We start from the raw sequence: 72,089 nt of genomic DNA, 5'->3' as shown, positions 1-72,089 counted from the left end.
GACATCTTACTAAGGCATGTCAAAAGGACTTGGGGCTGACCTAAGAGGCTCTCCCTAGCTAAAGATTGAGCAATTTTAACATTATTAAGGACAATAATTGCAATGGATCGAAACACATAAAATATGTTGAAATCCACAAGTTCATAATTGTACAAAAAAACAAACCAAAAAAATCAACTCAGGTGCTTGCTTCGGCAGCACATATACTAAAATTGGAACGATACAGAGAAGATTAGCATGGCCCCTGCGCAAGGATGACACGCAAATTCGTGAAGCGTTCCATATTTAACAACAACAAAAAAATCAACTCAGATTAATTACCAATTGGTCCCCTTTGGAGAATGCTGGTGAACCAACACATTAATTTGAAGCCAATAAACAAAGGGAAATAATCAGGATTTATCCTGATGTTCTTATCTAAACTGTACTGGATAACTAAACAGTAGATGAGGGAAAGTTTCTCTTTATAGAATTATTCCAGCTAATAAATAAATAAGGATCAACAGAATATTATCATTTTCATCCCTTAATGAATTAATGGATCTATGTATTAATCATCAGTGCCTGCCAACATCACAGAAAGAGAAAAAATTAAATATTATTTTCATTCACATGGAAGATCACACCACCCTTATAAAGCAGTCTTAAAAAAATTCGTCCTGAATCTTGTCAAGCCTATAGATCCAACTAGCCATTTACAGGAAATCACAAAAGAGAGAGGAACATTTTAAAATACCATGAAGATAAAACAAGCAAATCCAAACAGGGAAACCCTATAGGATAAATCGTCTGGCTTTCCCCACAATGACAATAACAAACAACAACAACAAATTCAAGGAAATAAAATAATGAATGTGGACCCAATAGATTATAAGAGACTTAAATGACATAGAATTAACTGCCGTTGATGGCCCTTTTTTGGACCTTGACTCAAATAAATTATTTGTAAAAATAAAAATGCACACATTTATGAAACAATTGGAAATGTGAATATTGGGTACTAGATAGTTGATGGTATTGAGGAATTACTGGTAATTTATCGGGATGGGATCATTATGGTTATTTCTGAAAACTCCTTATCTTTTGGAGATACATGCAAAACATTTTATGGATGGAATTTTAAAAATAAAGAAATCACCCCAGAAATAATAGAGAACTCACCACAGATGTGAAAGAAATAGAATTAGTTTCAGGAAAGTTTCATTCCCTCCTCACCACACCCCTGAGAAGCCAGAGTTTACTCTATTGATTCATGGATGAACAAGCAGAGCCTCCTTGGGAGGTGGATCTTCAGCTACAGACAGAGAGGAAGGCGGATGAAGAAATGGTTCCATGTTGTCTTAATCTTGGCTCTGACACTATGCCCCCTGTATCAGTCAGCTCAGGTTGCCATAACAAAATACCATAGCCTGATGGCTTAAACAACAAAAATTAATTTTGTCACAGTTCCATAGGCTGGGAAGTCTAAGATCAAGGTGCTGGCTGGTTCAACTTGTGGACAGCCACCTTCTTGATGTGTCCTCATGTGGTACAGGAGGTGGGGAGAGAAATGGAGAGAGAGAGAGAAATACAGAGAGAGGAGAGAGGTCTCTTCCTCTTCCTACAAGGCCTCAGGTCTACTGTATTAAGGCCCAACCCTTATGAACGCATTTAACATTCATTACTTCCTAAAAGCCCCATCTCAAAATACCCTCACATTTAGGGGTTAGGGCTTCAACATATGAATTTTGGGAGACACAATTCAGCCCACACCACCCCCATGCAGGACTCTTCTGCTCAGTGCTGGGTTCAAGCCAGGTCTCTGCGTCGGCAGCCAAGTACCTGGAAGGATCCAGCTACATGAATATTTGCTGGGCTTCATCACAGTCCATATGGCTTTGCACTGTCTGCCAGGGCTGAATGAATTAGATCAAATCAAAGAAGAGAGCCCAACAGGATACTGCTTTTTGCTAGTTCTTTCCCTCATATGAACAAATACTAAATATAATTAATCATGTGACAGAAATGGGGAAGGTTGGTTCTTTGTTTTGTTTTGTGTTCATTTAGTTTCATTTTGTGAGGGATTTCTGCAAGGACCATGCCCAAACATTTAACTCACCTGCTTTTTAACCTAAGGATAATGAACATGAAACAAATCTAAGGGAACAACAGATTCTACTGGGAAGACTTCAATATTAAGAGCAGTTGAAAGGCATGGAGGAGCAAGAAAGACAAAAGAAATAAAGAGAAAAAGAACAATAATGAAAGAGAAGCCCCCCCCCCCGCAAAAAAAAGAGAGAAGGCCCACGGCAAGTCTGGAAGGAGAGGGAAGAAGCTCAAGGAGAAGCAGGGGAGAAGGGGAAGGAGGGGGGAGGAAGGGGAGGGGGAGGAGAGCTCCCTGGAGAAAGGGCAGACACCAGCCGTATTCCAGAGGACAACCAACAATTCAGAAAGAGAGGGAATGGCTCAGGAGCCCCTGAGGTTGGTATTTCTTTTTTTTTTTTTTTTAACATATTTATTGGAGTATAATTGCTTTACAATGGTGTGTTAGTTTCTGCTGTATAAAAAGTGAATCAGCTATACGTAAACATATATCCCCATATCTCCTCCCTCTTGCATCTCCCTCCCACCCTCCCTATCCCACCCTTCTAGGTGGTCACAAAGCCCCGAACTGATCTCCCTGTGCTATGTGGCTGCTTCCCACTAGCTATCTATTTTACATTTGGTCGTGTATATTGTCAATGACACTCTCTCACTTCATCTCAGCTTACCCTTCCCCCTCCCCGTGTCCTCAAGTCTATTCTCTACATCTGCGTCTTTATTCCTGTCCTGCCCCTAGGTTCTTCAGAACCATTTTTTTTTTTTTTGGTTCCATATATATGTCTTAGCATATGGTATTTGTTTTTTTCTTTCTGACTTACTTCACTCTGTATGACAGTCTCTAGGTCCATCCACCTCACTACAAATAACTCAATTTCATTTATTTTTATGGCTGAGTAATATTCCATTGTATATATGTGCCACATATTCTTTATCCATTCATCTGTCATTGGACACTTAGATTGCTTCCATGTCCTGGCTATTGTAAATAGAGCTGCAATGAACATTGTGGTACATGACTCTTTTTGAATTATGGTTTTCTCAGGGTATATGCCCAGTAGTGGGATTGCTGGGTCGTATGGTAGTTCTATTTTTAGTTTTTTAAGAAACCTCCATACTGTTCTCCATGGTATTTCTTAAAATAAGTAGCTCTCATTTCTTCCTGAGGTTGATTTGGGCTGAAAGCATAAAAGATTAAATCATAATCTTTTCTAACTGTAAGGTTAGTTAAATATTGTTCATGCACAGTTCTTTAGCCTTAAGTCATGGGATAGTCTGTTCTAAAATCTCAAAGCCCCAAGTGAATGGAATTTGTTTTGGCATTTCAGAATGATGTCAACACGACTGTAGAAAGGAATCAAACCGAGGACCAAAACGTCTTTATCCCTCAATGTGCGCTTTTTAATTAGTAGGGGAGACATCATTGGTGGCCTCCCCAATAGCCATTCTCCATTCTTCGTTGCTAACGGAAGAGTGATTTTGTTTGAGTGGCAATATCCCCTACCCCATGGAACAATCCCATGTGCCCTTGGTAGTGGCAGGACTAGGGGTGAGCAGAGAGGGATAAGGGAATATCCGCTTGTGGGTTTATGGGGAAGATTTTCTACCTAATAAAGGAGAGAGTTCCTTCCTGCTCTGGGTGCTAGCGTGTGAAAATGAGCTGCTGCAGCCAGATTGTGACCAGGTGTAGCAGGCCACGAGCTGCTGCCCTAAAATCCTGGTGTTCTTGAACCACCGAGCAAACTCTGAAGCTCCCTCCCTCAAGGCTTCTTGTAACGGGGGACAATTTAGTGTCTTCTTGCTCAAAGTCTAGCTATTTTGTCACTTGCAACTAAGCACCCTTAACTGAGAACATTAAGTACAAATAAAGCTAAAGGATGTGAGTAGGATTTGGCTCAGTTATGAGGTACAAACCCCCAAATAGCAGTGGTTCAAAGGAGATAGAAATGTATTTCTCTTTCATATAAGAATCTGGAAGCCATCTGTCCATGATGCTGTATAGTGCCCTACAGCCTCGGGAACTCAGGGTCCTTCCAGCTTAATGATCAGCAATCCATGACCTCATTTTCCAAGGTCACCTTCTGGTCTATGTTGGCTGTTCCAGTTCAGCCACCAAGTGCATTTTTCAACCAACGGAAAGGAGTAAAGGGGGTAAAAGGGGCACAGACATATAGCTTATGTACAAGTCCTCAAGAAATAAAGGTATAATAATAACCCCAAATAACCATCCATGTAACGGCCTCTGCTTAATGCCTGGGAGGAGAGTCTCCCTTTCAGAAGCAGCCAGGGAGCGGGGCTTTGGAGGGTGTTGACCAGAGGACACGCCTGGCTGGTGGGGCTGGTAGTACAATCCCCTCACTTCTCACTCCACCTGGATGGAGGTTCCAGGTGGGAGAGCAGAGCAGGAGGCCCTGGGGAGGAGGGGACTGCAGAGCCAGAGAAATATTTTGCATTATTGTCAGCAGGCCTCGTTTTCCCTCTGCATCACTGTGAACTGGGAAACGTAGGCTCCACAACCGCGCATGCGAGTTACGCACCGGAGAGGCCAAGCCGGGCCGGCAGGGCCGTGGGTAGATGATGTGGGAGACGTCAGCCAACTCCCCAGTCCCCAGAGCTCACCCCACTTCCAAAATTAACCCCTACCCTTAGGTGGGCATGAGTGCAGCTGAGGTGACTTGCCCAGCTGATAGGAGACAGCTAAGGGAGGAGAAGCCTGGGGCCAAGCTCTCGGGAAAGCTACAGTTCAACTCCCAGGAGAACAAATGAGGCAGAGCAGATAAAGACAGATCTGGGTTTGAAGCTGGCTGTTTGACTTCCCAGTTCTTGTTCAAGATACCACCTGAGTTCTGAACCAAGAGAATCCCAGGGGTGAACATGTCTTCTTCTTTAAAAGAGAAGTGTTTCTAATTCTTAAATATTCATTCCCCCCAAATAGTAAATTCTACCAATTAAAGATTTGTAAGAATCCTCTCTAAAAATGGAAATGTTTTGAGCAAATGATGGCATTTTCTATTCTGATGAGAACTGATTCAACCAAATAGATTTTCTTTGAATCTTTAACTGACATGAGCCACATTTCAGAAGCGGGGGCTTTTCTCCAAAGAAGACATACAGGCACATGAAAAGATGCTCAACGTCGCTAATTATTAATGAAATGCAAATCAAAATTACAATGAGGTATCACCTCAAACCAGTCAGGATGGCCATCCTCAAAAAGTCTGTAATAATAAATGCTGGAGAGGGTGTGGAGAAAAGGGAACCCTTCTACACTGTTGGTGGGAATGTAAATTGGTGCAGCCACTATGGAGAACAGTATGGAGGTTCCTTAAAAAACTAAAAATAGAGTTACCATATGTTCCAGGAATCCCACTCCTGGGTACATATCCAGAAAAGATGAAAACTCTAATTCAAAAAGATACATGCACCCCAATGTTCACAGCAGCACTATTTACAATAGCCAAGACATGGAAGCAACCTAAGTGTCCATCCACAGATGCATGGAAAAAGAAGATGTGGTATATATACACAGTGGAATACTACTCAGCTATAAAAAAGAATGAAATAATGCTATTTGCAGCAACATGGATGGACCTAGAGATTAAGTCAGACAAAGACAAATATCAAAGGATATTGCTTCTATGTGGAATCTAAAAAAAATGATACAAATGAACTGATTTACAAAACAGAAACAGACTCACAGACATAGAAAACAAATTTATGTTTACCAAAGGGGGAAGGGGAGTGGGTAGGGATAAATTAGGAGTTTGGGATTAACAGATACATGAGAAAAAAAAGACGTGGGGCCTTTGATAGGGGGATGGGAAAGTGGAAGGTAGAGACGAGACGTAGTAGGGGGTGGGAAGATGGTGTGTAGAAGGGAGGTCTGTGTGGCATGGGGAGGGATGCCAAAGGGCTTTGAGACTGTATGCGTGTCCTGTGGCTGCTGTGACAAAATACCACAAATTTGGTGTCTTAAAACAATAGACATTTATTCTTTGACAGCTCTGGAGGCTAGAAGTCCAAAATCAAGGTATCAGCAGGGCCATGCTCCCTCTGAAGGCCCTAGGCAAGACTCCTTCCTTACCTCTCTCTGGTTTCTGATAGCTCTTAGCATTCCTTGGCTTGTGGCAGCATCACTTAATCTCTGCCTCTCTGCCTGCCTCTTTACACAGCCTCTTCTCTATCTGTATCTCTCTGTGTCCTCTCTTCTTCTAAGGACAGCAGTGATTGGATTTAGGGCCCACCCTAAATCCTGGATTATTTCATCTCAAGCTTTTCAACTAATTACATCTGCAAAGATCCTATTTCCAAATGAGGTCACATTCTGAGGTTCTGGCTGGACGTGAATTTGGGGTGGGACACTCTTCCACCACTATATAGGCATTGCAAGAGTGGGAGAGAGGGGAGGGGGCCTCATAGGTGGTGCTGGGTAGGACATGTACAAGCTGCAAATTTAAATATGTACTCTAGAACTGGTCCTTTTTCCTCTTCTCTTTCCCAGGTGAGACGTGGCTTCTCCTTTTGGAAAATCAGGCCCAAGGGAGGAGATGGTACCTGCAGATGCCCACCTAGAGGGTCGAGCTCTCTTCCATTCCTTAGACCTGCTGTGTATCTGGAGAACCTTCTCTCCTGCCTTTCTCCTCTGCCTGCATACTCCTCCCTACAGAGGACCTGATTCTAAGGCACCAGGGAAGGCTTCACAGGGATAGGGTTATAGTGTTCCGAACATGATAGGCTGGTGTTTGAGGTTTCTGCCCAGGAAAGAAATGACTAGTGGCATTCACTCATATAAATGGCATTCTCCAATTGCCTAAGTGTAATTGTTAATTATTGACAAGTCTTGAATGTGATTGGATCCCCTCAACCTCTCTATAGAGCACCATTTTGAAAATTTCATCTCTACATTCAAAGGCTTGTGTTTCACGGATTCCTCAGCTCAGCTTCTTTTGGGACAGAGCACAAGCCCGGGGTGGAGTGTTGGATTCCTATTAGCATTTTCCACCAGCCAGGCTGTGTGCTCTTATGCAGATGTGCTGAATGCTTTCCTTTTATGTAAATGTCTGATCCACAACAGGACTACCCTGTGCCTGCTCTCATCCTGCTCAGCTCTTACAGAGTCCTTTTAAGGTAGGGACCATTTGGCAACTCCAGCAAAGAAGTTGGCTTCCTTATTATATCAAGAAGTTAAAATTCTGACATAGTCCTGAAATTTCTTGAGACAAATAGTTCATATAGTTTCAGTTTGATGGCATGTTAGTCATGAGTTGTTGTTGTTTTCTTTGAATGTGATAAAAGATCAACTCAAAGGAGCTTATGTAGAAAGAGAGATTTGATAGGATATGGGAGTTTCTTATATCATCAAAGGAAACTGATACCCAAAGAGCAAGAGGGGCGAGGATGAGGATGCAGCCCCGCTTGAGAAACTATGATGAGAGACCGAAATATCACAAGGATCTGCGCTTTGTCTATGCTTTTCTCTCCCTGTCGACTTCATTATCACTACACACTGGTCCACATTTTACATCTTGCTACTCCCACAACTAGAACAGGACCAACCCACTTTCTCCTTGGTCCCAAGGTTAAATAAAATGCCAGGGAAGGGCAGTGATTGGTTCAACTTGGGCAAGCACGTCACTCCTGGATGCAAGAGCCCTCAGATATCTGGAAAAGTTGTTTCCTTTGGATAGTTTATCAAATTATATGGAGTGCTTGAGCCTAAATCACCTCTTTTGTGTAATGCAAATCTTGATGATTTTGCTGTGTATATGTCACTTTTTGAAAAATGGATGCTTTGAATATGGTGTTCGTTTCCTTCAACAGAACCTTTCTGGAATGAGTGGAAACATCGATCCATCTCAACAAAAAAGTCTGCCATTTATTAAAATGGGTCGGACATTCTGTTTAAAATCCTGTATTAAATGCTATTGTGTAAAAAATATTTAGTGTTGTGAATAATCTCTATAGATTTAATAAGCACTATAGCATTGTTTCCAGCGAGAAAAAACTGTTTTAAATATACTTTTCATTTGTTGAGGAATGAAAGCTGAGGTTTTGGGGGAAAAGTTGATAAAAGCAGCTCTGGGCTGTGTGCCCATATTTTAAAATAGGAATGAGCACTGGTAGTATGTGTCACCATCCTTTAAAAAGCCAAGTATCGATTGCAGCAGAAAAGCAGCCCGGGTTCCACCATTAGGTTCAGCCTTGTTGCATTCAATCATCACTTCACAGAGCAGAATTCTTCCTTTATCCCGCCTACACCCCATTCCCGGTTCCTAGGGGTAGCTAGTACTTCACTGGGGATATTTGTTTATCCCCTTTGAAGGATGTGGACAAAGTCTGGAAGACCAAGCAGAAAACCTTGCTCTCACAAAGGGTGAGACTTGGAGGCAGACCGGCCCAGATTCAGGTTGAGACCTGGCCACGTCCTGTGTGGCACTGACTAGCATACTCAACATTTTAAAGTTTTTATGTTCTCAGTTGTAAAACTGGGATGATATTGGGTTGTCCAAAAAGCGCCCTCGGTTTTTAAGACACATTTTTCATTTTCACCAAGAACTTTATTGAACAACGTATTCACCCTTTTGTTCCACTACCTTCTGCCATTTTTCAGGCAACTTCATAATTCCATCTTCCCAAAACTTTTTATCTTTTTGAGCAAAGAACTGTTCCAGGTGCCTTCTACAGTCTTCCAGGAAATTGAAATTTTTTCCATTAAGAGAATTTTGTAAAGACCGAAATAAATGGAAATCTGAAGGAGCAATGTCTGGTGAATACGATGCATGAATCAGAACTTCCCAGCCAAGCTGCAACAGTTTTTGCCTGGTCATCAAAGTAACATGCGGTCTTGCATTATCCTGATGGAAGATTATGCATTTTCTGTTGACTAATTCTCGACGCTTTTCTTCGAGTGCTGCTTTCAGTTGGTCTAATTGGGAGCAGTACTTATTGGAATTAATCGTTTGGTTTTCCAGAAGGAGCTCATAATAGAGGACTCCCTTCCAATCCCACCATATACACAACATCACCTTCTTTGGATGAAGACTGGCCTTTGGTGTAGTTGGCGGTGGTTCATTTTGCTTGCCCCATGATCTCTTCTGTTCCACCTTGTTGTACAGTATCCACTTTTCATCTCCAGGCACAATTTGTTTTAAAAAATGGAACGTTTTCATTAAGTAGAGAATTGCATGAGGAAATATGGTCAAGAGGGTTTTTTTCGCTTAACTTATGTGGAACCCAAACATCAAAGCGATTAACATAACCAAGCTGGTGCAAATGATTTTCAATGCTTGATTTGGATATTTTGAGTATGTCGGCTATCTCCCGCGTGGTATAACGTTGATTGTTCTCAATTAATGTCTCGATTTGATCGCTATCAACTTCATCTGGTCTACCCGACCATGGAGCATCGTCCACTGAGAAATCTCCAGCATGAAACTTCACAAACCACTTTTGACACGTTCAATCAGTCACAGCACCTTCTCCATACACTTCTCCAAAAAGAGAGCACAAATCTCTTTTTGCGCTTTGGTTGAGTTTTTACCTTTCTTGAAATAATAAAGCATAATATGCTGAAAATGTTGCTTTTTTCTTCCATCTTCAATATTAAAATGGCTACACAAAAATTCACCAATTTTGATGTCTTTTTTTAAATGCACGCTGATATGACAGCCGTCACATACAATCTAACAAAATTGTTTTGAATGAAGTTAAAGACAACTAAGAACTACTAGAGCCATCTTATGGAAAAAAAACAAATGCAACTTTTGTCCAACACAATACTATCACCCAGGGTTGTTTGGGGTATTAAAAGATGTAAAGTGCTTGGCACATGATGACTTGGTGAGAGTTGTATTTGGTCCCAACTATACTCTGACCTCCTTCCCTTTGCTGGGTCATCCGAGTCTCTCTCGTTCCCCTCCGCTCCCCCCAGCATACGGGGGGATGTTGAGGATGAGCCTGACCATACCCACGTTAGCCTGACTTCCAGTGGCACCGCTTAACCCACACTGTCCCTTCCCTCTCTGTTGTTTTCACATGAACTGCAGGTCATGGCTGGTTGGCTGGCCTCACATAGGACAAGCACCCATTTGACGTGGACGGTCTGCCTGTCCTGTGTGTCCAGCTCCCCACTGAGGTGAGAAGTCGGCCTTGAGCAGAAGATTGCTCTTTTAAAAGCTATGACTTAGGTGTTCCAGTCCTGCATCCTCTCACCTTCCATGTTTACTTTTGTGTTCATTCCAAGTACCCCATGTTCTTGGAGAACATTTCTTAGAAGGAGGAAGCAGCGTTCGTGTAAAAGCACCAGCACAGATGGTGGGGCTCTGCTTTGTGGTGTGAGAGGCTGGCTAACCCTATCCACAGCTGACTTGGGCCCTGGGAATGACGGGAAAGAGAATAAACTAGCAATCAGAAAGAGCACCATGTAAACACTCAGGCACCAATATCCTCATCCAAGAAGCTGCTACGAATGTCAAGTGCATCATATTTGCTGAGGCAGGCTCAGAGACCAGCCAAACTCTAGGCCATGCCAGTGAAAGGATGAAATACTACTGTCGCTTTCCCTGCTGTTAATATCCAGTTTTCAGAGGTTTCCTCACACTGAGGAAACCTAGTGCGAGAAGGAAGCAAACATGTCTTTGTCCTTCTCTGGCTCTTGATATCAAGCTTAGTTTTATGAAGAAGAACCCAGGCTCATTCCAATGGTCTATCCATATCAACAAAAATGGCAGAAAGAATCTATGGGACAGGACCTGCACTTAGATGTGGATGAACGCAGGATACACTGTGGCATTTGGGCTTCCTGGACGGTCAAGAATCCTACCCTTTCCAGAGTCGCTGAAGGAATGGCAGTGACCAGCTGCCTTTGGAAATTCTGGTCGAGCTTCCCGAGAATTTGCACAAGCACCATGAGCGGCCACTCCACCCTGACCTGCCTTCTGCTGAATACTGTATATTAGTCCAGCCAAGGGCTCAAACACCCAGGCCCAGGGCCAAGGACAGTCCTATTTCTGTTGAGAAGAGTCAGGAATGCTTTTCTTTTAATCCTGTCTCAAATAACATTCAGATGCTTTAACACATAAAAATAAATTCAATTCTCTGAGGTCTAATGTGTGTTTGGATCTTTATATATAGATGATGGGGGCTGTATTTCATTATTGGCTTTCATAGAAAAAGAAGGGACTGAGTGTCTGTAAGATGAAGCCTGTGAAGCCATTTTAAAGCCTATAATTATCTTGATAATTGGGTGGAGATGCAGTAGAATTCAATAACATAATAAGGTAGATTTTAAAAATTCTAAAGACAATATTTGGATTGATCGTTATAAATACTGTTCAAGCAGGCCTAACTTCATTTCTCAATTAGAAAAAGGTAAGAAAACCATTTCTGATTGCTGTAGATCCAGACCATGAATGAATAGCCATTTCTGCCACAGAAAGATTGAATTTCTCTAACGGGACCCCAACTGTGGCAAAGGCAACAGCTTATGAATTTGTCCAGAGTACCACCTAGTGGAGAGAAGTATTGCTGCAGAAACCTCAGGGGGCAATAGTGTAATAAGTTTAAATTTCTTGTTAAGAGAAATAACGTGAAAACTCTCTTTAATCTCTAGTTTGTAAATGATTTTTCTAATATGTACATATATATTTTTTACCTCAGTAAATGTAGCATAGTGAACGTAACCAACCATTTCTTAGGCAAGTCGGAATCTGATCGTGCTTTAAGGTCAGCCTTTTGAAATGATGCCACTGGTTGATCAAATTATAGGTTATAGTTAATTAAGTGCCACACATGGGTATACATACGTGTGTGTGCGCAAATACATGTATACACGTGTGTGTGTGTATATATACATACATATACATATATATAAAATCACTCCCTTATGAAAACATTCAGAATGTGCTTTGCCCCCCAAACCGCCCAGCTGTGAGCTCCCTGAGAGCCGGGGTCACTGCATATGGGCCTTTGCAGCCTGAGTGCCTGGTGTAGTGCTCCTGTGGCTGCAGATTTTAAACAGTGGTTCTCAACCTCGGCTGTACTTTGGAATCCTCAGGGGAGCTTTCCCAAAACAGTGATGCCAGGTCCCAGCCCCAGAGACTCTGATTTAATTGGTGTGTAGAATGTGCTGAGAGCTGGGAATTTTAAATGCTCCCCAGATGATTCTAATGTGCCGTCAATGTTGGCAACCAGTGCTTTCAGGAATAAATTCTCCCAAGCTCAGAAATGGCATTCTCACTCCTCTGAGGGAGCAGAGGGCAGCAAGAAGGAAGAGGGTAACGCAGAGGCGGCTGGGGATTTGCCTGGAACCGCATGGCAATTAATTGGTTACCTAGTGTTACCCACCGAGTTACCTAGTGTGAAAATAGAGCATTATGGGCATTTTTCTGGCCTGCCAGTCACATGTAGCTGAAATGAGTGAAAGAAAGAGCTTGAGGACATTAGAAAGTTCCAGAAATAAACCTGCCATTGGTTTACAAACTATCACAAAAACAATTCACAAAAGGGAAATAAATTAATAAAGAATATATGGAAAGTGTTTAATTTCAGTAGTAATTATATGGGTGCAAATGGACATTTCTTCCCCCTTAATTACAATGAAAATTATTTTAATGATATTCAGTGTTAACAGGGAGAGAGTGAAACTAATCTTCAATTGACTAAATCCATTTTGGAAAACAACTGAGCAGCATGGATCAAGGCTGATAAAAATGTTTACCACTTGACCACATAATTCCCCTGAGAATCTAAGGAAACAGTTCATAATATGGGAAAATCTAGATGGACAAAAATGTTCATCATGGTTATCCCTAACAGTGCAATATCAGAAATATCCAAAGTATTAAACAACAAAAGAAAGTTTAAAAAAAGATAAATTTTATACCCACAGGGAGGAATATTATGCAGCCATTATAAACACTGATAGAAATAAAAATGTTTCACATCAAAATCTTTATGCTCTACTGCTAAGTAAATCACGATATAATGCTGTTTGTAAACTATGATTTCAATTGGGTTTTTTTTAAAAAGTCACCTGGGACATCTTTAATTCCAAAAAATTCTTCTCCAGGAAGGACTGCTATTCTGACACACCAGACATTTGCTGTCTCTACTGATTGGCCTATGATGGCACAATTTTGGCTTCAGGTCTTTGATCTAAACTGTCTATCATTTGAAATAGCTGTTGGTTCTTTTCATCAGAGCTTACTATGGGTACAGACTCTTTTAAAACTATCTCTTGCACCTTCTTAGATGAGCCAGAGATCAATAAAAGGGGAGCCAATCAAATCCCATGGAAATGTTCTTTTTGTACTGGAGAGAGGAGGAACAAGAAGGTCGTTCCGTTCATCTTTTAGATGAACTATTCCTGGGGCCCCTCCCCTTCAGATTGAGATTTCTGGGTGTTCTTAAAGGGACTTGCCAACCACCTTGAAAAGCAGTTTAGGGGCACGGCGCGTTACCAGCAGACCAGGCTCTCCAACTTGGGCGGTGACAAAAATAACCAAGTAGGAAAGAGGATGAACAAGAAGGGGAACCGCTACAAAATGAATGAGAATCATCTCGCAAATCCATGTGAGGTTTTCAGAACTTATGTGGATTTTGGCGCTTTGGAGCAGAATCAGTTATGTACCAGAAAGCAAAGCAGTTGCTTGACACATAGGCCACAGCTCATTTTTTCTGCTAATGAAACCAGTCAGCACTTTTAGATTGTACAGCAAAATGTGCCACAGCCGATCCACACCAATTAGTGAACACACTGAGCTAAATGCAGATTCAGTTGTGGTAGAGTACATGTACTCTATTATTAACCTATTATTTAAGAAAGGATTTACGACATTGTGGTCTGAAGGATAAAATAAAAGTCAGGCTGGATCCTATAGATGCCTTTTTCTCTGTTTTTTTAAAAAATTTTTATTGGAATATAGTTGATTTACAGTGCTGTGTTAGTTTCATCTTTTTTTTTTCTTGAAGGAAAAGAAAAAGGAGTTTGATTGTCTCTCCTAACTGAAAATGCCAAAGGGTTACTGTTTCAGGTATTACATGACCCAGGGGCTCAAATGATGTCACTAAATCTCAGTCTTTGTTCATCTTTTGACTTTTATCTCCTCTTTGTTAAATCAGGATTCCTTTCCAGCAGAGAGGATGGAAATCCTTCTAACCAGATAAGCAGCAACCCTACGAGTGAGGTGATAAATGGGGGTTATTTGGACCTTAAGACTCTATCTATCTATCTACCTACCTACCTACCTACCTACATACCTATCATTGTGGTAAAAGAAACATAAACTTTGCCATCATAATTATTTTTAAGTGTACAGCAGTGTTAAGTATATTCCCATTGTTGTGATCTCTAGAATTTTATCTTCTTGCAAAACTGAAATTCTATACCCATTGAATAAGCACTCTTCATTTCCCCTCCCCTCAGCCCTTGGCAATCACCATTCTCCTTTCCTATTCTATGAGTTTGACTACTTTGGACACCTCATCTAAGTGGAATCATACAGTATTTGTCTTTTTGTGGCTGCCTTATTTCATTTAGATAAAATGTCCTCAAGGTAAATACATCCATGTTTCATCGTGTGTCAGAATTTCCTTCTTTTTTAAGACTGATAGGCCTCTATTTTTTTATTGTTTCCTTTAACCTACAAATATGCTCAGTGATTCCATCTAAAAATAAACATACAAAAATAATCATAATTCCCTCTCTTTTCTCAGATAAACCCTCAAACTTCTGCTTTTCTTTTTCCTCATTACCATAATAAAGGTCTACCTACCCTGTACTCAGTCCTTTACTCTTTGGTATCCCATTTCTACCTCACCACTTTTCTAAAACCATTTCCTTGAAGAGTATTAGACTCTTCTTCAATTAAAAAAAAAAAAAGTATTTTAAAAATAAAGTCTTCTTTAGCACGATGTACTCATGGGAAATCTACTTCTACTTCTTGGTTTATGTTTTCTTCCAGACTGGGTTCTTTGCCCATTTTTTGCATGCTCTTTTTTTCACTTTTAATTTTCTTTTACCTTAGTTTTGTTTTCAGCCACAGAACACCTGTAGAGCAGACAGAAGTTATTCATGCTTTAAATAGCTCTGCTCAGTTGTCTAACTGCTCTCATTTGGTGGACTGGATTCTACCTGATGTGTTCCCCACCTTATTTTGAGGCCAGGTTACTGTGCCTTTCCAGTTTGAAGGAAAGGTGTTGCTCTTAGATCACTCTTCTGTAGCCTGCTGGTAGGAAGACTGTGGAGGTGGAGCCAGGCTGGGGCTGAAGTCTGAGCCTAGGAGACATGAGCTCTGAAAGTGCTTGGAGATTCTGTCAAGTGTAAAAGAGCTCAGTCAACCCAGCAAGGGATACACCCAACTCCTGTGGGGTTTGGCGCATCACCCCAACTCAACCCAATGTCTTGGAGGATGGGAAGACCTTGTAGTCTTTCCAGCATCTTTCAAGGGCCCCAAGGGAGAAAAGGACTTCTAATCTTGAAGACTTTTCTACAGTTTCTCCCCGGGATGCCAATCCATACCCTTGGTCCTCTTCTCTGCAAATAGGAAGGTGTTAGTGAGAAGATTCAAGATTTTGTTGGCTTGATATAGTGCTTCTGGGGAGGAAAAAGTAGAAGCCACAACAGACTGTACCACTCCAGGATCATTTGGTTCTTCTGTTGATGCCTCTTTTTCAAAGTGTATGACATGAACTTTTGCCTTTTTTCTTATTTAATTGAGGCTGGTAAGTTTTTATTGTTTTATTGTTTCCTTGGCTTTTGTGTGTTTTCAATATTTTTTTGTTGCTTTAACTCTTGGGGAGAGACCCCATGAGTTGGCTTTGTTCTGCCATCTGTGTCTGGAAGTCCAACAGTATCATCCTCATTACTAATCATAACGATCTTTTTTGGTACTCAACCTCCTGCACCTTTTAAGCATTTTAATACAGTTGACTATACCTTATCTGACCCAGGTTACATGGTCTGCTCCTCCTTGACCCTAGGATCTTTTTTTTCCTCTTTTTCCTAAAATGAAGCTGTTGGACTACATTATAGTTCTTATTGCTGGTTGCACATTAGAATCACCTAGGGAGCATTTTAGAAATACATCACTCCCAGGAATTCTAATTTATTTAGCTGGAAATTGAGCCTGAGCACCAGCATCTTAAAATAAATTGTCCAGGGGATTTCATGAGTGGCAGGAATTGAGATTCCCGGGTCTCTGCGTGGTGACAGCGCCTCCCAGCTCTGATGCTGTAAGGCCATCTTCCTCCCTAAAGAAAGCAGGTGGTACTTACAGAAACTCCCCCAAAGTGCAAGTAGGTGAACAACTTTAGCAAGAAGGAAGAGTCCATGAACAAACACCACAAAATGCAAAGAAGACACAGGAGCAGCAGAAGAGGATCCCCAAATAGGATGCCAATTCTGTTTTATGAGTCAAGAGTGGGACCCAGGACTTCTCTGGTGGCTCAGTGGTTAAGAATCTGCCTGTCAGTGCAGGTGACACGGGTTTGATCCCTGGGCCGGGAAGATCCCCCATGCCGCAGAGCAGCTAAGCCAGTGAGCCACAATTACTAAGCCTGCATTCTAGAGCCCGTGCATCACAACTACTGAGCCCACATGCCGCAACTACTGAGCTCGTGTGCTGCAACTACTGAAGCCCACGTGCCTAGAGCCCATGCTCCGCCACAAGAGAAGCCACCGCAATGAGAAGCCCGCACATCGCAACAAAGAGTAGGCCTCTCTCACCACAACTAGAGAAAGCCCACGCGCAGCAATGAAGACCCAACACAGCCAAAAATAATAAAATTTTAAAAGTAAAATTTAAAAAAAGATAAGAGTGGGACCCAGAAGGTATAATTTTTAAAAGCCACCCAGAAAATGTTGGTGAGATTTGACAACTGGTGCTCCAGATATCCTTTGCTTATCTCCTGCCAAGTGTAAGGTTTCAGACAGTTCTCTCTAATGCATCCTGTCCTGCCCACACTCATGCCTCTGGCTTTTTTTTCAGGGCTGAGCTATGTGGAACAGCCTATCGAGCTGCAATCTGTATTTACCCCACTGCATCTTCCCTGTTGTTCCCGGAACAGTGGTTCTTAAACTTAAGTGTGCATTGGAATCAGCTGGGCACCTTGATACAACACAGATTCCCAAGCCCCATGACCAGAATTTCTGATTCTGAAGTCTGGGATTGGAGCTGAGAATGTGGATTTCCATCAAGTTCCCAGGGGAGGCCACTGCTGCTGGTCCAGGGCCAAACTTCGAGGAGCGCTGTACTGGAACGAGCGTCCTAAAACAGACTGATGGGTTTGTCCTTTGCCTAAAAGCCTTGCATGTTTACAGCAGAAAGCCCAACCACTGAGCAGGGTCCACAGACACTTCAGCTTTCCCAGGGACCTCTCTCTCCTGTCCACATCTCTGGCTCAGGTACACCAAACACTTCCCTGTGCTACCACCATGCCGTGTTCCTTCACACTTGCAGTCTTTGCAGATACAAGTCTCTCCCTGGAGAGATTCTGCTCTTTCTATATTGGGTCAACTCCCACTCATCAGTCAAGATTCTGCTTAAATGTCACTTTCTCCATGAAACTATCACAGGATCCTTCAGACATATCATTCCTCTCTCTGTTCCTCTGTGCTCTGATGTGGAATACAGTGCCTTGCATTATGATTCTCTGTTTGAATATCTCGATTATCTGTTTGCATATCTTACTAATGCTTCATGAGCCTCTTAAATAAAGCTAAATTTTATTCTCTTTATTGCTTATTCTCTATATCCCTAAGACCCAGCACAAAAGACATGCTAGATTAACACTTGTTGCACGAAAGACTGGACAGTCAAGGGCACTATAGGCAGAGTTGGTCGACTTTTTCCTTAAAGCATAAAAGTACTTAAAGTAAAAAAACAGAATCACTGTTTAGATGGGGGTTAAGCTATCAGTTAGCTAGATCTGGAAACTGTTTAATGCTGGACAGTGTGGAAAATATACAGATTTCATAAAGAACGTCCTTAGAACACTATACTTTCTAAACAGGAATTAATGCTACATTCTCCATTCCTTACCCTACCCTCCCAAAAAGGTCTTAGCATTTAAAATTTGGTACAAAAGAGTTTGGGTGTGGTCTCTCTCTTCTGAGCAAATAAACTGCAAATAAAATTACTTCACCTGACAAAAAAAAGAAATGGTTTAATAACACCCATCACATTTGAGATATAGGACACGTAATTTGGAGGATAGAGACCCAAAGTCCTTCCTTTTTATTCAGATTAATGCAAGTATCTTAGGGCTTAAAGACACTTAAGTGGCTACAGGAGAAACTTATCATGGTTCACAAAAATAAACTACAGACATCCATTCTCAGGGTTCTAAAATATTGGCTAGGCTGACAAAATCCTAAATTTATAGATGATTCTAAGGGTGAGGATGTTTTTCTCTCACTGGCTGGTATTTTATAACACACGTCATTGTGTTCAGCCTTGTAGAATTTATGCCATTAGGAGTCATACATTCAGATAAAAGCTGGATCAAGGAAAGAGGATTGTTGGCAGAGTATTTGTCAGTAAATGATTTACAAAAGCATGTGAGTTCCTTTGTTCTGAGTTTCAATCTTCCTTTTCAATAAAACCTTGACCAAGGGCTTGGAGATCTGCCCATGCTTGTACTTCGGAAGGGCAAAGTACTCTATGTCATGAGGGCTAGGTGACATTGGTGTGCTGAGAAATATTGGGATTCAACCACTAATTCAATGTAGAGTAATCATTTATTTATTCACTCATTCAACAAGTTTTTATTGCGGGCCAATCATGTGCCAGGCACCCTTGTTGGCCCTGAAGATACAGCAGCAACAAAACAGATACAAGTCTCTTCCCGCATGGATCCTACACTCTAGCTGGGGAGAGATGGGTTAAAAAAAAAAAACCAAATGTGTGCGTGCGCATGTGCGTGTGTGGGCATGCCTGTGCGTGCGTGCGCGTGTGTGCACGTGTGAGAACCACCCCAGAAGAATAAAGCTGGGAGCAAGCTAGAGAATTATGGGAGTGGTAGGACTGGTTTTCATCCAGGGAAGAGCTCATTGGCTGTCCCACCTGGAGAGGTGGAAGAGTGACCAATCAGCTGTCTGGGGGAGGAACCTTCCAGGCAGAGGGAACCAGAGGCACAAAGGCTCTGGGTGGTGTCACGCCTGACACGCCTGAGGAACATGGAGGGACTAGTGTGATTGCAGCAGAGTGAGTGAGGGAGAGTGTTAGAAGATGAGATCCAAGAGAACAGGATGGCGGGAGTTGGGGGGTGGGGTCTGGTCTTACATGGCTTTGTAGACCACTATTATTTTGGCTTTTACTTGGTGTGAGGTCAGAAGTCTTTGTATCGTTGAGTAGAAAAGCGAGAGGATCTCTCCTATGTTTTAACAGAGTCAATCTGGCTGCCGTCTCTGGAACTGACTGAAGGGAGACAGGGCAGAAGCAGGGAGATGAATCAGAGGGCTACGACAACAATCTAGCTGAGCGATGGCTGTGGCTTAGGCAAGGATTTAGTGCATAGGTGGTGAGAAGTGGCTCTGGATATATTTTTAGAGAAGAGCTGACAGGATCTGCTGAAGGACTAGACAGAAAACATGAGAGAAAGAGAGAAGTAAAAAATGATGTCAGGGTTTGTTTGGGGGGTAGAGATGGGAAAGGCTCTGAGAGAAGCAGGGAGCTCTATTTGGAACATGTTGAGATGCTGATGAGACATCCAAGTGGAGCCTGGACTTAAGGAAGATGTCCATGTTGAAGATATAAATTTGGCGGTCATGTGCATGTAGACGGTATTTAAAGCCATTAGACAGGATGAGATCACGAAAGATGAGTATTGTAAAAATAATTAATAAACAGAAATTGCAATTAGAGGTGGGAAACCAGAAGGGGGAGCTCTCACACCCTTAGCCATGCTTAACGCAGCAGGAAGAAGAAAGACTCCTTTCCTGGCAAGGACTCAACCAGTGAAAAGCTATGGACTCGTTGTTTACTACAGCTCTCCCAACTTTCTTTTCCTTTTATAAAAGTGTTCTTCCCTTCCGCTGCAGGGACTTGCATGTGGCTCACCATGGTTGCAGACCCCGAATTTCAATTCTCTGCTGATCCCAAATGAACCCATCCTTGCTGGAGAAATATGTCAGTCTGTTTGTTTCAGGTCAACAGTATGTATATAGATAGAAAAGAGAAAAAGTCCAAAGCAAAATGTTCTGAGCTCTCCAATGGGAAGAGATCAGGGATATAAGAAAGTCAAGGAGCTGAACCAAGAAGTGAAGGATGTGGGAAGGATCTTCCACGAGGATACTGAAATCACGAAGAATTAAGACAAGAGGAGTGTTGGAGAGTGTAACAGTGACCCAGGAGCTAAAATATTCCAGGGATAGGCCATCCAAAGTTTTGATTATTATGCAGTCAAGTAGAAGGACTCAAAATGCTGTATACTCCAACAGATTTTTAATCTACGGTGGACATGCATATTTTCTATTAACTATCCTTTAGTGCCACCTGCTGGACATAGATCAAAGCAAATATCAATAACTACAGAAGGATGAACGCTTTAAGGAAAGTCCTTGTGATTAAGAGAGTTTCACAGCAGGTGAAAAAAAAAGTTCTTAGTGTACTGTGATTAATTAGATAATCACTTTGCAATTTCACCAGAGGTAATCAATTTCACAAAGCTTGGGTTCTGAACTATCTAGGGAAAAAAATAGAGAACAAAGGAGGATGTATAAAGAGGGAAGTAGAATTTGGAGAAAAAAATAGGCACACAAAGGGATTAAAAAGAAGTGGAAATGAGACAGAAGAATTGTCTAATTATTCTACGATTTGTCTTTTGGGAAATATACTATCCATTTTTGAAGTTTTCTCATGTGTACATGTGCTATCCCCTCCCCCATAGGTTAAAGTTTTCTGTAATCAGGTCTCCCGTCTTACACATTACCAGTGACATGCCTATCCTACCACTGTATCTACGACAGAACCAGGCAGAGTAGATGCTTACTATTCACCAAGGACTGGAGTAAGAGGAAAGAGTCAAGAGTAAAGATAGTTTAAACAGACTCACAGACATAGAGAACAGATTCTTGGTTACCAGTGGGGAGAGGGAATGGGGCAGGGGCAAAATAGGGGTCTGGGATTAAGAGATACAAACTACTATGTATAAAATAGATAAACAACAAGCATATCTATTTTACATATGTGTGTGTACAGCACAGGAAATACAGCCATTATTTTGTAATAACTTTAAATGGAGCAGAATCTATAAAAATACTGAATCACTGTGTTGTACACCTGAAACTAATATAGTATTGTAAATCAACTATACTTTAGTTAAGAAAAGAGTAAAGTTACTTGTACAATATGAATATACTTATTACCAAACTGTACACTTAAAAATGTTAAGATGGTTCATGTTATGTGGTTTTTAAACCCACAATTTAAAAAATTTAAAATAATTTTAAAAGGGCACCATGAAGGGTCCTTGTGGTGATGGAAATATCCCAGATCTTGATTGAGTCGATGTTAATACCCTAGTTATGATATTGTACTACAGTTTTGCAAGATGTTACCCCTAGGTAAAGGGCACATGGATCTCTCTATGTTACTTCTTACAACTGAAAAATAAAAGTTTAATTAAGAAAAAGAATATCTAATAAAATGATTTGGTATTGAAAATAAACAGCTCAAAGACCAGAGCATGAATAAATTAGATATTGGTGAATTGAAAGGATGGTCTAAAGCTCACCAATGTAGCTTTCTCAAATTCAGCCAAGATGAAAGCAAAGTATTCAAATCCCTTAGTGATAAATAGTTGGCAGGAGCAATAGGAGGAGACAATCAGATAGCAGCTTGGGAGGAAGATGCGCTGCATAATTTTAGGTTTTTGGTAGAAAATCTTAAAATAGCTTTCTTATGTGAAATAACCATAATGAAGAAAACCACACAACAGTATGAAAAATTCAACATATGATATTAGCAAAATGAGTCCAGCATCATATTAAAATAATAACACCTCACAACTGTGGTTTACATTGTACAGCACCCATTTGCCCTCCTCTTTTCTGAATGGAACCCAATTTTATTCAGGTATCCACCCCTTTCCAACTTGCTTCCAAGAAAACAATTCTGTCCCCAACTCCAAGGGGGGATTTGATTGTTCCAAAGGTAACTCCGGTTCCCTTGACAGCGGCTGGCTCAGGCATTGGCATGGACATGATCCAAGCATATGGAATGCAAAGGGATGCTTTCAGGGTTCTTTAGGAAACTTCCCCCTTGCTTTTATGGGAGCGCTTCCTGAAATGACTCTCTTCTGCCGAAGGTAAGTGAGCATGTAGCCCCAGCTGCTACTTAAAACCATCCCATGACCATGAGGAATACCTGCCTCAGAACGAAGCTAATAATGTGGGTAGAAGAATGAGAGCCGGAAAACCTGGATCCAGGATGACTGCTGAGCACTGGATCCACATACCATGGACTCGCCTTGCGTTTTATTTCTGATGATATACATCAGTACATTTCTTCATTGTTTAAATTGGTGCAAGTTGAGCTCTTTATTACTTTTACGTGAAAGCATCCTAACTGATAAAATGACTTGGTTGAGGGTTTAATTCTGGGAGTGACAGTGTTGTTCAGTATTGGCAGAGATGCTGTATATTCATCCCATCAATAGGTCAGAGGAGGGCTTCCCTGGTGGCGCAGTGGTTGAGAATCTGCCTGCTAATGCAGGGGACACGGGTTCGAGCCCTGGTCTGGGAAGATCCCACATGCCGCGGAGCAACTAGGCCCGTGAGCCACAACTACTGAGTCTGCGCGTCTGGAGCTTGTGCTCCGCAGCAAGAAAGGCCACGACAGTGAGAAGCCCGCGCACCGCGATGAAGAGTGGCCCCCGCTTGCCGCAACTAGAGAAAGCCCTCGCACAGAAACGAAGACCCAACACAGCCAAAAATAAATTAATAAATAAATTAAAAAAAAAAAAAAGGTCAGAGGAGAAAAACACCGTAACCATTTTGAGACCGTATGTGTGTGTGTGTGTGTGTGTGTATGTTTGTGTATGTATGTATATGTAATCTCAGAAAAACTGGGAATTGTAGTGACGGGGTAGTGACTAAAATCATTCCAAAACTTTCAATTTAAGACCATGGGAAGGATTTGGGATTAGCAGATGCAAACTATTATATATAGCATGGATAAACAACAAGGTCTTACTGCATAGCACATGGAACTATATTCAATATCCTGTGATAAACCATTACGGGAAAATCTAAAAAACAACGCATATATATGTATAACTGAATCACTTTGCTGTATAGCAGAAATTAACACAACATTGTAAATCAACTACACTTCAATAAAACAAATTTTTAAAAAGACCAAAGGAAGGAGAAAAAAAAAAGGAAGAATATTCACTGATCTTGTTGAAGCCATGTGGGAGATGGGGAGAAACACTTCATGAAGCGGCCACGCCTGGGAGGGCTCAAGCCGCCTGGTGGTTGGGAAGTTGGGGGGGTGGTCACTGTGAGGGTCCTGAGTCCCACACTGAGGCTGTCCTCACACTGGCCTGGGGAAGTGCTGTCTAGGCAGGCCCTGAAATGCTCCTTGATCATATGAAAGAGCAGGCTTTTATTAGACTGAGTGACATAAAACTGCCAATGACTGGACCACATTTAACCTACAACCTCCATATTACAGCAAGTTCTAGCACCTGACTGGCAGGCCAGCAGCTGTTCACCCTGGGCTGAGGACTAAGGTCCAGATGAATTTCTCCACCTCAGCTGCAGCTGGTAATTACTTGTTTTTTTTCTGGTGTGGGTTTCCCACATTCAAGCTGCACAGATTTCAACAATTCTGGAAGGACAAAGGGATAAACAGTCCCTCCTTGAAGAATTAAATAAATGGTTCCAAGTATTCTGGGCTAATCTGGCAATCGCTCATTGTCACAATATTCCTGTGGAAATAGAAATTCTCTGCATCATCAACTTCTCTGCAATGCCAGACACAAGATCCAAAATGAAAATGTCCATTTTATAGAATTTATGAGATGAAATTTAAGACTAATAAGCTGGCATTTTGGTGATGACTGTAGAATTGTTTACAATAACTTATTGATAAATTGAAAATAACCAAAACCTCCAACAAACAGGCATTGGTTAAATAAATAGTAGCATCTTCCAACTTTTTAAAAACTGTAAACCCCTTAAGCAGTTTAAAAAAATATTTTCTGCAATTTTGAATGGCATGTCAGAAGAAAACTCATTTTAAATTTAAAATGTTAAACATTTTGGGGTCAATATACTAAAGATTGTGTTAGAAAATTTCTTAAAAATACAATAGATGAATCGTGTGGAAGATTATTAGTTAATAAAAATAGTCAGTTAGACAGGGAGTCTTAAAAAACAGTGCATATATACACTAAATATTTTGTTTTAACTTAAAACATTTATATATACTTTCACCTGAATATACTGTGATGTAACACCAAGGCATGGCCAGGATTCTTACAAAAACCATATTCGTAATGCATTATCTACAACTGCAGGTTTAGTTTCCTTAAACTGGAGGGTGAAATTTGTACATTTTATGAAACCATGTGAGTCTAGAAGCTTCAAAGATTTCTTTTTTACAATCTTGTCTATTCCTTTATAGAGCACATTTTTTCAAAAAGCATTTCAAAATTAAATGTAACAGCCGGTTGTTGGGCTGCACCCCACAGGCTTGCAAGCCTTGTAGTTGCCCAGCCTCTAGACCAAAGAAAGAAAGAGCCCGGAGACAGTGACAGAGACATCAACGGCTATTGGATAGGGGATCTTACACATCTGAAGCAGAAGGTCCTGGAGTGACATCCTGCCATGTACAGCAGACAGCAGGCAGGACACAGCTGCAATCTTCAGTACTCGCAAGAGAAGGAGGCTACCATTTATATGGGGAATTGACATCAGGTTGACTCATCAGTTACCAGGGAAACCAGCGAGTAGGGCAGGGGGCAAACAGGTAGGCAGCTGATTAAGCCTTATAATTAAGAGAATTGGATAGTCATGAGTGAAGCAGGGACTGGTCAAGCAGGGGATGTACAGAGAGCAAGAGTACAGCCATCTTGAATGGCCTGACCATACATCAGTACAAATGGTGTTAATAGGTTTTAGAAGAGACATAACCGACTCTTGGTAAATATTCAACTTGACCCTTGGGTGCATGGGTACTTGAACCTGCTGGAAAGTGGCCTACTAGTCATAAATGGGCAGCTTACTGTGGGCATGGCTGGATAGGCTTACGGAGTGAACGAACACACAGGGCAAACCTCAGTGTGCATCACCTGGAGGGCTTGTTAAATTCAGATTGCTCAGCCCCGTGATTTGATACAGAAGGTCTGGGGTGGGGCTGAGAACTTGCATTTATTACATGTTCCCAAGTGATGCTGATGCTGCCAGCGGGGGGGCCACACGCTGAGAACCACTGGCACAGGCCAATCCCACAGGGTTGGTTAAGGGCTAATCCTCTATACAGTCTTTCTCCCCTTTAACAAGTGAGCACTGCTAGTTCCTCCTTAAGAGGAAAAAGCATGAAGTGTCATATACCTTTTTAAGCGATATGGTTGGTTCAGGAATTGAACTGTATTACACAGAGAGGAAATGTATGTTTCAATTACTAGAAATGACTAGGAATTGAATTACTACTTTCCTGATCCTGATGTTTAGAATGACTGCATTTGGTGCTTAAAGCAGCTGATCACTTAATTTTTCGGACAGTAATTTCTTGTTTCTAAATGACAAGAGAAAAGGTTACGGATCCTTAACTGCAAACACTTTTCTGTCAATAACACTTTGCAAATGTAGGTAGCCTTTATTCCTGATCAATGAAAAACTAACTCAGATATAACTGATTCACTTTGTTATAAAGCAGAAACTAACACACCATTGTAAAGCAATTACACTCCAATAAAGATGTTAAAAAAATTTTTTTATCATGTGGGCTTTTGAAGCATACTTGAGATCTCAGTGTGCTGAATACAAACTGTGATGAGGTGAATACAGCTTCCTGAACAGGAGAAGAGTCTGGAGGTGAATTTGCAAGACTGGTCATTTGCCCTCTGAGGGACAGGGACCAAGAATAAGGGCAATGGAAAGCGGGGTGCTGGACAAGCAAGCATGGCAGCTGTCTGCCTTCCCGGGGGTTCAAGACTGTTGTTAAACGGGGAGTGTTCCAATTATTTTACTTACCAACTTATAAAAAACAGAAACAGAAATGTGTTATGACTGGCTTTAAGGATGAGAATCCCTAAACACATAACAGGGAAACTAAACAATGTTACATCAAGAATGATACTGCGTGGGCTTCCCTGGTGGCGCAGTGGTTGAGAATCTGCCTGCCGATGCAGGGGACACGGGTTCGAGCCCTGGTCTGGGAAGATCCCACATGCTGCGGAGCAACTAGGCCCGTGAGCCACAACTACTGAGTCTGCACGTCTGGAGCTTGTGCTCCGCAACAAGAGAGGCCGCGACAGTGAGAGGCCCGCGCACCGCGATGAAGAGTGGCCCCCGCTTGCCGCAACTAGAGAAAGCCCTTGCACAGAAACTAAGACCCAACACAGCCAAAAATAAATATAAATAAATAAAAATTAAAAAAAAAAAAGAATGATACTGTGGGAGCAGATTTATTTACATGAAAATATATTGTACTTTTGAGTGAAAAAAGCAAGTTACAAAACACTTTATGTTGTATTAGTCCATTTATGCGAGGAAAAAAGTTACAGTACCTGCAAAATGTTCCCAGTAGTTTTCTTGGTAGGGTGGGAAAATGTTGGATTCTTGGTGTTTTTTGATTCTTATGTTTTCCAGTGCATATTTCCTATAACATATTACTTACAGGATTTAGAAAAATAAAAACAGAGGTGGCTATTATTTTTAAGAAGCAAATACAAGTGACACAGAGAGACTGTAAGGGTCATCTCCCACTGTTTATTTTAAAATAATGCCCTTTATCGATCTCCTGAGACAAAAATTCCACCATCCTACAGGAAGGCGCTGTATACACAGGTCATGTGGGTGCAAAAATGATCTATCTGCTGACACACCGTAGCATTATATATCTTTAGAATGCAGCATTTACTGTACAATTACTCCTCCAAATACGAGCTATTTACTGATAATGAAATAACAAAGACAGAAATAGGCACAGTCATAAATTACTGGTAGTCACTATAGCAACACCCTATAATAAATTCTATTTTTGTCCTTGTGATTGCAAAATTACTTTTGTTAACATAAGAATCTTACATTGTGTATCTTTTAAATATATGTGAAATATTTTTAAATACACCTTTTAAATATTATTTTAAATAAATATGTTATCCGTAAGTTATTTTCCCCCAGAAAAACTGGAGGATTTTTACTAGATATCAAAGTACTTTTTTTAGACACAGCAAGGCCATCTTTCACAAGGAGATCAATACAGGCATGTTTTCAGCTGCCCTCAATTAAAATGCTTACAAAGATGTTTATCTAATCCCATCTTCTGACTCATAACTTTCCTGAAGGCTGTGGTTTGGTTTTAATTGAAGTATGCTGGTGATGTTCAAAACTTTGTTTTAAGAATGAGAAAACCAATTATGTTATTTCAATAGATAAAATTAACATCATTCCCAGAGGCAATATTTTAGAAATCTCAATCCTTTAACGTTCAGTGTGAATCATCTTTAAAAAAGAAAGAAAGTTGATCATGGAAAAAAGTCACATTTACATTTGAAGTTGTTGGTTTTGTTTTGTTTTGTTTGTTCGTTTTTTAAATTTTGCAGAGATGGGGTTAATGGCTCAGTAGAGGCAGAGCGGATTCAAAAACAAGCCTCCTGCCCAGCTGATGCTAGTGGCTCTGGGAAGGTGGGAAGTGTCTACAGTCTCTGAGCCTCTTCTTCATCCCTAAACCCTGAGAAGGTTTTACGAGTAGTAACATGCCCAGAGTTTCAGGGCAGTTCCCAGAATCCAGGTAACTCATCGTCCCTCCATCCTGTTAAAATGGATGGTCTTGCTAAGAAAATATATGGCTTATCGTTTAGGGTGTGTTACTACTTGGCATGTTTCACTCTATACAGAGAGAGAGAGGTTTTCAAGCCAGGGTATCAGTGATAAAGCTCACATCTATATTGTATATATTTTAACTCAATAAACATGTCTTCCAAGCCACTATAAATAGCCTAGGCAAGAGCATAAGATTTCAAGAGAAAGTGTTATTTGGGTATTTAGCAAGTTTGAGGATTGATTTAACTTACAAGAATTACTAAAATTTGAACTGAATGTACTTTTGGTCATTTAAATTTTATTATTTGCAGAGATCTGAATGATAGTCCAACTTTTCCTAAGTGTCCCAGTACAATCATTTTGTACTACTAAATCATCAGCTGATCTAATATTTCATAAGACTGGCACATGCCACCACGAGATCATCTCCATAGAAGAAGCAACGGACAGATGAAAAACATCATGTTGCCCACGTAGGATTTTATATAAATAATATGCTATAAATATTGCGGCATATTCTAGTTAGCACAGTACTTTTTTTTTTTTTTAAACATCTTTATTGAAGTGTAATTGCTTTACAATGGTGTGCTAGCTTCTGCTTTACAACAAAGTGAATCAGTTACACATATACATATGTTGCCATATCTCTTCCCTCTTGCATCTCCCTCCCTCCCACCCTCCCTATCCCACCCCTCTAGGTGGTCACAAAGCACCGAGCTGATCTCCCTGTGCTATGCGGCTGCTTCCCACTAGTTATCTATTTTACATTTGGTAGTGTATATATGTCCATGACACTCTCTCACCCTGTCACATCTCACCCCTCCCCCTCCCCATATCCTCAAGTCCATTCTCTAGTAGGTCTGTGTCTTTATTCCCATCTTGCCACTAGGTTCTTCATGACCTCTTTTTTTTTTTTTTTTTTCCCTTAGATTCCATATATATGTGTTAGCATACTGTATTTGTTTTTCTCTTTCTGACTTACTTCACTCTGTATGACAGACTCTAACTCCATCCACCTCATTACAAACACCTCCATTTCATTTCTTTTTATGGCTGAGTAATATTCCATTGTATATATGTGCCACATCTTCTTTATCCATTCATCCGATGATGGACACCTAGGTTGCTTCCATGTCCTGGCTATTGTAAACAGAGCTGCAATGAATATTTTGGTACATGACTCTTTCTGAATTATGGTTTTCTCAGGGTATATGCCCAGTAGTGGGATTGCTGGGTCATATGGTAGTTCTATTTTTAGTTTTTTAAGGAACCTCCATACTGTTCTCCATAGTGGCTGTATCAATTTACATTCCCACCAACAGTGCAAGAGTGTTCCCTTTTCTCCACACCCTCTCCAGCATTTATTGTTTCTAGATTTTTTGATGATGGCCATTCTGACCGGTGTGAGATGATACCTCATTGTAGTTTTGATTTGCATTTCTCTAATGATTAATGATGTTGAGCATTCTTTCATGTGTCTGTTGGCAATCTGTATCTCTTCTTTGGAGAAATGTCTATTTAGGTCTTCTGCCCATTTTTGGATTGGGTTGTTTGTTTTTTTGTTATTGAGCTGCATGAGCTGCTTGTCAATCTTGGAGATTAATCCTTTGTCCGTTGCTTCATTTGCAAATATTTTCTCCCATTCTGAGGGTTGTCTTTTGGTCTTGTTTATGGTTTCCTTTGCTGTGCAAAAGCTTTTAAGTTTCATTAGGTCCCATTTGTTTATTTGTGTTTTTATTTCCATTTCTCTAGGACCTGGGTCAAAAAGGATCTTGCTGTGACTTATGTCATACAGTGTTCTGCCTATGTTTTCCTCTAAGAGTTTGATAGTGTCTGGCCTTACACTTAGGTCTTTAATCCATTTTGAGTTTATTTTTGTGTATGGTGTTAGGGAGTGTTCTAATTTCATACTTTTACATGTACCTGTCCAATTTTCCCAGCACCACTTATTGAAGAGGCTGTCTTTTCTCCACTGTATATGCTTGCCTCCTTTATCAAAGATAAGGTGACCATATGTGCGTGGGCTTATCTCTGGGCTTTCTATCCTGTTCCATTGATCTATATTTCTGTTTTTGTGCCAGTACCAAACTGTCTTGATTACTGTAGCTTTGTAATATAGTCTGAAGTCAGGGAGCCTGATTCCTCCAGCTCCATTTTTCGTTCTCAAGATTGCTTTGGCTATTCGGGGTCTTTTGTGTTTCCATACAAATTGTGAAATTTTTTGTTCTAGTTCTGTGAAAAATGCCAGTGGTAGTTTGATAGGGATTGCATTGAATCTGTAGATTGCTTTGGGTAGCAGAGTCATTTTCACAATGTTTATTCTTCCAATCCAAGAACATGGTATATCTCTCCATCTATTTGTATCATCTTTAATTTCTTTCATCAGTGTCCTATAATTTTCTGCATACAGGTCTTTTGTCTCCTTAGGTAGGTTTATTCCTAGGTATTTTATTCTTTTTGTTGCAATGGTAAACGGGAGTGTTTTCTTAATTTCACTTTCAGATTTTTCATCATTAGTATACAGGAATGCAAGAGATTTCTGTGCATTAATTTTGTATCCTGCTACTTTACCAAATTCATTGATTAGCTCTAGTAGTTTTCTGGTAGCCTCTTTTGGATTCTCTATGTATAGTATCATGTCATCTGCAAACAGTGACAGCTTTACTTCTTCTTTTCCGATTTGGATTCCTTTTATTTCTTTTTCGTCTCTGATTGCTGTGGCTAACACTTCCAAAACTATGTTGAATAATAGTGGTGAGAGTGGGCAACCTTGTCTTGTTCCTGATCTTAGTGGAAATGGTTTCAGTTTTTCACCATTGAGGACAATGTTGGCTGTGGGTTTGTCATATACGGCCTTTATTATGTTGAGGAAAGTTCCCTCTATGCCTACTTTCTGCAGGACTTTTATCATAAATGGGTGTTGAATTTTGTCGAAAGCTTTCTCTGCATCTATTGAGATGATCATATGGTTTTTCTCCTTCAATTTGTTAATATGATGTATCACGTTGATTGATTTGCGTATATTGAAGAATCCTTGCATTCCTGGAATAAACCCCACTTGATCATGGTGTATGATCCTTTTAATGTGCTGTTGGATTCTGTTTGCTAGTATTTTGTTGAGGATTTTTGCATCTATGTTCATCAGTGATATTGGCCTGTAGTTTTCTTTCTTTGTGACATCTTTGCCTGGTTTTGGTATCAGGGTGATGGTGGCCTCGTAGAATGAGTTGGGGAGTGTTCCTCCCTCTGCAATATTTTGGAAGAGTTTGAGAAGGATAGGTGTTAGCTCTTCTCTAAATGTTTGATAGAATTCGCCTGTGAAGCCATCTGGTCCTGGGCTTTTGTGTGTTGGAAGATTTTTAATCACAGTTTCAATTTCAGTGCTTGTGATTGGTCTGTTCATATTTTCTATTTCTTCCTGGTTCAGTCTCGGCAGGTTGTGCATTTCTAAGAATCTGTCCATTTCTTCCAGGTTGTCCATTTTATTAGCATAGAGTTGCTTGTAGTAATCTCTTATGATCGTTTGTATTTCTGCAGTGTCAGTGGTTACTTCTCCTTTTTCATTTCTAATTCTATTAATTTGAGTCTTCTCCTTTTTTCTCTTGATGAGTCTGGCTAATGGTTTATCAATTTTGTTTATCTTCTCAAAGAACCAGCTTTTAGTTTCATTGATTTTTGCTATTGTTTCCTTCATTTCTTTTTCATTTATTTCTGATCTGATCTTTATGATTTCTTTCCTTCTGCTAGCTTTGGGGTTTTTTTGTTCTTCTTTCTCTAATTGCTTTAGGTGCAAGGTTAGGTTGTTTATTCGAGATGTTTCCTGTTTCTTGATGTAGGCTTGTATTGCTATAAACTTCCCTCTTAGAACTGCTTTTGCTGCATCCCATAGGTTTTGGATTGTCGTGTCTCCATTGTCATTTGTTTCTAGGTATTTTTTGATTTCCCCTTTGATTTCTTCAGTGATCACTTCGTTATTAAGTAGTGTATTGTGTAGCCTCCATGTGTTTGTATTTTTTACAGATCTTTTCCTGTAATTGATATCTAGTCTCATAGCGTTGTGGTCGGAAAAGATACTTGATACGATTTCAATTTTTTTAAATTTACCAAGGCTTGATTTGTGACCCAAGATATGATCTATCCTGGAGAATGTTCCATGAGCACTTGAGAAAAATGTGTATTCTGTTGTTTTTGGGTGGAATGTCCTATAAATATCAATTAAGTCCATCTTGTTTAATGTATCATTTAAAGCTTGTGTTTCCTTATTTATTTTCATTTTGGATGATCTGTCCATTGGTGAAAGTGGGGTGTTAAAGTCCCCTACTATGATTGTGTTACTGTCGATTTCCCCTTTTATGGCTGTTAGTATTTGCCTTATGTATTGAAGTGCTCCTATGTTGGGTGCATAAATATTTACAATTGTTATACCTTCCTCTTGGATCGATCCCTTGATCATTATATAGTGTCCGTCTTTGTCTCTTGTAATTGTCTTTATTTTAAAGTCTATTTTGTCTGATATGAGAATTGCTACTCCAGCTTTCTTTTGATTTCCATTTGCATGGAATATCTTTTTCCATCCCCTCACTTTCAGTCTGTATGTGTCTCTAGGTCTGAAGTGGGTCTCTTGTAGACAGCATATATATGGGTCTTGTTTTTGTATCCATTCAGCCAGTCTGTGTCTTTTGGTGGGAGCATTTAATCCATTTACATTTAAGGTAATTATCGATATGTATGTTCCTATTCCCATTTTCTTAAATGTTTTGGGTTTGTTATTGTAGGTGTTTTCCTTCTCTTGTGTTTCTTGCCTAGAGAAGTTCCTTTAGCATTTGTTGTAAAGCTGGTTTGGTGGTGCTGAACTCTCTCAGCTTTTGCTTGTCTGTAAAGGTTTTAATTTCTCCATCAAATCTGAATGAGATCCTTGCTGGGTAGAGTAATCTTGGTTGTAGGTTTTTCTCCTTCATCACTTCAAGTATATCCTGCCACTCCCTTCTGGCTTGCAGAGTTTCTGCTGAAAGATCAGCTGTTAACCTTATGGAGATTCCCTTGTGTGTTATTTGTTGTTTTTCCCTTGCTGCTTTTAATATGTTTTCTTTATATTTAATTTTTGATAGTTTGATTAATATGTGTCTTGGTGTGTTTCTCCTTGGATTTATCCTGTATGGAACTCTCTGTGCTTCCAGGAGTTGATTAACTATTTCCTTTCCCATATTAGGGAAGTTTTCAACTATAATCTCTTCAAATATTTTCTCAGTCCCTTTCTTTTTCTCTTCTTCTTCTGGGACCCCTATAATTCGAATGTTGGTGCGTTTAATGTTGTCCCAGAGGTCTCTGAGACTGTCCTCAGTTCTTTTCATTCTTTTTTCTTTATTCTGGTCTGCAGTAGTTATTTCCACCATTTTATCTTCCAGGTCACTTATCCGTTCTTCTGCCTCAGTTATTCTGCTATTGATCCCATCTAGAGTATTTTTAATTTCATTTATTGTGCTTGTCATCGTTTCTTGATTCCTCTTTAGTTCTTCTACGTCCTTGTTAAATGTTTCTTGCATTTTGTCTATTCTATTTCCAAGACTTTGGATCATCCTTACTATCATTATTCTGAATTCTTTTTCAGGTAGACTACCTATTCCCTCTTCATTTGTTAGGTCTGGTGTGTTTTGACCCTGCTCCTTCATCTGCTGTGTGTTTTTCTGTCTTCTCATTTTGCTTATCTTACTGTGTTTGGGGTCTCCTTTTCACAGGCTGCAGGTTCGTAGTTCCCGTTGTTTTTGGTATCTGTCCCCAGTGGCTAAGGTTGGTTCAGTGGGTTGTGTAGGTTTCCTGGTGGAGGGAACTAGTGCCTGTGTTCTGGTGGATGAGGCTGGATGTTGTCTTTCTGGTGGATTCGTCCACGTCTGGTGGTGTGTTTTGGGGTGTCTGTGGCCTTATTATGATTTTAGGCAGCCTCTCTGTTAATGGATGGGGCTGTGTTCCTCTCTTGCTAGTTGTTTGGCATAGGGTGTCCAGCACTGTAGCTTGCTGGTCGTTGAGTGAAGCTGGGTCTTGATGTTGAGATGGAGATCTGTGAGAGATTTTCGCCGTTTGGTATTACGTGGAGCTGGGAGGTCTCTTGTGGACCAGTGTCCTGAAGTTGGCTCTCCCACCTCAGAGGCACAGCCCTGATGCCTGGCTGGAGCACCAAGAGCCTTTCATCCACACGGCTCAGAATAAAAGGGAGAAAAAATGGAAAGAAAGAAAAAAAGAGGATAAAATAAAATAAAATAAAGCAATTATAATAAAAAATAAGAAAAAAAATTATTAAGAGTAAATTTATTAAGAAAAAAAATTTTTTTAATTTTTAAAAGTAGATTTATTAATTTTTTATACTAAAAATAAGAAAAAAATTATTTAGAAAAAATTTATTAAGAAAAAAAATTTTTTAATTTTTTAAAATAAAAAATATGAAAAAACTTATTAAAAATTTTTTTAAAAATAGAAAATAAGGAAAAAATTATTAAGAAAACATTTATTAGGGAAAAAAAAAATTTTTAAGCCAAAAAAAAAAAAAAAAAAAACCGGACAGACCTAACCCTAGGACTAACGGTGAGAGCAAAGCTATACAGACAAAATCTCACCCAGAAGCATACACATCTACACTCACAAAAAAAAGGAAAAGGGGAAAAGTTAATATATCCTGCTCCCAAAGTCCATCTCCTAAATTTGGGATGATTCGTTGTCTATTCAGGTATTCAACAGATGCAGGCACATCAAGTTGTTTGTGGAGCTTTAATCCGCTGCTTCTGAGGCTGCTGGGAGAGATTTCCCTTTCTCTTCTTTGTTCGTACAGCTCCCGGGGTTCAGCTTTGGATTTGGACCCGCCTCTGCATGTAGGTCCCCTGAGGGCGTCTGTTCCCCGCCCAGACAGAACGGGGTTAAAGGAGCAGCTGCTTCGGGGGCTCTGGCTCAGTCAGGCCGGGGGGAGGGAGCGGTACGGAGGAGGCGGGGCGAGCCTGCGGCGGCAGAAGCCGGCGTGACGTTGCAGCAGCCCGAGGCGCGCCGTGCGCTCTCCCGGGGAAGTTGTCCCCGGATTACGGGAGCCTGGCCGTGGCGGGCTGCACAGGCTCCCGGGAGGGGCGGTGTGGAGAATGACCTGTGCTCGCCCACAGGCTGTTTGGTGGCGGCAGCAGCAGCCTTAGCGTCTCATGCCCGTCTCTGGGGTCCGCGCTGATAGCCGCGGCTCGCGCCCGTCTCTGGAGTTCGTTTAAGTGGCGCTCTGAATCCCCTCTCCTTGCACGCCGCGAAACAAAGAGGCAAGAAAAAGTCTCCTGCCTCTTCGGCAGATGCAGACTTTTTCTCGTGCACCCTCCCGGCTAGTTGTGGTGCCCTAGACCCTTCAGGCTGTGTTCACGCAGCCAACCCCAGTCCTCTCCCTGGGATCCGACCGAAGCCCGCGCCTCAGCTCCCAGCCCCCGCCGCCCCGGCGGGTGAGCAGACAAGCCTCTCGGGCTGGTGAGTGCTGCTCGGCGCCGAGCCTCTGTGCGGGAATCTCTCCGTTTTTCCCTCTGCGTCCCTGTTGCTGTGGGATCCGCGCTGATAGCCGCGGCTCGCGCCCGTCTCTGGAGCTCGTTTAGGCGGCGCTCTGAATCCCCTCTCCTTGCGCGCCGCGAAACAAAGAGGCAAGAAAAATTCTCTTGCCTCTTTGGCAGCTGCAGTCTTTTTCCCGGACTCCCTCCCGGCTAGCACCGAAGCCCGAGCCCCAGCTCCCAGGCCCCGCCCGCCCCGGCGGCTGAGCAGACAAGCCTCTCAGGCTGGTGAGTGCTGGTCGGCACCGCTCCTCTGTGCGGGAATCTCCGCTTTGCCCTCCGCACCAATGTGGCTGCGCTCTCCTCCGTGGCTCCGAAGCTTCCCCCCTCTGCTACCCGCAGTCTCTGCCCACGAAGGGGCTTCCTAGTGTGTGGAAACCTTTCCTCCTTCACAGCTCCCTCCCACTGGTGCAGGTCCCGTCCCTATTCTTTTGTCTCTGTTATTTCTTTTTTCTTTTGCCCTACCCAAGTACGTGGGGATTTTCTTGCCTTTTGGGAGGTCTGACATCTTCTGCCAGCGTTCAGTGGGTGTTCTGTAGGAGCAGTTCCACGTGTAGATGTATTTCTCATGCATCTGTGGGGAGGAAGGTGATCTCCGCGTCTTACTCTTCCGCCTTCTTCTCTCTCTCCCTGCACAGTACTTTTAAACACATTATTTCATTTGGTATAACTCTGGGAAAATGGCGATCCCAAATTAACATATACAGTAAGTCCCCTACATACGAACGAGTTCTGTTCTGAGAGCGCATTGGTAAGTCCAATTTGTTCGTAAGTCCAACAAAGTTAGCCTAGGTACCCAACTAACACAATCGGCTAAATAGTACTGTACTGTAATAGGTTTATAATACTTTTCACACAAGTAATCCATAAAAAACAAACAAAAAGTAAAGAAAACATTTTTACTCTTACAGTACAGTACCTTGAGAAGTACAGTACAACAGTTGGCATACAGGGGCTGGCATCGAGTGAACAGGCAAGAAGAGTTACCGACTGGAGGAGGGAGAGGAGGTGGGAGGTGGCAGAGCTGAAGGATAGTCAGCAATAGGAGATGGAGGGCAAGCTGCAATTTCACTCACTCCTGACACTGATGGAACGCATGTTCACATCTTTGAAAGCTCTCAACTAGAAGGTTCGTATGCAGTGGACTTACTGTAAGGTAAAAGAGGTCCAGGGAGCCTAAAGGACTTTCCAAGGTACCGCTGTAAGAAGTAGACTGGTTCTTAAAGGTTTTGGTTCTGGAACGAGTTTGGAAAGAAGCCCCCTCCACCACCACCATCATACCTCACTGCTGCAGGAGTCCTCAGTCCTACAAGCTATAGGAAGATGAGGTGTCCATTTGCAACATCCCAAAGGGAATGTACAAACAGGAGGTGCCCAGTGGTCTTCTGCTCAAATCAGCACTGCCATGGGTTCCCAGGGAAACAAGCCATCTCCTGGGGCTGTCCTCCAGCTTCCGGAGGATATATGGGTGTTCTGATTTATCCACAGAAGAAACATTTACACACCATGTATCATGTGCCATTCACTTTCCAAGGTACAAAACTGCAACCGTGATCAAGACAGACCCATCCTCCGCCCTGTTAGAACTGACACATCTAGCGGTAAAGATGGACACGCACCCGGTAATTCCAAAAGAGGGTGGCAAGTGCGACACCGAGTAATCCGGGCTGCCAAAAGGCAACTATGAGAGAGGGTCACCAACCCAGACCAGAGGCTTCAGAGGAAGTGCTGTCTGAGTGGAGACGGGAGAAACAAGAAGGCATTAGTCAAGTAAAGCAGTGAGACGGGGAGAGGGGAAGGAGGGAACAGCATGTGCAAAGACACAGAGGCGAGGCAACGTGCTGAGTGTGAGGAGCTAGAAGTTCAGCAGGAGTGAGTTATGAAAGCTGAGAGTCTTACCAGTCAGAAGAAGAAGTCTGGACTTTACCTTGACCATAAAAGGGAGCCAACAAAGGGTTTCAGCAGAAAACCACTGAATAGGGACTTTCCTGGTGGTCCAGCGGTTACGACTCTGCGTTCCCAATGCAGGGGGCCTGGGGTTCGATCCCTGGTCAGGAAACTAGATTCCACGTGCCACAATGAAGATCCCGCATGCCACAACTAAGACCCGGCGCAGCCAAATAAATAAATAAATATCAAAAAATAAAAAAGAAGACCGTTGGATAAATACTAAGAAGACTGTTGTAGTAATATAACTGAATAATGGTTGGGTGGTCTGAACAAGGTAATGACAGGGGAAAGTATGAAAAGGGATTCAAGAGATCTTCATAGAACGTAGACTCATAAGACCTGATAACTTTTTCATTTTTCATATGAAGAAAACGCCATACTTCACTTAATTCTGAGAAGTGGATATTGCTTCCTTAGGCTATATGGATGAAACTATAATTCAACCAACTTCAGGATATTGCTTTAATCACAACACAACACAAAGAGAATTAGAAAAAAACACACCTAAACACAGAGCATAAGAAGCATACAGATCATTAAAATACTTAACACAAATCCATACAATTTGTCTTAAAGGACCCTCAGAGGGCAGACACAGCCAAGGGGCAGGAGCCAAAGAGAAGGATTTCATTTGGCACGAATACATTAATGGAAGCTGAAAGGTGCTCATAAATGAAAGACATTTTCACAATGTTTGAAGCCACATTGAAGGAGAATGACAACTTTATAAAACCAAAGCTAGTCAAATCTTCCTCTTCTTTTTTTTAAGCTAACATAGCCATTTAGTTTACTCAGCTAAGCTCCAGCCCAGGCAGCTCGCACAATCATTCCTAAACCCAAGGCACATCCCAGTGGGTGAGGGGTCAGACAGTCAAAGAAAACATGAGACGTACTAAGAAAGTCACACCTGGGGGAAAGGATGCCTTTTCACGAAATTCACATAAAACGGCTCATTAGAATACATCATCTGCTTGGTTGTAAGACATGTCTGACTCCACGACCCCGATACCTTCGTACCTGTAGTTGCTATCATTTGAGGTTGTATCACTTTTACTCTTCTTCCTTTTCAACAGCTTTCCTTCCCGCAGCTCAGAGGGTTCAAACGCGGCACAACTCACAGTTTTAAGTCCTTTGGCAAACGGAGCCTCCTTCCCACCCGCTTCAGCTGAATCTGAACGATGGGCTGGGGGCAGAAGTCGGTCACTCCGCAGCCTTTTTCTTATTTCTTCTTCTTTAGTCTGAAAAGCAGTATTAAAGAGTGAAAATGAGTCCGAGTGACTTTCTCCAAGTTCTCATTACTACTGCCTGTAATGAACATTCCTGGCTTCCCTATTTCATTATGCAATCATTCGACAAACAGAGGTTGAGGAATTACTGTTGAAGAGGACAGAGCCAGCCCCAACCCCAACCCCATACCCTCCAGACACCCTCCAGACATACCCTCACAGGGCTATGGTCTAGTCCTTGCTCTCTGAGAGGCCAAGTAGAGACACGGAAGTAAAGGCTGTCAGACCAGAGCTGTGAAGACTGGTTCCCGGCAGAAGGGCAGACAGAGGGTTTATGGGGACCACGTGTGTGTAAATGCTGCAGAAGTTGTCTGAGGGTCTGCACGGCCTCCTCTCAGCTCCCATCCTCCACCTGGGACCTCCTGCCACCCCTGGCCCCAACTGAAGTTTCTCTTTTTTTTATTAGGAAAAAAACACCATACTTAATTCTCAGAAGTGGATATTGCTTCCTTAGGCTACATGGATGAAACTGTAATTCAACCAACTTCAAGATACTGCTACATTCCTTCACCACACAAAGAGAACTTTAAAAAACTAAACATACAGCATAGGAAGCATAGAGATCACTAAAAGAATTAATACAATCCACGCAATCTGTCTTAAAGCTGGCGACTGGAGAGGATGCACGCATTTCAGAGGCAGCGCCCCCTCACGCGAGACCTGGGCTACCTTCCTGCGCTCCTCCACTGCCTGCATCTTCTCTTCTATGTCCTTCATCGTGAAATCTTTTCCTTCCTTTTTGATTTTAAGTTTTTTCAGCCTGGCTGGTGGCTTTCTCAGCAGCTTCTCAGTCGTGCTTACCTGCAAAAAGACACTTTTTAAAATGCAGAAACAAATGTATTTATTAGCAGAGGAGAAAGATAAGAGAGAGAGAATAAACACTGTTTAAGGTTTTAGTCCTAAAACACTAAACAGATTTTTGGATAGATTTGTAAAAACAATTATGTGAAAACTGGTAACAACTGAACTCATCCCTAAAGACTTTATGCCTGGTAACAACAGAACTAATTCCTAAAGAAAAAATATCTATTAGATGTCTAGGAAAAAACAGGCTATTATCAAAAAACATGAAAGAAACATGCAGCGATGGAGGAGGGCTCTTGAGAAGGAAAAAAAAACCTAGAGAACAAATACAAGATGGGAAAAGGTGGCGAATGAATGATGCATTTGTAGTTCAAGGTAAAAAGTTAAACCCCATGATTTTATAATATTCCATAAGCTACAAATGACTTTCATTTGGGGTCGAGATTAGTTTTAGGACTTTTGGTCTTGTGAAGGAGAGAATTAACACTGGTCTTTGCTGTCAGTACTTTACAAATGTTTTCATGACAATAGAAAAAAACCCATACTATTTCCTGATTGACTACCCTTTATGTGTTTAGAGCAGTGATAATGACTTTGATTATAATTTCTAGTTATTAAAAAAGGTTAAACTGTTGTAAAGGGTTTATAAAGAAAGTTTAATTTTTAAAAATTGGTTTTTTAAAATCATATACCTTGGTTATAAAAAAATTAAAATGATACAGAAATAGTCCCCTAATTCTCTGTTTAACCAGCTGGCCCCCAATCCCACTCATCAGCATGAACCATTTTAAAGAGTTTGGTGTGTGTCTTTCCAGACATTCTCTGTGCACATATATCTATATACACATATATATTAACAGTGCATCTGTCATGTTCAACCAATCAGTGGGATTATACCATATACACTGTTTTGCAATTTACTTTCTTCATTTAATTTAATATGGACATCTTTCTAGGTCAGTATATAAAGAGTTATTAAACTGTCTTAATGAACACCAAGCCTTCATTATACAATGAACCAAAACAGGCAGACCTCATTTTATTGTGCTTCACTTAATTGTGCTTCACAGATTTTTTTTTTTTTTTTTTTACAAATTGAAGATCTGTGGCAGCCCTGCGTTGACCAAGTCTATTGGTGCCATTTTTCCAACAGCGTTTGCTCACTTTATGTCTCTGTGTCACATTTTGGTAATTCTTGCAGTATTTCAAATTTTTTCATTATTATTGTATTTGTTATGATGATCAGTGATCTTTGATGCTACTATTGCAAACCGATAACGACTCGGTGAAGGCTCAGATGATGGTTAGCATTTTTTAGCAATGTAAGTATTTTTAAATTAAGATCTGAACATTGTTTTATTAGACATAATACTATTGGACACTTAACAGGCTACACTATAGTGTAAACATAACTTTTATATGCCCTGGGATACCAAAAAATTTGTGTGACTCGATTTATTGTGGTATTTCCTTTATTGCAGTGGCCTGGAACCGAACCCGCAATATCTCCAACTAGGTACTCCTGTATTGTTCCAGATAATTTCTCTAAAGACTTTTAAAGACAAAGGAGCTATTGATATCCATTGCCATATCGAAAAGACTGTCTCTTCAGATTGCAATACTGTAGTTACTGAGAAAGTAAATCACACAGACAGTTCAGCATAGTAGGAAAGGTTACCAGATCCAGACACATACAGCCCTGGGTTTGAATCCTGGCTTGGTCATGGTGTGGCTTTGCATGAATTCTTAAACTCTGTAAGCCTTCCCTTCCTCATTTATAAAATAGGTTTTATTTCACAGGATTTTTTTTAGAAAAAAGAGGAAAAATCTTTGCCAACTTGGTCTAGCAGCCAGATCACTTCTCTGGTTGAGGCACTGACTGGTGCACCTCTCCTGCCACGTCTGGCACAGAGAAGCGAGGCCCAGCCACCGGTGGTCAGAACAGAGCAGGTAGTGGGATGGGCCACAACCCTGGATCAGTCAGGGGAGGAGCGGTGCCTGCCGAATGGCATGCCAGTGTCTCGGCAGAGACGCAGCCCCTAGGGATTTCCAGGTGGTAGTGCGAACTCTTCGGGCAAAGGAGGGTGGGCAGGAGGGCGCCCAGCCCATAGTCAAGGAGTACTGGGATGTACAGCCGGTAGGAGAGTAGGAAGAGGCAGAAGAAGAGGAGGAGAGAGTTGAGGAGAATGAGGAGGAGGAGAGATGAGGCAGAGGATGAGAATTATGTAGACCAAGAAGAAGAGGAGGACGATCCTCCTGAGGGCAGGGCACTAGATTCTGCTGCTGATTTTAAATTGGGATATTTTTTCCGCCAACTTATGATCCCAAAGTCCGTATGGTTCTAAAGAAGAGAGTGACTATCAATATGAAAACGCTGATGAAGAGGAAGGGGATGGAAATGAAAAACCAGAAGAAGGACTTAAAATGGATATGGTCTCAGCAGAGGGCAGCTCTGGAGAATACAGTTGGAAGGCATAAAAAGAAATGGACAGCGAAAGAAAAGATGAATTTGTTCTTCATGGATATTCTAGTTTTCATTAGCCCAAAATACCAATTTTGTTTCAAAGTTCAACACCCCAAAATGATATTAACTGACATCTGACTTCACTCTTACCTTTCAGAGATAAATTTAACAGTATTGTTCACATCGAAAATAAAAGCTGGTTTGAAATGAAATAAATAAATAAATAAAAAGGAAAGTATACAGTAGCCACTCAATAAATGGTAATTACTTATTCAGTGAAAGCAGTGACTTTTTTCAATGACAGCACACAGAATCACAACCAAATACAGTATTTGTCATGAAGGGGAGAAATGAGACTCAGAATCACAGGGGCCAGCAGGCAGGAGGCCTGGGCTCTGTTTAACCCCGGGTCTACTGCTAACACCCACTGTGTGACCTGACACAAAACACTTCTCTTTGGACTCACTTTTCTCAAAATTATACCATATACGCTCCTCTGCAACTTGCTGAGGACGGCTAAGGTTTCTTCCAGCTTTAAAATCTATGATTCTTGGAAAGCCTTCTAAAGGGAAAACATTTATTAAAGTTCTGGTTCAGCTGCAGCCTTCAGACAGTTTTATGTGATGAGAAATTTTCACTACAGGAAAACTGGGAGATGTTTGTCAAAGCAAGTTCCCCCTCCCCCATTCTTGTGTTATTTTTTATGACAATTGGCATTTAGGCTCCCTGCTGACAAAAGCCATCTGCTGAAAAGACGGGACATGCTTGCTATGGAGGCTCAACTAGAGATACTGTGAAATTAGGATGAAACAGTTTTTTGGGGATGTTCACTCATAGAGGGCTAATGGAAAGAGAGAGAATGGAATAGTCATCTAAGATCCAATAAAGCAAGTCTCCATCAGGCTTACATAGGAGTCTGAGCCTTCATTTAAATCATGAGATCAATAGTTTCAAGCGAGCTTGGGCTTTCTGGTTTGGGTGACCTCTTCTTGTGGCTTTATCCCAAAATGATGCATAAGAAATCATGTACTTCCTCTCCCTTGTGGAAGTTAATCCTACCTGTACAGCCCCTGTCCTTTCTTGAGTTTGACATTTTAAAGAAAAGCATTGAAAGACCTGAGGAAAGCTATCTGTATTCTTTACCACTGGATTTTATAAAGTCAGGAGTTACCAATTGTTGGCACTTAAAAAATGATAGCATTATATGATCACATTATACGTAGAGAGGTGCTACCCATAGAAACTCTAAAAAAAAAAATCAACTTTAAAACCTATAAAAGTTACTAGTTCAATTATTCTCTTTAAGAACACCAGCAGGGGATGGCACACCCAAAGATGCTGTGATAAGAAGGGGATCTCGTTTCTAGCCAACCTGCTTGTATACATTACTTCTTGCATCCACTGTGTCTTCCTCAGAGCTTTCCTAGTTAATTATTGACTGACAGATAAACCTACCTTGGCTATGTTCTCTTAATAGGAGTCTTGTGCATAGAATAAGCCAAAGTTTCTCACAACAGATCTGTCACTCCTGCTCTGCCACTGTTAAGACCTCCTAAGATGGTCACTCTGAGCGTTAACTGCCATTATTTTGTCTTTACCCCGGTCAACTTCCTCCTCCTTAAAAGACTCTCCATGAGGTTCAGCAAATAATGTTACAGACTCTGATACATTGTCAACAAACTCCCTAACTGCACTGAAGGTTATCAAGGACAGAGGTTGCCTGGAAAAGGGAATCAACTTGGACTAGAGACAGAAGGGATCAACAGAGGATTGAGAGTCTTGTGTAGGGAAACCCAGAACGGGAGAAATGAGTTTGGATGAAAAACACCTGAAGTGGATAATACCTATGTGGATAAATGACAGCCACTCCCATCTCTTTAAAGAGATCTGTACCAATCCATGCATGTATTTACATGTGTATGTAAATCTAATATACATTTATAATACAGCCATTGGAGTCTCAGTAGAATGTTTTAAAATATACTGGAAGATTCACTTAGTCTGATAATTTAGCTTCTTAACATCGTATTACTTACATATCATTATAATTCTTTCTGAGTGAGCGTAACATCTATTAGCGTGAATGTGCTTGCAGGCAGGTTATCCAGAGGGGCTATGGAATGGCTGTAGTACTGGCTAAAAAGCAGATGATGAAAAAAATTAAGAAAAAAGATGATAGGGGGCCCTGTGGACACAGATACTGCTGTGGATTTCTAGGAAGAGACCAGCTCATAGGGGAGTCCCCTTTTCAGCATCCTTTATTATACTTCACTCTAAATGATAACTGAATTAAAGATAACAACCTGGCTAAGACAGGGACAGACCTATGTCTTAAATTCCCTTGTATTTATATATAATATTGGTCTACATACGGAGCCTTGTTTTTAAGTATTCTCACTTTTACTGTTCTGTTTTTTTCTCATAATATTTCATTTAAAGTTCTTTTTAAAGCAATGAAGAAATGGTGTTCACACGTCTGATCGGATTCATCGTATTGTAGTATCTGCTGACAATAACATCCCCTTTTTTGACTATCCCCTTTTTGTTTCCTTTGGCTCTTTGTTTCTTAGTTAAAAGTATTAACTGTCTCATAATATTTTCATTTTCAGTCCTTCAATATTCATTCTCATCTTTTTGTATTGGCCTCAGAACTTTCCCCCAAATATTCAAGACATCTGGTGTCTGACACACATGTTCTCAGCTACACCTGGATTGAAAGAGACTTCACCTGTGACACTGAGCAATTATATCTCTTCATTTCCATATGCTTCCTGGGTATCATCTTAGTCCTATAGTGAACACATGTTCTATTTTCAGGAATATTTTAGGACTCTCTTTCACAGTGAATGGGGGATTTCAGTTTTTTAAGCTTTAACCCTTCCCAGCTTGATAATGAATTTGAGGGCTTGGTGTACATTTTTATTGAAACTTCATGGCAGTGGTTCTCAGCCTCGGCTGCCCACTGGAATCACCTGGGAGCTTTCAAAAGCACCACATTCTGGGCCCACCCCAAGCCATTGGTCCCAGGAGTTTTGAAAGTTTCCTGGGTGACGCAAATGTACAGGTTGAGGACTGCACTCGGCAATAAGATGCACAGCTGTGCCTTACAGCTCCGGCCTGTTGCAAGTCTGGCTTTTGTTGGCCATCTTGGCCCAATTCCAAAACAAAAAAAAAGAAAAAAAGAACTGTGTTATTCTTGCCTACCTTTGCAGTCCTGTCACATTTAAATCCTTTTGAGAACGCTCCAACTATGCCCCTGACAACCGTTCTATTTCTACATAATACGAAACACAGTTTTCATCTTTGGCTCTCTTAATGATGTTATTGAAAGTCAAGCCTGTAGTTTTCATTTTTTAATAGATACGTTTCTTTCACAGTGTAGCTTATATTAATTAACCTTGCTGGTGCCCTTGCAAGGTCCGAGTCTGAATTCATTCATCTCTGGCACTGGAATCACTGAAAAATGTTTTAATGTTACTCCCACTGACGTGAGCATCAAGGGTCCATGGCATCTCTCTTCAGAAGGCTTGCTTAGCTACTGAATGTTCCCACAATCTATCCTCCTCCAGATGGCTCTCCTGTCTTTTCTTTTTTTTTTTAATTTTTTAATTTTATTATTTTTTTTATACAGCAGGTTCTTATTAGTTATCCATTTTATACGTATTAGTGTATATATGTCAACTCCAATCTCTCAATTCATCACACACACGCCCCCCACCACCCAGCCGCTTTCCCCCCTTGGGGTCGATACATTACTTCTCTACATCCGTGTCTCAATTTCTGCCCTGCAAACCGGTTCATCTGTACCATTTTTCTAGGTTCCACATATATGCGTTAATATACGTTATTCTTCTCTTTCTGACTTACTTCACTCTGTATGACAGTCTCTAGATTCATCCATGTCTCTACAAATGACTCAATTTCGTTCCTTTGTATGGCTGAGTAATATTCCATGGTATATATGTACCACATCTTCTTTATCCATTCGTCTGTCGATGGGCATTTAGGTTGCTTCCATGACCTGGCTATTGCAAATAGTGCTGCAATGAACATTGGGGCACATGTGTCTTTTTGAAGTATGGTTTTCTCTGGGTATATGCCCAGCAGTGGGATTCCTGGGTCATATGGTAATTCTATTTTTAGTTTTTTAAGGAAGTTCCATACTGTTCTCTATAGTGGCTGTATCAATTTACATTCCCACCAACAGTGCAAGAGGGTTCCCTTTCCTCCACACCCTCTCCAGCATTTGTTGTTTGTAGATTTTCGGATGATGCCCATTCTGACTGGTGTGAGGTGATACCTCATTGTAGTTTTGATTTGCATTTCTCTAATAATTAGTGATGTTGAGCAGCTTTTCATGTGCTTCTTGGCCATCTGTATGTCATCTTGGGAGAAATATCTATTTAGGTCTTCTACCCATTTTTGGACTGGGTTGTTTCTTTTTTTTAATATTGAGCTGCATGAGCTGTTTATATATTTTGGAGATTAATCCTTTGTCCATTGATTCATCCGCAAATATTTTCTCCCATTCTGAGGGCTGTCTTTTCGTCTTGTTTGTAGTTTCCTTTGCTTTGCAAAAGCTTTTAAGTTTCATTAGGTCCCATTTGTTTATTTTTGTTTTTATTTCCATTACTCTAGGAAGTGGATCAAAAAAGATCTTGCTGTGATTTACGTCAAAGAGAGTTCTTCCTATGTTCTCCTCTAAGAGTTTTATAGTGTCCAGTCTTACATTTAGGTCTCTAATCCATTTTGAGTTTATTTTTGTGTATGGTGTTAGGGAGTGTTCTAATTTCATTCTTTTAAATGTAGCTGTCCAGCGTTCCCAGCACCACTTACTGAAGAGACTGTCTTTTCTCCATTGTATATCCTTGCCTCCTTTGTCATAGATTAGTTGACCATAGGTGCGTGGGTTTATCTCTAGGCTTTCTATCCTGTTCCATTGATCTATATTTCTGTTTTTGTGCCAGTACCATATTGTCTTGATTACTGTAGCTTTGTAGTATAGTCTGAAGCCAGGGAGTCTGATTCCTCCAGCTCTGTTTTTTTTCCCTCAAGACTGCTTTGGCTATTCAGGGTCTTTTGTGTCTCCATACAAATTTTAAGATTTTTTGTTCTAGTTCTGTAAAAAATGTCATTGGTAATTTGATAGGGATTGCATTGAATCTGTAGATTGCTTTGGGTAGTATAGTCATTTTCACAATATTGATTCTTCCAATCCAAGAGCATGGTATATCTCTCCATCTGTCTGTATCATCTTTAATTTCTTTCATCAGTGTCTTACAGTTTTCTGACTACAGATCTTTTACCTCCCTAGGTAGGCTTGTTCCTAGGTATTTTATTCTTTTTGTTGCAATGGTAAATGGGAGTGTTTCCTTAATCTTTAGGATTCTCCATGTACAGTATCCTGTCATCTGCAAACAGTGACAGTTTTACTTCTTCTTTTACAATTTGTATTCCTTTTATTTCTTTTTCTTCTCTGACTGCCGTGGCTAGGACTTCCAAAACTATGTTGAATAATAGTGGTGAGAGTGAACATCCTTGTCTTGTTCCTGATCTTACAGGAAATGCTTTCAGTTTTTCACCATTGAGAATGATGTTTGCTGGGGGCTTGTCATATATGGCCTTTATTATGTTGAGGTAGGTTCCCTCTATGCCCACTTTCTGGAGAGTTTTTATCATAAATGGGTGTTGAATTTTGTCAGAAGCTTTTTCTGCATCTATTGAGATGATCATATGGTTTTTATTCTTCAATTCGTTAATATAGTGTATCACATTGATTGATTTGCGTATATTGAAAAATCCTTGCATCCCTGGGATAAATCCCACTTGATCATGGTGTATGATCCTTTTAATGTGTTGTTGGATTCTGTTTGCTAGTATCTTGTTGAGGAGATTTGCATATATATTCATCAGTGATATTGGTCTGTAATTTTCTTTTTTTGTAGTATCTTTGTCTGGTTTTGGTATCAGGGTGATGGTGGCCTCATAGAATGAGATTGGGAGTGTTCCTGCCTCTGCAATTTTTTGGAAGAGTTTGAGAAGGATGGGTGTTAGCTCTTCTCTAAATGTTTGGTAGAATTCACCTGTGAAGCTATCTGGTCCTGGACTTCTGTTTGTTGGAAGATTTTTAATCACAGTTTCAATTTCATTACTTGTGATTGGTCTGTTCATATTTTCTATTTCTTCCTGGTTCAGTCTTGGAAGCTTATATCTTTCTAAGAATTTGTCCATTTCTTCCAGGTTGTCCATTTTATTGGCATAGAGTTGCTTGTAGTAGTCTCTTAGGATGCTTTGTATTTCTGTGGTGTCTGTTGTAACTTCTCCTTTTTCATTTCTAATTTTATTGATTTGAGTCCTCTCCCTCTTTTTCTTGATGAATCTGGCTAATGGTTTATCAATTTTGTTTATCTTCTCAAAGAACCAGCTTTTAGTTTTATTGATTTTTGCTATTGTTTTGTTTCTATTTATTTCTGCTCTGATATTTATGATTTCTTTCCTTCTGCTAACTTTGGGTTTTGTTTGTTCTTCTTTCTCTAGTTCCTTTTACTTGAGATTTTTCTTGTTTCTTGAGGTAGGCTTGTATTGCTATAAACTTCCCTCTTAGAACTGCTTTTGCTGCATCCCATACGTTTTGGATCATCGTGGTTCCATTGTCATTTGTCTCTAGGTATTTTTTGATTTCCTCTTTGATTTCTTCAGTGATCTCTTGGTTATTTAGTAACGTATTCTTTAGCCTCCATGTGTTTGTGTTTTTTACGTTTTTTCCCCCTGTAATTGATTTCTAATCTCATAGCATTGTGGTCAGAAAAGATGCTTGATATGATTTCAATTTTCTTAAATTTACTGAGGCTTGATTTGTGACCCAAGATGTGATCTATCCTGGAGAATGTTCCATGCGCACTTGAGAAGTGTAATCTGCTGTTTTGGGATGGAATGTCCTATAAATATCTATTAAATCTATCTGGTCTACTGTGTCATTTAAAGCTTGTGTTTCCTTACTAATTTTCTGTTTGGGTGATCTGTCCATTGGTATAAATGAGATGTTAAAGTCCCTCACTATTATTGTGTTACTGTCAATTTCCTCTTTTAAAGCTGTTAGCAGTTGCCTCATGTATTGAGGTGCTCCTATGTTGGTTGCATATATATTTATAATTGTCACATCTTCTTCTTGTATTGATCCCTTGATCATTATGTAGTGTCCTTCCTTGTCTCTTGTAACATTCTTTATTTTAAAGTCTATTTTATCTGATATGAGTATTGTTACTCCAGCTTTCTTTTGATTTCCATTTGCATGGAATATCTTTTTTCATCCCCTCACTTTCAGTCTGTATGTGTCCCTAGGTCTGAAGTGGGTCTCCTGTAGACAGCATATAGATGGGTCTTGTTTTTGTATACATTCAGCAAGCCTGTGTCTTTTGGTTGGAGCATTTAATCCATTCACGTTTAAGGTAATTATCAATATGTATTTTCCTATTACCATTTTCTTAATTGTTTTGGGTTTGTTTTTGTAGGTCCTTTTCTTCTCTTGTGTGTCCCACTTAGAGAAGTTCCTTTTGCATTTGTTGTAGAGCTGGTTTGGTGGTGCTGAATTCTCTTAACTTTTGCTTGTCTGTAAAGCTTTTGATTTCTCCATCAAATGTGAATGAGATCCTTGCCGGGTAGAGTAATCTTGGTTGTAGGTTCTTCCCTTTCATCACTTTAAATATGTCATGCCACTCCCTTCTGGCTTGTAGAGTTTCTGCTGAGAAATCAACTGTTAACCTTATGGGAGTTCCCTTGTATGTTATTTGTCATTTTTCCCTTGCTGCTTTCAATAATTTTTGTCTTTAATTTTTGCCAATTTGATTACTATGTGTCTCGGCGTGTTTCTCCTTGAGTTTATCCTGTATGGGACTCTTTGCACTTCCTGGACTTGGGTGTCTATTTCCTTTCCCATGTGAGGGAAGTTTTCAACTATAATCTCTTCAAATATTTTCTCGGTCCTTTCTCTCTCTCTTCTCCTTCTGGGACCCCTATAATGTGAATGTTGTTGCATTTAATGTTGTCCCAGAGGTCTCTTAGGCTGTCTTCATTTCTTTTCATTCTTTTTTCTTTATTCTGTTCCACAGCAGTGAATTCCACCATTCTGTCTTCCAGGTCACTTATCCGTTCTTCTGCCTCAGTTATTCTGCTCTTGATTCCTTCTAGTGTAGTTTTCATTCCAGCTTATTGTATTGTTCATCTCTGTTTGTTTGTTCTTTAATTCTTCTAGGTCTTTGTTAAACATTTCTTGCATCTGCTCGATCTTTGCCTGCATTCTTTTTCCAAGGTCCTGGATCATCTTCACTATCATTATTCTGAATTCTTTTTCTGGAAGGTTGCCTATCTCCACTTCATTTAGTTGTTTTTCTGGGGTTTTATCTTGTTCCTTCATCTGGTACATACCCCTCTGCCTTTTCATCTTGTCTATCTTTCTGTGACTGTGGTTTTTATTCCACAGGCTGCAGGACTGTTATTCTTCTTGCTTCTGCTCTCTGCCCTCTGGTGGATGAGGCTATCTAAGAGGCTTGAGACTCCTGTCTTTTCTTTTTGACCCACCTTTTATTTTCTGACCCCCAGTGATTCACCTACAGCGAGAAAAAAAATCTCTCCTTGTCCTTTCCATATTAAAGACGCATCATTTTTTTAGTACTTTGAAGTAAGATAAGGTACTCGAAAATGCCTTGCATCCTGTTAGCTAGCCTTGTGCAAATGTAAATTGTCATTATGTTGGCATCATTTTTTCCATTATGTCGTCCATTTTTACCTTCCCCTTCCCCCCCAGTTCCTCTTATTATTGGCAGCCTGATAATATCAATCATAAGGCTTAACAATCTCCTTTCCTTGCCAAATACTTTCTGCAGGACTTATTTTTCCTTCTTCAAAAGAAAATGCCACTTTGGCTTTTATTTATGAGTTCTCAGCAAGTCCCACACACAGAGATGGAAATTACCTTTATTGAAACACTAAGTGACTTGGTCTAGGTGCAAACTTGATTTCACTAATGAATCTTTTTATTCCCTATTGATTGTTTTCCCTACAACACAGGGGACTGGCCACCACTGAGGTGCCTTTGATATAATTTCTGGTCTCAATTTCCATCACTTCTGTTTCTTTCTTTTCTTTCCTATTCATTTTCCCTTAGGCCTCTTTTCTGTGTTATTTCTTTTTTTTATCGTCTTTCCTCTGTCTATGCTTTAGGATTACTGGTGCTGCCAGCAAACAGTGGCTTAAAAAGAAACCCAAACCAATGAGAACTAAGCAAAACAACAGCAAATATGCCATCTTCTTCATAGGTTTACAAAGAAGTTATTAAAAAGTTAAGACCTCAAGACTTTGGCCACGGCAATTTAAAATCAGGCTACAAATAATGCTCGCACTACAGAAAAACAATGATAGGTCAGTCAAGATGAATCGACAAAGAAAATTAAGGGTATAACAATTTTTATCATTGTACTTATTTCCTCATGGTTGACCTCAGGGTGTGTATATAAAGGTATACATGTATCTATTTTAGCTTTGACATTTAGGCCTATTTTCTTATTGGATAAGTCAGGGTTCAGTTTGATATTCACATGCCTAGTGCATAGGCAATGTTTAATAAAAACTGCCGAAAGAATGAAGGCATTTTATTCAATGGGGCTTATCATGTCTCAAATTTGGTGAAACCCAAGATATGTTTCATTGGATTCATTCATCATTAACGATCAGGCAATTCCTGAATCTGTAGAGAAGGGTGGTGTGCAGAGGGGTGAGGGAGTTTATGGGAGAAAAAACTGGCTTAGATAAATGCTGTAATCTGTATTGTGACACTAAGATGCATATTGGTGGAAAAAATAACTCGTGATCAGTCATATTCTGTTGCTATTTTAACTATAAGCTAGTGTTAATTACAAAATTACTTGCCGTGACATCATATGATTCTCCATTTCTAAATACTTTGCTGTGGCGTTGTATTATTCCTTGAACAATTAACTCCTCCAGGATGTCTGATGACTTTTGTTGCTCTCGATTCTCTAAGGGTTGGGGTTTATGGATTAATCCATTGATCACTAGGTCTTCCAAAGGAAAAGAAAAAAGAAAGTGAAATTTAAGCACAAAGATTTTATCAATCAAATGCTAAATACATGCCTTATAAATCATGCTAATTAACTCTTAGTCTCAACACTTGTACCTATATATCTGTTTCTACTACAAATCTTTATAATCCTTTGAAGTTCAAATCCTTAATGTTCTTACAGAGAATACACATCAACATAATATACTGTTTACTCAGCAGGTCGAATATTAACATAACAAAAAATCTTTCTTGTGCTGCTATGTACTACTTTTTTGTTGTAACAACACTTACACACTTGGGTACGATTATACGGGTTCTGTGCAATAATTATGAAGCTAAACCACAGCCACGAATGAGATAGTCTTTCAGTGACTCTTATGAGTTGCAGTTTGGTTTCTATGCTTTGTATACAAAGGATAAACAGCGTGATGTTGCCAAGAGACTTCTAGTTCTGCAACCCTGAGTTTACAATTACGGCATCTGCTAAATCTACATAAGTAAAAGCATGCCTTTTTGAAAAGAGTCTTTGAACCAAATCAGAATTGGAGTCGAGTGGTAGCTAAATTTTTTTATTCTAAAAATGGCACTGAAACAGTTTATAGGGGAGCACTAATGAGAGAGACCGCTCCCTTCACAAATCACCCAATTATATAAATAAGCAAGCAAGCATCTGTTTTTACAACCTCATAAAATAAAGGTGCAATGAGAGGTCCTCAGAAATGAGCTCTCTTCTATTTTAAGAAGTCCATTTCATCCAGTGGATGGAATCTTTTTATGAAAATTTCTAAACCCACTGGTTAACAAAGACAGTTTTCATGAATTTGTAATGGGAAGACAGGAAAAACACACACACGTGCACACACACACACACAAACCAGATGTCTCTCACTTCAGAATATTAACCTTCCTGGTATCAGAGACTTCTAATTGCCCACTGCAATTAACTCCAACGAATTTCCTATAGTCTTATCACCTTTCCAGTGCTATGTCTTCTACTCATACACGTGTTTGAAATAGAGTCAGTTCTCATTTTAAAGTGCTCTGTACAGATTTTGGTACAGAGGAGTAAAGCATGGCTTTCAAGGAGGTAAACGAGAAACTAAAAGAACAGAAAAAAATCAGTAAAGAAGAGGTGAATCCTCTTCAAGGAATTAGAATGATTTTTTGTTAGAAGGTGGGTTTATCTGCAAGGGTCAAAATAATAATAATAATGACTTTATTGAGCACTCATGTGCCTGGCACTATGTTAAGTACTTTATGTTCTTTGTAAGATCTAATTCAAACAGAAATTCTGTGACAGAGGTGTTAGTATCTCTATTTTATACATAAACTATATGAGAGAGGCTAATTAACTTGCTCAAGGTGACACAAGTAGTAAGTGAATTAACTAGGATTTGAATCCAAGTCTGTTTGACATTAGCATCCACGCTCTTCACCACCTCACTGTACTCCTTCCCAAATAGCTTATGTATCAGTAAATGGCTCCCACTGGTCATGGCCCACTTCTCTCTCAGGATGTTCTTAAAAAGAATGTCATTGTTGACATCTGTAACTAGCATAATAGAATTATTTTAACCATTTCTATCCATTCTTTTCTGAGTCTACCAAAGTACTTGGCTTGACATTTACAGTAGCTCACTTATACAGAAATCCCTGGACTACATCAGTCATTTCAACTAATATTCATGATTTCTTGGGACACTGAAGACTATTGGGGGAATGTTTAAAAATAACATTGTGCTTCTTTCTGATTATAAAAGAAATAGTGGTTATCAGAGTAAACTTGGAATATATAAAAAAGAGTAAAGAGGAAAATTAAAATGTCCATACTCTTACCTTTCAGAGGTTGCCAGTTAACATGAAATTTAATTTTTATAAATTTGACATCATACTGAACATCGTCTTATTTCTTATGTAGTTAATATTTACAGTAGCATCAGTTCATGCCATTAGAAATTTCGTAAGCGTAAGTGTAAAAAGTGAAATCATGCAAGAAAACATGGGTGGATTTGTCTTTAATCTTGGTGTAGGGAAAGGCTTTCTAGCTATGTCTCAAAATCCAGATTCAATGAAACAAAGATTGATAACTTTTACTACATTAAAAGAACCCTTCAGAATGGCAAAAAACAAAAAAACCAAAACCCACAGTAAAAGTCAAAAATAGGTATCACGTATCTCCTGATTTGATGTACTAAACAGGATACAATATCATTTTTGGTATTCTTGCTAAAAATGCATATTCTAAACCTAATCATGAGGAAATATCAGACAAACCCAAACTGAGGAATGTTCTACAAAGTAAGTGGCTTATATCTCCAAATATATCAAGGTTTTAGAAGACAAAAAAAGCCAAGGAATTGTTCCGGATTAAAGGAAACTAAAGTCACATGACAACTACATTAAACGTGTGATTCTGCAATAGATTTTGAAACAGAAATTTATTTCTAAAGGACATTTGTGAGACAACTGACAAAATCTGAATAGGTGAGATAACAGTACTGCATCAGCAGTAATTGTCTGATTTGGATCCTTGTACTGCGATTAAAGAATGTTCTTATCTTTAGGTAATGCACACTGATATATTTAAGAGTAAAGTATCATTATGTCTGTGACTTACTCTCAGAAAAAATATAGATGTATATGGGAGAAGGGGGGAGAGGGAAGAGGGACGGAGGGAAGAGAGGGGACAATGATAACACAAATGTGGTCCAACATTGACTTTGGGGGAATCTGGGTGAAAGAATACAGGCATTCTTTGTTTTGGACAACTTTTCTTATCTGAAATTTCTCAAAATCAGAAGTTTTTTTGTTTGTTTGTTTTGTTTTCTTTGTTTTTGTTTTTGGCCGTGCCACGCAGCTTGTGGGATCTTAGTTCCCTGACCAAGGATTGAACCCGGGCCCTCGGCAGTGAGAGTTCAGAGTCCTAACCACTGGACCGCCAGGGAATTCCACAGAAGTGTTTGTTTTGTTTTTTTTACTAAAAGGAAATACTTGGGAAATGTTAGTGTGAAACTTGAAATTAAAAAAAAAATTTATTGAAGTATAGCTGATTTACAATGTTGTGTGAACCTTGAAATTTTTAACAAATATACTCTGTAGCTGTGAAGAGCAGGGATGCAGAGAGGAGACAGAGAGGAAACTGGGCAGAGAACAAACAGAAAGCTCAGGGTACTGGTTCTTATTCATCCTGTGGGAAGAGCTTTCCCAAAAACGAATTTACACTACATTTTGAAAACACCTGCTTTGGTGGTTCAGTCCCTCCCCCACTGGTCTCTCTTAGCACCATCCTGCTTATCTGGGGCCCTCCCTCCCCATACTGCTTTCAACGGTGTACAGATGGCAGGACTGCCTGTCCGAGGGTACCCCTGTCCTCCTAACAATCTCTAGTCTGTTAACACATGGATATTGAGCATTCGTGTTGCAGTCTAGGAGGGATTCTCATCAACAGAATCATCAGAGAGAAAAAATACATGCGCTGGCCCAACACAGAGGGAGAGGAAGGGGCCATCCCTGCCCTGCATCCCCCATCTCCTCCTTCATCCTCAGAGGTCATGCTACACCCTATCAGAAGCACAAGACGAGAGCAAATGTGAAATTTGTGATGGACCTAGAGAATATTATGCTTAGTGAAATAAGTCAGACAGAGAAAGAAATATACTGTATGATATCACTTATATGTGGAATCTAAAAAATAACACAAACAAATGCATATGCAAAACAGAAACAGACTCACAGATACAGAAAACCCACTAGGGTTACCGAAGGGGAGAGTGAAGAGGGGAAGGGCAAGACAGGGGTAGGTGATGAAGAGATACAAACTACTATGTATAAAACAGATAAACAACAAGGACATATTTTATAGCCCAGGGAATTACAGCCATTACCTTGTAATTACTTTTAATGGAGTATAATCTGTAAAAATACTGATTCCCTATGCTGTACTCCTAAAAACTAATATAATACTGTAAATCAACTATACTTCAATTTAAAAAATAAATAAAAAGGGTATTAAAAAAGGAAATTTATCATAACCTGAGTTGCCACAAAAGTCCAGGAAAAAGAATCTCACTTACTATCCAATCTATTTTCCAACTCTAACTGGTCCCCAGGGAAGAAACTACAGCAATGAGGAAGGAAATGAAAGCCTCCCCCTACCCCAAGTAAGTCTTCCTTGAAGTCTGTTAAGTTCAATTTGTTTCAAAGGCTGATGAAACAGAAACAAGAGCTCTTAACACCAGAAGGGTAACTCAAGTAAAGTGAAAACATACCATAGGAAAAACCACAAATAGTTTCTAAAGAACACACCAGGTCAACATCACATCTTTTATGTTTTTGAAAGATATTTTTATTGTACATTTGCTTATAACTTTGAATGGGGAGAGACAGGAGAAAAAGTTTGATGTAGGTTTTACTTATTTTTTCAAATGTAGAACTTTGCCTTGGAAAGATGTTAACATAGTGGAAGTTTTGAGGAATTTAACTAAAGCCTGTGCAACTCGTATTCCCAAGGCCTTATCCCAACCACCAATAAGGGCTCTTAGTTTAAAAAAAGATAGTTTTAATTATGTCATCAACAAGAAGATTAATGGTTAGTATTACCTACTCACCTAATGAAGGCCTAAGGCTATGTCTTGGAGGTGGGACCTTGACATTTGAAGCACTGCCTGGCTCACAAAGCTGTGATAAGTCACCAAACACACATTATAAAATATATTCAGAGAAACAGTATTTTATATAGATCAACACGAACAGGGGCTGTTACCTGAATTTATTCTTCCGTTTCTTTCACTAGGAAATGGGGAACTTTCTGGAATGGTTCCAGGTAAGCTTCCCAACTGGGCCTGCTTGTCCAGGCTTCCAGGGCTGCCCACATTATCCTTGGGCAGCGTAGCTTCAATCTGGGGTCTGAAATTCTCCCCGGAATGAGCCACACCGACATCAGCCTGTGAAAAGGGAACGGCTTTGTAAGAGTCAAGATTTCTTAAAAAATGGTTTCTTGGAAAATGAAAATGCCACACGGTCTGCTTTGTGAATAGCTGAGTAGTACCCAGCACCCTGTCAATGTGACCTTATGTGGCAAAAGGGACTTTCTTTGCAGGTGTGATTAAATTAAGGACCTTGTGATAGCAGGAGTATCCCAGGTTATCGAGGTGGGCTCTGAATGTAATCACAGGTGTCCTTAGAAGAGGGAGGCAGAGGAAGATTTGATTACAGAGAAGGAGATGGTGATGTGACGTCAGAAGCATGGACACAGTTGGAGATGCTGCAGTACCAGCAATGAAGATGCAGGAAGGGCCACCAGCTGAGGAACGTAGGAATGCAGCTCTAGAAACTGGAAAAATCGAGGAAAAAGATTCTCTCCTCAGAGCCTCTGAAAGGAACCAGCCCTGCAAACATCTTGACTTTAGCCCAGTGGAACCAATTTTGGACTTCTGACCTCCAGAACTGTGAGGGAATAAAATTGTGTTGTTTGAAGCCACTAAACTTACATTAATTTGTTACAGCAGCAGTAGGAAACTAACACAGTGACTAATAGGAATCTACCAGGTACAAGCTATTATGCTGAGTATTCTGGAGGATACCAAGATGAACAAGTTTAATCATCAAATGTGAAGAGTAAAGATACTGCTATGTATAAAGCCTTTTTATTTATTTATTTTTTTAACATCTTTATTGGAGTATAGCTGCTTTACAATGGTGTGTTTCTGCTTTATAACAAAGTGAATCAGCTATACATATACATATATCCCCATATCTCCTCCCTCTTGCATCTCCCTCCCACCCTCCCTATCCCACCCCTCTAGGTGGTCACAAAGTACCGAGCTGATCTCCCTGTGCTATGTGGCTGCTTCCCACTAGCTACCTATTTTACATCTGGTAGTGTATATATGTCCATGCCACTCTCTCATTTCATCCCAGCTTACCCTTCCCCCTCCCCGGGTCCTCAAGTCCATTCTCTACATCTGTGTCTTTATTCCTGTCCTGCCCATAGGTTCTTCAGAACCACTTTTTTCCCCCTAGATTCCATATATATGTGTCAGCATACGGTATTTGTTTTTCTCTTTCTGACTTACTTCACTCTGTATGACAGACTCTAGGTCCATCCACCTCACTACAAATAACTCAATTTCGTAAAAGCCTTTTTAAAAATGAAACTACCATTATTGTTTTTGTTTCAATCAAACACTAATCTAGGCTTTGCTGTTATGGTATTTGGTAGATGTGGTTAACATCTACAATTAGTTGACTTTAAGTAAAGGAAATGATCTTCAAATAATCTGGGTGGGCCTCATCCAATCAGTTGAAGGCCTTAAGAGTAGAACCGAGGTTTCTCTGAGGGAGAAGGAATTCTGTAGATGCAGCTTCAGATCCAGCCTAGCTTTCTGGACCACCTATTCTATTGTATGGATTCTGGACTTGCTTTGCCAGCCCTTATAATTGCATAAGCCAATTCCTTATAATACATCTATTTATCTATCTGTTCATCCATCTTACTGGTTCTGATTCTTTGGTAAAACCCTGACTGATACAGAAACACAGTAGAAAATAAGAAAGACCATTCCCTAGACAGAAGCATTATTGACATCTTAGTATATAACTTCCCAAATATGTTTGATTATATAACTATAATCTTTAAAAATAAATTGGAATTGGCCAGTAAGCATATGAAAAGATGTTCAATATCATTGGTCATTAGGGAGATGTAAATCAAAACCACAATGAGATATCACTTCACACACACTAAGATGACTATCATGAAAAAGACACATCATAAGAAGTGTTGTCAAGGATGTGGAAAAATTGGAACCCTTGTACAGTGCCATGGGAATGTAAAATGGCGCAGCCGCTTTGGAAAATGATTTGAGAGTTCCTCAAAAATTTCCTCTTAACATAGAGTTACCAGATGACCCAGAAATTCCACCCCTAAGTATATATCCAAGCAAAATGAAAACGTCTGTTCATACAAAATCTTGCACACAAATGTTCATAGTTAGTATTCAAATATCTAAAAAGTGGAAACAACCCAAATGTCCACCAACTGATGACTAGATAAATTAAATGTGGCCTATCTATACCAAGGAATATTATTTGGCAATAAAAAGCAATGAAGTACTGATACACGCTACAATACAGGTGACATCTGACAACATTATACTAAGTGAAAGAAGCCAGTAACAAAGATCATTCCATTTACATGACATGTTCAGAAGAGGCAGATTAATAGAAACAGAAGGCGGATTTAGTGGTTTCTCAGGAAATGCCTGTTGGCTGCCAATGGATAGTGGTTCCTTTTAGGGGGACAAAAGTGTCCCAAAATTAGCTTGTGGTGATGGTTGTGAATTGTGCATTTTAATGAATGAATTGTATCAATATATGTGGCTTACATTTCAATAAAGCTGTTTAAAAAACAAAAGAAATCAGATTATATATTAAGTGATATATTGTATTTCTGTAACCTTTTTTCTATAACTATTATATATCAGAGACATTTACCTATGTCAGTACATACAGGTCTATCTCATTCTATTTAATGGTGAGAGTAGTTGTTTATTTGACGATTGCATCGCAGTCCACTACGTAACTAAACCACAATTTATTTAACCAATTCCTACTGAAGGGCATCTAGGTTTCTAACTTCTCAATATAATAAACAGAACTTCTATAATATCTGTGCATATACGTCAGTGTGAACTCAGCCAATCCTTCCATGAGAATAAATTCCTAGATGTGGACCTGCTGAGTCAGAGGATATATACGTTTTATATTAATATGTGTTTCCAGAGGGCCTTCTATAAATCCTGCACTGACTTACAATCCCACCTTCTCCTTTTAAGGATGTCTATTTCTTCATACCACAGTTTCACTGCTTGTAAATAGGCTGAAACACAGCATAAAAGGGGCTTATAGGTGGTTTAGTAAACCACCAACTCCAAAATGCTGGTCCATGTCAAATTTTTCATAATTCCACAGTAAAAGAAGGAAAATATAAGGAGTCTTTCATAAAGCTAAATTAACTTGATTTAAAGAACTGTCATTTATTTTGAAAGGAAGTAAATTAATATGTTCAGAAAAACTTTTCTTTCCCACTCCTCATTCAATGGAAGTCAAGGCCTCTAGTAGATGTTATCAGCCAACTTCTTCTCCATCTAAGACACACCTAACAGAGGAATCCTCTATAGTATCCCTAGAAGAGGCAAGAACATAAGCATCTTCTACAGACTATTGTCTTCTAGCTATTTTTTTTTTTTGGCTAGTAATTTTTATTTAATTTTAAAAGCTTAAGGTAAAAAATATAGGCAGTAAGTTTTACCAGTCAATAAAAAGCAATTCTACCAATCCACTGGTAATATACTAAACAGAGCTGGAAATCATTTTACTGAAAGCAAAATATTTAGAGAAAATAGACATTTATACAAAATTATAAAATGCTTGTAATAAGTGCATTTCAAGGAAAGCACAAACTTATTTTAATTTATAGAGCCAGTTAAAGCCTTAAAAAATTTAAATGGAAACTGAATATGCAAAAATGTATAAACATTCTACAAAAGATGGTTGTTCTTTTCCTGAGTATACTAAAGCTATGAAACATAAGGTGACATAGAAGGTAGAGGTTTGGGAACTCTTCTCAAGGGCATTTCCTTTCTACACACTGCTTCCCTCCTTCTTCATATTCTTGTTTGGAAATCCACATCTGCTGAAAGGTGCCCAAAGAAGCTAGAATGGAGCCACCGATCCATGAACTAAACCTCTGTTTAGTTCCACTGTTGTTTTATCTGCAATCAGTTTCAACCGCATACTTGGGGGTGTTTTCTGAGAGAGTTCTCTATTCAACTTGTCAGTAAAGCTCTGTATTAGCGTGTTTCCTTCTGCCACTATAAAGCTGCCATAGAGACCTGGTCTGATATCAAGCTGCCATAGAGACCTGGTCTGATATCAACATCGAACATTCCAACACTTGTAGTGACAACATGACTGACGCCCAGCATTGTATTTCCTGATAACCCCTTTACATTGGAAGGGTCAAATAATCCTTCAGGAATCTTTAACCGTTCTGCTCCAAAATCACAGTTGTAGTCATTGGGGAATTCATAATGAACAGTTGGCATCTGTGCGGCTACTTGTTCATCGTAAGTTGAATCAGATACTTGAAGTACTGAGCCTTGAAAATCCTGGATAACACAGTTACACATGTAATTATGCCAAGACCTTGTCACCTGTGGCAACTTCTCTCTTCTTTTCCAGTTTGCTGGAGATCCTTCACAAACAGCTTCTTTTGATGCAATCATATATGGAGCAATCAGTTCTATATTCATTGCTTGGAAGAGTTCTCTGCACTGCATAGTAATACAGTCTCCAGCAAGAGGGGATTTTACAATGCCTTGCTGAAGGACATAGCCATGGTGAACTGGAACTGCAGTGGTATGAGTGGTCCACTGTCCAAGGTAAGCCCAGTAGAATGACCATTAGCAAATGCTGTCAAAACAGCAGTTTTGCAAAGGAAGAATGCAGGGATGTTGTAGTGTTCAAACATTAACTCTGTCAGTTTCTCTCTCTTTGCCCTGGTATTCCACGGTGCTTCCGACATGAGAACAGGATGCAGGCTGGCTTCTGATTTGACATGCATTTTGTAGGTATGAGCCAAAATAGCCTGGAAACTATCCCAATCTTCAACCATCCCATTTTTCAGTGGTGGAATGGTCTCTGTATTCTCCCTTGGAACACGCAGGGCATTCGTATCTATGTAAGAGGTGGGACCGCCTTGTTTGCCTTTATCACCATCTATTTCCAGCAATGTACTTCCATCATCTCTTTCTACACCATACCAACAGCCGTAGGGAAATCCACCTTGGGAGAGTCGTCACCAGCATAACCAGCTTTCACAGTATAGGATCCAATGTCAAAAACAAGGGCTCCAACTTCATCTCCCCCGTACACCCTGCTGCTCATGGCTGCTATCGATGCGACTCCTACGCTAAAGGCCACCCGGCAAAGTGACTGCAACGGCCGTGACTGCGGGTCCCGAAAAGCGCTGGCCCCCAACTCCCTTAACTTCCACCGCCACCCGCCTCAGGCAACAAAGTGGCGTCCACACCCTTCTAGCTATTTGTAAAATGTCTACTGATTTTACTGTTTTGGCCCAAGGGGTGATCTTCTTCTCTGAAACTTCAAAGGGCCTCAGGACTCCACCCTCCAACTCCCACTCTTTTCAGCACAGCCCTGTCACATGGATACACGTGTGTGTCTTGTTGGGGGTCACGAATGGTGTCAACGAGAAAATGCCTGGATTGAGTCTTGATGAATGAGCTTCCAGTAGGGAAGGAGAAAAGGTCATTCTAGACACAGGAAAAAGTACACACAAAGATGGGGTGTGAAACAACATGGTGCGCCGAGGAACTTGAATTATTCCAGTTTAGCAGAAACAGACTGAGGTAGAAAGTGGTAGGTGCTGAGGTGGGAAAGTCTTTTGTGACAGGTAAAGACGTGTCATTTTATTTTGAAGGCAACAGGAATCTTTTGTAGGATTTTTACACATGGTTGTAAAATAGAAGCATCAGGTATGATTTTTAGAAAAATCACTTTTGGGTTAGTGCAAATGGCAGGAGTAGAAGGAAGGATGGGACAGAACAGAGCGACCAGTTACGATGACTACAGTTGTCCAGGTGAGGTTGGATTAAGCATGAACTACGACCGTGGCAGTGAAAATGGGGGAAAGAGCTGGGCCCCGAAATATTACAAAGGTGGATAACAGACCCTTCAGAGCTTCAGTTTAAAGGAGAGAGGTCCCTTCTGGCTCTAAATTATGACTCTAGGAACTAAACAGAAAACATTCCCTTTAGGAAAACAATAAAAAGCCAGGACACTGGCATGAAACTCTTGGGACTTTCACAATAAAAATCATACCAATTTAAAAATCTAAGCACATCTGACCACTTTCTGGAAGCATTCCAAAGCTCCCTCAGAGGCTAAGGAGAAATCACCATAGCTAGGTTGTGGGCCCCTGTCACCCTCGGGTTCTCAGAATTCAATTAGCGATTCTCACATGTTCGTAGGGAGACTCGCATTGCTTATCACCCTGTTTACAGAACATGATCACTCCAGCTAAACCAACATCAGTTCATTGTGTTGATGGTTAATTAGTTCCGTGGCTCAGAACTACACGGGAAAATATGAAAAACCAACCAACTGAACAAACAAACAAGTAAGCAAATAAAAACTCAACAGATCTGTACTATGACTCAGCACAAGGAGAAAGTGTGAGAGGATTTACATGCTTTTCTCTTTCTCTCTCCATCTCTTTCTTCACAGACTCAGTTACTGCCCATGTAGCCCCTGAATAGTAAGCTGACCCAGGAAAAGAGTCTTTACATATTATATGCTATGTTATTATATAATAACAATCATATCAGACAGGGCCTCCTTTTCCTTTGTTATACGAAATATATAAAATATGAAATATATATACATACACACACACACACACACACACATATATTTTATATAACAAAGGAAAAGGAGGCCATGTCTGATATTTATCTTTTAGGGGCGCACAGTTCACACTGAAGGTAAAGATCATATTGTCCCTCTTTCCAAATGAACTATTAAAAACCAGTATCTACGGTGATAGTAAGACAGTTATTTTGACGAGTTCACTTTGTTTCGCAGATCCATCATTTTTTGAACCTAGTAAAGCACTGAGTTACACACAGGGACTAATTTTGCCATTTAAGATTTCCCAGTGGAGATCCTGAAACAGGGAACTGATTTAACAACAGTAAACAAAATGCCCATATTGGAACTGAGAGCAAACTTGAATGTTTTCAGTCTAACACGTGGCTTTTCACAAAGATAATCTGTCAACTACAAGTCAGAATAGATTTAAATGCCACAACCGTGAACAACCTCCCAATTGTTTCAACAAAGCAATTCATCCAGGCCTGAGCAAGGAACTTTCCCACTTACGCTTATTTAGATATGGTCTGCCTTCAAGCTCTGTCAGTGACCAAAACTTAAGTTGTAGCCAATGAAACACAAGCTTCCAGCATAAAAGAACATACACCAGCCTTCAGTTTCCAGAGCAGAAATTTAAGGTTTTTCTCTTTTGCAAACTAAGAAGTCTTTCAAACATCTTATCTATGTGCAACATATTCTGGAAATTTTAACACCCAATTTCATAATCTAGACTTGAGAATAGACATAGTCCAAAGATGACAGATATTTACAAATTAATTAGATCTATGCCTCACAGGGATATGGCATAGACAGTTTTCCTGGTCTACCTATGCGTGCAGTTTATATTTTCACACCAATAAGAAGTCTGTCTGCAATGGTACCAGGGGAAGGGGGTGGGGAGGTGGGTGGAAGGTTTTATTTTTTCCTTGAGATGAAGTTGTAGCAGAAGTACAGATTCAATGTTTCCACATTTTGTATCAATTTCATTTTATGCTTCATTGTCTTGATAAAAATTGATAAATTTTAGACAGAATTGAAAAACTGTGAATTCCAAGGTAACAGCTATGCATGGGAATTATCAGCATTCTGAAAAAGGTATTACTTTTAACTACAGAAAGGTGTTTTGTTGGTTGGTTGGTTGGTTGCTCTGGCAGTATTATATGTTGTGTTCTAAAGCTTTGGAGAAACAAATTTGTCAAACAGCTTGGAGGGAGGGAGTCATTTGTCAAGGCTCCCTGGAGTTGAAACCTTCTTAAATCAAATTATTGGCAGATACATTTTATAAATATATTTGTAGACATAAAGGAAGAATTTTCTCAACAAATTTTGATTTTTTTCTAGTTTACTTCAAATAAATTTAATAATAAATAGCAACCCTCCAAATACCAAACAGAAATATATATATATATATTCATATTTTAACATCTTTATTGGAGTATAATTGCTTTACAATGTGTGTATATATATATATTTTTTAATTGCACTTTAAAAGTTAGCCCCTTTTACTGACAACAAACAAGAATTTTCTTGTCAAAGTTTAGGGGAAAACTGTGAAGGATACTTAGAGATCATCTGTTCCAATCTAGTCTCTCCCCTTTTATATTAAGCAAGAAACTTTGAGTTAATCACACAGAAGAACAGCATTTCTCCAACTAAGAAAAGTTTCCCATGCTTTCCTTATTATGCATTATTTTATTACCATGCCCTATTTCCACTTTAAGGGAGAGTGAACAGAAACTCTGGAGGCAGATCTCAAGAAGTTTGATTCAGAATATTTTGAAGTCGTGCCGCCAAGAAACATAAATATTTCATGCAAGCAAACACGTTCATCTCATTTAAAAGACACTGCCGAACTAGTGAACTCTCAGCCCTATGCATTTATGAAGGTAGCAAAAGGTACTGTTCTGACAGCCTGAGAGTGTTTAATTAATAATCATACTTTTCCCAGATCAGATTTCCAAAGTCAAATGCTTGGGGTAGGGAAAGAGAGGTACAGACGTGAGTCAACTCTGAGTCTATTTTCAGGTTATATTAATACTAAATTTCCTCCTTGCTGACTGTCATTAGTCTAGTTATGCTACTAGGAGACAGGAAGATGCTGGGAGGGACACGCAGCCACCCAAGAAACATTCATTAATGTCTGCTCTGCACCAAGCACTGAAGCGAGCACTGGAGACACAAAGACAAAAAGCAGTTCTTTTCCTCAGTAACAGCTTAGGATGGGAGGCAAGCATGGAAACAAATAAGTACAATGAAAGGTTCTGAAATATGATAGGAGAAGGTGTAAGGTCCACTCCGCCAGCATGGGGGCAGGGGCAGGGGGAATGCGAAGAGTGGTCTTGAGTCATATTGAAACCTGGGGGCATATTTGCCTGTGGTCCAGGAAGACAAAGAAGGAAAGGTCTGCAGGAAAGAGAACAGGTGCAAAGGCACAGAGGCAGGAACAGAATGGGGTTGGGGACACATGGTGAGGTCTGACCAGAATCGGAGGGAAAGGAGAGATGAAACTGGAGAATTTGACAGGCATCAGCTCGAGAGTCGCTAGTAAGGCACACTAAGAACTTAGGATTTTATCTCACATAAATAATGGTAATAGTAGTGATTGTAATAATTAATATTAAGTGCTTATTCTGTGCCAAGCTTTGGTATGAGCACTTAATGTGAACTCAATTCATTTAACCCTCACAACTCTATAAAATAACTATTATTACCCTCATTTTACAGATAAGGAAGCCAGGGCACAGAGAGGTCAAATGACTTAACCAAAGCCACACAACTAACAAGTGGTGAATCCAGAAATCAAACCTAGGTAGTCACTTTCTTGACCATTGGTTGGTGTGTCTACCTAGTGGGTCACTGACTTTTTTTCAGCAGAGAACTGACATAATCAGATTTTATTTTAGAACAATCCCTCTGGAGGTCATGTCGAAGACCGGAGCTGCAGGGCAGGTGGAGGCTGGTCATGAAGGAAGCACCCAGGGAGACTAATTAGGAGTCTTGTACCAAAATCCAAGCAAGGAAATTCAGGAAGAAACCCAAACCCCTCCCAGGCCTTGAGATGCTTGGCCCAAAGGGACCTAGTGCATTTGACACTAGGAGAGGATTGCTTTTTAGCACTCCTTCTCTATACAACAAAATTATTTTCAGTAATAACCATGAAATGGGACAAATGATAATGGCCAGAAAACAAACTCAAATAGTGGAAATTTTCTTCTACTGAAGTCTTATATGTAATCATGCCAGTGAAATAAATTTTAAAAGATTTTTGCACAAAAAAGGAAAAGCAAAATGGATTAGTACTTTAAAATCACATTATTTTTTGAAAAAGGAGAGGGGAAAAAAAGCATTCTTAATGTTACTCCACAGCAGTGATGAATAATAACAAAGATGACCAAATTGCTCCCAAGAAGTCCATAAATCTATTAGGGAGAAGGAGCTTTAAACAAACATTTACCACGTGATAAGGGAGCACCAGAGTATTTGGGCAGTGGTGCTTGGGCTCAGCGCTGACAGGAGAAGTAGGAGTTCACGAGGCGGACAGGAAATGGGGCCCAGGGAGGGCATTCCAGGAAGAGGGAATGGCATGGGGAAAGGCACGGAGCGTGAGGAAGCCTGGAGGAACTGAGCACTGCAGGCTCTTGGCTTGGCAGACCTGAGGGTCCACGAATGAGAGCACCTGGGGAGCAGAGGATGACATTAGAGAGACGGGTAGGACCAAATGTAAACTTTTGCACACTGCAGGGAATTTTTTTCTTAGCAAGACGGCCTGGTTAGGGTGGTGATGGGAGAGGCAGAAAGACCCAATAATAGGTAATAGGGCCCTAAAGGCAGACAGTGGCGGTTGGGATGGAAAGCAGAAAACAATGTTGAGATGGGTGGGCATCTGGGGACAGGCATCCCCCAGGGCACCAGGGACTAAGCCTGAGTCCCAGCCTTTAGCTGCCTCTGGTTTGTTTTTGATGGACTCACACACAGTAGGTGCTGTAACTGATACTGAAGAATGTCTTGCCCATCACCTGCTGAGAGAAAGTGTGTGCTCTTTAAACTGTAGGTCCAAAAACGCGCTTCAGGAGGGGTGACCTTAAGTCTTGGTTTGCGGCAGACAGTATGGGCTTGTATCAGACTGTCTGGGCAAAGTTATTAATAGGGTTCCCTTCCATTCTTAAGAGTATTCTGCTTTTGATGATAAATTATATGGTAACACTGTCTTTGGGTAACCGCTCCGGAAGGAACCTTTGTGGGTTCCTAGTTCTGTTTGTGGAATCTCGCCCTGGTGGTGAGGATGTAAAGAATCATGGACCGCATTTCCGCCTCCCCCACCCCATCCCTCCATACACTACCCTAGAAAAAAGCGCCTATTCGTTTCTCCAGAAGCATTACGGGAGATGCAACCTTGAGGGAGAGGGGGCAGAGTCCTGGGACGAGACTCTTGACAATTAGGTTCTATCTCCAGCTCTCTACCCCCCCAAACGAGCTGTGGCGCCTCGAGCAAGTCGTCCACCTCTCTGCGCTTCTAGATCCTCTTGTGAGCAGCTCAGCCAGACGGCTGCTAAGATCTCTTCCAGCGCTAAGGAACTCCCAAAGGGCCCACTTTCCGGAAGCCAATATTATATGGCGGCTCCCAGGAACTCTCGCCTTCCCCTGCGAATCACCACCAACCCAGCTCTGTGCCGAACGCCCCGCTCCTCCCGTTATTCCTACCTCTGCCCTGGGGTGCGACCACCTTCGCGGGCTCTTGAAACACAAAAGCTAGTCCTGTAGCAGCACGAGACCTGGTTAAGACAGCAGTTAAGCGGCCCCAGAAGAAAGCCGCTCCCTCCCGGCCCAACCATTGCCCGTCGGCCAAGCAGGCGCGCTGTGAGCCGCCGCAGACGCCGCTCCAGGCGCCTCCAAGCGTGGGAATCGCCAGGCCTGCCGGGTAAAAGACTTTCTTCCCGTTTGTCTCTTCGTTTTTACCTTGAATCCCTCTTCAGAGCCCTTCTGAGGCGCGGGCACACGTCTCTGTTCAGCAGCAGCCTGGGAAGGTCCGCAGCCCATGGCGCGCAGCGCGCGCCGCTCCTCGGGCCAGGCCGCCCCGTGCGCTCCCTCGAGCGCTCCTCGCCGCGCCCCCTGCGCCCGTGCGTTTCGGCCCCGCGCGCTGCTCCTCCCCCCGCCGCCCTCCGTGACTCCAGCCTCTCCCGCCTCGCGCACGTAAAGGCTCGGCAGGAGGCGCTCGACACCAGGGCCGTGGCCCGGAACCGTCGCCACGATAAACCTCATCACGCGGACCTAAGACCTGGGCGGCAATGGGACTTTTGTAACCGGGACCTGGAAGATCGGAGGCGTTTAAGGGACACCCGGGATGCCCTCTCCCGAGCCTAGTGAGGGGAGAGACCGCTGCCTGGCCCCGTTGGTTTTAAAAGTACCCTAGGCGCCAGCATCCTGCGGGGACCCCTTTTTTTTTCCTTTCCAAGGCGTCGTGGGGCACGTCCCCACCCCTGCTGCCTGAGCCGGGCGCCCAAGCTGTTGGCTTTGGGGCTACAGACCCCGTGGGGACTGTGTAGAAGGAGGCTGCGAGGAAGGCGACCGTAGGAGTCCCGCCGGCGGAAGCAGCGCTTGAGAACAGGTGGCCGGTGGAGGCGGCCCGGCTGGCAGCAGACGGCAGTAGCGCAGGGAGACCCTGGAGGGGACGGTCACGCAAACAGAAGCCCACTCAGTGAAGAAAACCAGACTTTTAGGATCATAGATGGCTCAGCAGCCGCGAAATGGGTCATGCAAATCAATTTTATGGAAGGAGCATTTTATGAGCTGTTACCTTGTAAGGAAAGCGGGTGGATGGGTGTGCATATTTCTCTCAGAGAATTAAAACGGTGGCATCCATCAAAGAAAGGCAGACCAGGCAGACTGCCCAAATGAGCAACAAGTTGTTCCTTCCTGGATTTTTTTTTTCTTTTTATCCTATTTCCAATTAATTTTTATTTTCCAGAATAATTTTTTTTTTTTAAAAGAGCTGAAAGGGATCTAGACATTATCTACCAGCCCCTTATTTTACAGGCTGCAAACTTAGGCTCAGTGAGGTTGAGTGACTTAGACGGGGAGGGGGGGGCAGTTAATGAGGGAGCTGGAATGAGGAATCAGGTGGCCTCACTCTGTCCCGTGTATCCGTAACACCAGGAAAATACGAGAAAGGATTCTTGGAAATGTCGTAAAAGTTCTGGATCCTGCTAAGGAAATTAATGGTCAGCTCTGTTATAGGAAGCTGATTATTTGCTTTATACCATTTAAGCTCATTTCACTCTCTCTCCTTACTGCTGTGAGGATGCTGCCTGTCAATTTTCCTTTGGCTAAAATTGAAGAAAAGAAAAGATGAGATGAAACTCAAGCCAAGGCATTATGATTGTTGAGCGACAGGCATTAAAAATTTGTGAATGAAGAGTTGAAACCAGGCTAAAATGGTGTTTGGGGAACATCTCTGAAAGTGTTAACTAATGGGTGTAATAAGTCACATGAAATGTTCCAATTGGAAACTGAAAAATTCTCAACTAGAACTCAGTACAGAGGACTCCCATAAAACGTTCTTGAGAAAGTTTAACGGAAGTTTGTAGGATGAACTGTAAGAGTGAAATACTGCAGATCATTTTTTTTTTCCTTTGAAGGCAATCTGTGAACAGAGGTTTGCTAGGACATCAGTGTGAATGAATGATACCCAAATGTATTGTGCAGATATCTTTTGAGGCATCCTATCATTTACAGTCCAAAGTTGTGAAAAATGCCCCCCTTTTTTTTTAACATCTTTATTGGAGTATAATTGCTTTACAACGGTGTGTTAGTTTCTGCTTTATAAAAAAGTGAATCAGCTATACATATACATACATCCCCATATCTCCTCCCTCTTGCGTCTGCCTCCCACCCTCCCTATCCCACCCCTCTAGGTAGAAAAGTGCCCTTTTTAAAGGTATGTGCTGGAGCCTGCTTGTACTGTCTCATGAGAGCCAATTCTCGGGAATATTTGGACCTAGTTGTTCAACACAGCCATTACTAAAAATTAAATTATATAAACTCACAATTAAATTAGTTATATTAAAAACAAAGGTAATAAGTACAACTCCTCAGTTTCTAATTGAAGAAGAGGAAGTTATTTTAATCAGTTTCTAATTATTACGACTTACTATGTTTCTGAGTTTATTGACGTCTCTTGTATCTGTATGGTGTGCTACTGTGTGTCGCTTCCCAACTCCACCTTCAGTGATACCACGTTGATGGTTTAAAATCAGCCAAGGTAGGACTATGTACACCATGAAAACTGGTAAATGCTACAAATCAAAGGCTTTCTCCTCAGCCCCCCTCCCCCCTCCCCCCTCCCCAGAGAGCACACCACTGACTGTTTATTCCAGAATGCCAAGGAATGCCTCTGCCCTCTTCACCATCCTCTGACCTCTCTCTGCAGTGAAGTGGCCTCTGTTACCCCCAGCCTGAGCCACAGAATGTGTGCTGGTATCATTTCCACATCTCCCTTCACTGGAGCTGGGGCGCTATTCTAAGGCTCCAGGCTCTGTGTCCTTAACTGTCCTGTTCTGGTCTTGGATAACCTGTTTCCACCTGGATGGCTGCTAGAGGGAAAAATCCTTCGAGGCTCACCCAAGCAGGGCTGTCACTTGCTCGCTTTAAAGTTTGACTACTACTCTCCATTTTTCTCCTCACATATGAATAATCTCCGGAAGGTCAAGTTTTTACTTCCCTCCGGAATCTATTTAAGCCTGAGGTTTGTCTTGAGCTTTTTTTTCTCTGGAGCGATGAAGGTATTGTAAGGACTTGGGCCTCTCAAACTTTACAGTGCACACCCTGGAGATCTTGTTAAAATGCAGATTATGATTCAGTAGGTTTGGGGTGTGGCCCCAAATCCCACATTTCTGAAAAGCTCCCAATGGTTCTGTCGCTTTTTGCAGAGGGTCACACTTGGAGTGGGAAGGGTGTAGAACTCGTCAGAATATCAAATCATGACTTCAAAAGGCAGAAAGGAGAAAGGAAAAATGGGAGGAAGGAGAAAGAATCGAGGAGGAAAATGACAGGGAAGAATAAAATGAAGTTTATTAGACAATCAAGCATAGAGGAAAAGAAACCCCGGCCTCATTTTATCAAGGTACCCTCTGTCTAGGAAGCACCTTTATCACATAAAATTACAACTAGGAGCCTGAGTGCCACACCAGCTTCTCATCCTCTTCCCTGGTAGAGAAAGGATCTTTGCAAGTTAGTGGCTCAGAGTGAAGAAGAAAAGAAAATCCTTACTTGCCATCACCCAAGCTCTGGAGGTAGCTTTTCCTCTTCTGTCTGTTCTGAAAGTTACCCTTCCAGGGATGACGGGCAAACCAGAGAGCAGACATGTCTCCCCGCAGCACTGGGAAGGTTAGTAGATCAGGGCGGCGGGGGTTGGCGGGGGCAGCGGTTG

General features: G+C 40.8%; 1 protein-coding gene, 1 non-coding gene and 1 pseudogene across 2 annotated transcripts; 1 reads left to right on the top strand and 2 right to left on the bottom strand.

The window, feature by feature from the left end:
• Positions 1–182: 182 nt before the first annotated feature.
• LOC133095846 (U6 spliceosomal RNA) lies at positions 183–289 on the top strand. The gene has a single exon (XR_009701703.1). It is a non-coding gene; the product is annotated as a U6 spliceosomal RNA (small nuclear RNA).
• A 38,202-nt stretch (positions 290–38,491) lies between these two features.
• STMND1 (stathmin domain containing 1) lies at positions 38,492–68,701 on the bottom strand. The gene is made up of 5 exons (XM_061194842.1): positions 68,621–68,701; positions 56,976–57,156; positions 52,060–52,211; positions 39,537–39,668; positions 38,492–38,819 (listed from the first exon to the last, which is right to left on the bottom strand). Exons 1-5 carry the CDS (start codon positions 68,699–68,701, stop codon positions 38,535–38,537), a joined length of 831 nt encoding a protein of 276 aa, XP_061050825.1. The 3' UTR covers positions 38,492–38,534.
• LOC133094312 (actin-like protein 6A) lies at positions 60,775–62,211 on the bottom strand (annotated as a pseudogene).
• Positions 68,702–72,089: the final 3,388 nt, after the last annotated feature.

This window comes from Eubalaena glacialis, chromosome 7 (genome assembly GCF_028564815.1).
Source record: "Eubalaena glacialis isolate mEubGla1 chromosome 7, mEubGla1.1.hap2.+ XY, whole genome shotgun sequence".
NCBI lineage: Eukaryota > Metazoa > Chordata > Mammalia > Artiodactyla > Balaenidae > Eubalaena > Eubalaena glacialis.
The sequence above is the reverse complement of the archived record's forward strand: the minus strand, read 5'-3'. Positions and strand labels throughout refer to the sequence as shown.

Bases quoted from the DNA above. Each gene is read 5' to 3' on its own strand.
- STMND1 (XM_061194842.1), bottom strand. From the start codon at position 68,701: ATGGGCTGCGGACCTTCCCAGGCTGCTGCTGAACAGAGACGTGTGCCC. The intron at 52,212-56,975 runs GTAACAGCCCCT...TTCCTTTGGAAG, and splicing joins AAACGGAAGAATAAATTCAG to ACCTAGTGATCAATGGATTA. The intron at 39,669-52,059 runs GCAAGTAATTTT...GTCTTTTTGCAG, and splicing joins GAGAATCATATGATGTCACG to GTAAGCACGACTGAGAAGCT.